This window comes from Marmota flaviventris, chromosome 18 (genome assembly GCF_047511675.1).
Source record: "Marmota flaviventris isolate mMarFla1 chromosome 18, mMarFla1.hap1, whole genome shotgun sequence".
Classification (NCBI taxonomy): domain Eukaryota; kingdom Metazoa; phylum Chordata; class Mammalia; order Rodentia; family Sciuridae; genus Marmota; species Marmota flaviventris.
In genome coordinates this window covers 13069011-13129751 of record NC_092515.1, presented here as the reverse complement: position 1 = coordinate 13129751, position 60741 = coordinate 13069011, and the positions used below count along the sequence as shown (strand labels likewise).

The following is a 60741-nucleotide window of genomic DNA, read 5'->3' as shown; positions in this document are numbered from 1 at the left end:
GAGAAGGATCCATGTGCTGCTGAGAAAAAAGTGTAACTGCTTGATGTTGGGTGGTATATTCTATATATGTAAATTAAGTCTAGGTTAGTAATTGTATTATTGAGTTCTATAGTTTCTTTATTCAACTTTTGTTTGGAAGATCTGTCCAGTGGTGAGAGAGGTGTGTTGAAGTCTCCCATAATTATTGTATGGTGGTCTATTAGACTCTTGAACTTGAGAAGAGTTTGTTTGATGAACGTAGCTGCACCATTGTTTGGGGCATATATATTTATGATTGTTACGTCTTGTTGGTGTATGGTTCCCTTGAACAGTATGTAGTGTCCTTGTGTATCCCTTTTAATTAACTTCGGCTTGAAATCTATTTTATTTGATATGAGTATGGACACTCCTGCTTGTTTCTGAGATCCATATGAGTGATATGATTTTTCCCAACCTTTCACCTTCAGTCTATGTATGTCTTTTCCTATCAAATGCGTCTCCTGTAGGCAGCATATTGTTGGATCATTTTTTTTTGACCCATTCTACTAACCTGTGTCTCTTAATTGGTGAGTTTAAGCCATTAACATTTAGGGTTATTATTGAGATATGCATTGTTCATCCAGCCATATTTGTTTATTTATGTTACTTAACATGGTTTGTTTTTCCTGTTTGATTATTTTTTCCCCTTTACTGTACTACCTCCCACTGTTGGTTTTCATTGTTATTTTCCATTTCCTCTTTCTGTAAAGTTTTTCCGAGGATGTTTTGAAGAGATGGTTTTCTAGCTTCAAATTCTTATAACTTTTGTTTATCATTGAAGGTCTTAATTTCATCTTCCATCCTGAAGCTTAATTTTGCTGGATACACAATTCTTGGTTGGAACCCATGTTCTTTCAGCATTTGAAATATGTTGTTCCAGGGTCTTCTAGCTTTCCGAGTCTGTGTTGAAAGATCAGCTGTTATCCTGATTGGTTTACCCCTAAATGTAAGCTGCTTCTTTCTCTTGGAGCTTTTAAAATTCTCTCCTTATTCTGTATGTTGGGCATCTTCATTATAATGTGTCTAGGTGTGGATCTCTTATGATTTTGCACATTCAGCATCCTGTAGGCTTCTAGGATTTTGGATTCTGTCTTATTCTTCAAGTGTTGGAAGTTTTCTTGTATTATTTCGTTGAACAGATTGCTCATTTTTTGGTTTGGACCTCCATACCTTCCTGTATCCCAGTGACTCTTAAGTTTGATCTCTTTATGTTATCCCATATTTCTTGTATGTTCTACTCATGGTTTCTTAACAGTCTCGCTGAGCTGTCTATGTTCTTTTCAAGTTGAAATACTTTGTCTTCATTGTCAGATGTTCTATCTTCTAAGTGTTCTACTCTGCTGGTAGTACTCTCATTTGAGTTTTTATTTTGGTTTATTGCTTCCTGCATTTCTAGGATTTCTGTTTGTTTTTTTTCATAACCTCTATCTCCCTGTATAGTTGATCTTTTGCTTCTTGGATTTGTTTATGCAATTCATTGTCGAAGTGATCTTTCATTGTCTGATTTTGCTGTCTAATGTCTTCCTTGAGACTCCAGATCATCTGAAGCATGTATATCCTGAATTCTTTATCTGACATTCCATCTGCTGCAGATATTACCTCTTCTAAAGTTGAGCTGACCTGCATTGCTTGTGGTCCTTTCTTTCTTTGTCTTTTCATACTGCTCGCGTTTCTTTCTGCTTTGTGAAACTCTTGTGTTATTGAATTTTCCCCCTATATATTTATATTGCTCTTGTATAGTTGCAAAGTCTCCCTTTTGTGGAGAAAGACAATGTTAACAGTTCTCAATATCAATAGTACATCATGTAAGCACACGTTTTCCTTATTACTACATTTATAGCTAGACTCTATGTCTACAAATGTTGGTTTTGATTATTGTTTACAAATATAGTCATTAGTTTCATGAAAGGCATACCATTTCTGGTAGCTTGAAGAAAACTGCATTTCAGGTGTAGGATGTTATGTTTATGGGGAAAGGAGTGAGGGTATGGGGTTAATCTAACTTAGTAACTTTGGAGAGCTCTAACCAATAGATGGGTAATTTATGGAAGAATGTATAGATTCAAATTCCTATCTGTATTTATAAGATTTCCCTACTTATGAATAGTAAAATTGAGGGGGTTGCAAGTGGGATAGAGGGAGTAAGAGGGAGGAAAACAAATAACAAAGAAAGGAAGAGAAAAAAGAGAGCGGGAAAAAGAATATATGAGAAAAAAAGAAATAAAAAGGGGGAAAGGAGGTGGGGCATATGCAATTCCTCTATAGTATATTATTCTGGTGATTAAGTTGTTAAAGACTTTTTCATGCACAATTTTGGGTTTCACATATGTTGAGGTTGCGAAGAACCGAGGGGGAAGGGTAGAGGAGACTGGGTGAATGGCTGAAAAGAGAGAGAGAAGAGAGAAAAAGAAAGAAAAAAATTTCTCTCAGAACTCTGTTTTCATTTCTTCCAGTTGGTGACGTAGTCTGTTCCTAGCTTGAGTCTCTGCATTCAGGGTGGTGGTGGTAGTCAGTGTGAGAGGACATGAGCTTCCACCTGTGGCCTCTCTACTCTTATTCTCTGAGATGTAAACCAGGTGCCTGATCCACTGCAGAACTGCACTGGTAGCCATGCCAGCCAACCAGTTGGTGGGTTTTAAGGGTTGGTGGGATTTTCCAAGATGAGTTCCATCAGTTTTTCTCATAAGGTGATTGATGAGGTGGGGGTGTTGGGGAAACCTTATGTTTGTCAAGAGCTCAGTCAGGTGAGTGCATGGGCGGGTGGCAGGGCCCCTCCTCCAACTGGGGAGGTCTGTCTACTGCAAAGGCGGGCGCTGGGCCCCTTCTCCGGGTTGCACGATCTGCCTACCGTGCAGGCACAGGCGGCATCTGGGCCCCTCCTCCAATTGGGGTGATCTCAACTAATACCCTTTTAATTGACTTACTTTTCTTACTATTTGAAATTTTCATTTTTATTTATTAAAAACATTTAGCTTCACCCTAACCAAAAGATGAACAGAGGAGTCAGCCCTGTTGTTGATCAAGACTTTCTGAATCAGCTTGAGAGATAGGGAAACAGGCCCAGAGGTTGGATGGCTCACCCAGTGAAGAAAAGATGGAGTTTGAACTTGAACACAAACTCTCTGAACCCTAAACTCTGTAATCTAAGCAGATACCCAGGAGCCTTCAACAACCCACAGGAAATGCTACAGGGGTTGAGCTGAGGGAAAAACAGAGGGACTGGAAATATGAAGAAAGGGGAATGGCCCCTGTAGATTTCCTTGGGTGAATTTGATTCACTTTTATCCAGGTGGGAGATTATAGGTTATGTAACCCCTCCCCTCAATAATGCAGTCTCTTTCCTGATGGTATCCATTCCCAGAAAACTTGAATCTCAGGGTGATCAGATTTCAGAACAAGCTGATCTCTCAGAACCTATTTATGCAGGACCTGGGCCCAGGACACTATCTAACCTGGCGCCATGGAGCTGGGAGGGGCCTTCACCATTTTTCTGGCACTCTGCTTGTCTTGCCTTCTCGTCCTCATTGCTTGGAAACGAATCAACAAGAGGGGAAAGCTCCCCCCAGGTCCAACACCAATTCCTTTCCTGGGGAACCTGCTTCAAATCAGCCCTAATGCCCCTTTTCAGTGTCTCATGAAGGTAAGTTTGTCCATTTCCTCTCCTGGGGCTAGAAGCAACGAATCCTATAGCCAGATACGTGTAGACCTTATGACTTCTGAAACAGACTCTGAGAGACTGAGAACCTGAGAATTCTGAAATTCCAGGTGCATTGGAATAAAAGTCTCATGATCTCATGACTTTGGAAGCACAGTCTCAGGATTTTGGGATCTTATATCCTTGAACCTAAGGACTCTCGTACTTAGATTTTTACTAGTACTTTGAGACTCTGTACCATGAAATCTCAGGCTTCTAGGAATTCAGCATTTCAGAGAGAGAGAGAAGTATAGATCTCAGAGTTCATGTAATCCAGATCCATCATTTTACAGATGAGGAAACTGGCATTTCAGAGTTGAGGATGGTTTGTGCTCAGGATCCCAGGAGTGAAGATTTCCATGCCTTTTTCCCAATAGTCTTTCCAAGATTACCTTGATCTGTTGTACCCATATTTATATCCTCTGAATTCTCCTTCCCCTAAAATCCTTGACTGGTTTCTATGTGTGCTCTAATTGACCCCTCCTCTGGTGTCTTGCTTTACTCCCAGCTCCGGAAGAAGTATGGCCCCATGTTCACTGTGTACCTGGGCCCGTGGCCAGTAGTTATTTTGTGTGGACATGAACTGGTGAAGGAGGCTCTGGTAGATGGAGCAGATGAGTTCAGTGGGTGTGGAGAAATGGCTATATTAGACAAAAACTTCCAAGGTCATGGTAGGTAACTACAATCACCAGAAATTATTACAATGTACTAAGTGTGTTCCAGGTTCTTTGATAAGTGCTCTACAGGAATTATTGCATTAACTCCTTTGATAAAGCCATTAATATTGAACTAATTTTATATAAAAAAACACTGGTGAGGAGGATGAGGTAATGTCCCACAGAAGTGGTGGAATTGCTTTGCTTTGAATTGAAGACATCTGATTCTAACGTGATCACTTACTATGTTATTTCAGTTCTTACATTCAATGAATTAGTGCGTGACAATCTTGTGCACCAGTTGAAGCCTTCATAGCCAACCCTATTTCTTATCTTCATACACATACCTAGCACATAGGTCTCTGACTCTTCCACTTAGGAGGATTATTTTCTAGTGTTACCCACGTACCTACTGCTAACTCCCTATATACTTTAATCCAAAGCAGTTTCATTCTTTCCATCTTTTCATCTCTCTCTCTGCTTTTTTCTTCCTCCTATCCATTACTCAATAAATCCATCAAAGCATATTCATTATTCTTTATATGCAAACATCTTTCCATTATATTATGTATATATCAATTAATCACCCATCCATCCATTTCTTAATCCTTTCATCATTTGTTTATCTCTTAATCTTCCATCTACCTTCAAACCATTATCCATTCATCTCAAACCATCCACACATTAACATTTCACTTAGCTACTCAATCTTTCAATCTTCTACTCATTGGTCATCCTAGTCATAAATTCTTCCTTTCATTGATAAATCTACCCGGAAATGTCATTAAACAATTTACCAATCCACACAGCTGGTGATTTCTAAATAAATCTTACTACATGGTAACTCCATCAGTGTAGGTGTATTGATGTACAAGTACAAGCTTCTGTGTATACATATGTGTTGATCTAGAGAATCCATGTGGTGCACAGAAAATAGAACTGTGTTCTAATTTCAGGGTGCTGTATGTGGCATTAAACCCTACCTCTTTCACCTCCCCCCCCACTCACTAAGTAATTTACCCAGTTCTAGCTCTTTCCTACAGGAAACTCTCTCTAATCTCCCCACCATTATTCCTAGCCTGACTCCCTTTTCCTCTGCCTCAGTCTGGACTGCTTTTGAGGGTACTGAAGGAAAGGAATCTTAGTCTCCCCATTGAGCGTGCAAGGTCAAGAGGAACTTCTTCAAGAAAAAAAACTTTTATAGTTCACCCCATTTTTGCCTATCACACAGCTGAGCACAGAGAGGGGAAGGGAGGCAGGAGCCTGACACTCAGATCCTGGCAGGTATAGCTATGGCCAATGGAGAATGATGGAAGATTCTCCGACGTTTTTCTCTGACCATCCTGTGGGACTTTTTTTTGGATGGGAAAGCGGAGCATGGAGGAGCAGATCCAGGAGGAGGCTGGCTACCTGCTGGAGGAATTCCGGAAGACCAAGGTTATGGGGGTCACACGGGAGGGCTACTAGGTGACTGAGTGTTTATGGGGAGTATAGTCATAGAAGATGGACCTTGGTGGAAAAAACACTCAAATGAAGACGATGGAGAATATTATAGATTTGCCAAGCTATCAGCCATGTTCCATAGTAAAAATCAACATAGATGGCCCCCAGACACCATTTGTCTAGAACCTTTTACCTTTGGATCTCCCTGTGATTGTGTGCCCATAATATAATATGTAGACTAGGATGATATATGAGTTTGTGTATTTTTTTGGAGGCAGGATCAAATTTCATTATGTTTATAGATTTTTTTATTGTGGTGAATAACATCAAACTTACCATCTTCACCATTTTTAGTTGTACAATTCAGTAGGGTTAGGTATATTCATATTGTTGGAAAACAAATCTTTAAATTTTTTTTTCATCTTGCAAATCAGAAACTCTTTACCTATTTCATTATTCTTTTTAAAGGATTCCAGTTCCCAACCAAAAATAGGGTCTGTAACCAAAGAAGTATAGAGAGAAAAGACCCAGGGGCTGAGAAATATGTAAAGAAAAATAGATAAGAGCTAGAAACAGAGATAGATTTCTTTAAATCAGAGATTTTCCATCTGGATTCCAGGGATGATTTATAGGGTCTTTACAAAGGCTTTGAAAGGCCATGTACCCTCACAAGTTATTTGTCAAAATGTGCACTTGTAAATATGTACATTGTTATGAAGCAACTATTCCCAAATGTACTTTCTTGACCTGCATTCCATTTTACAGATGGTGCAGCTGAGGTCTTGAGAAGGATTTCCTCCATAGCCTAAGTGGAATCCATGGTAGAGCTAGACAGAGTCCAGGAATTCTTTTCTTCTTCTTCTTCTTCTTCTTCTTCTTCTTCTTCTTCTTCTTCTTCTTCTTCTTCTTCTTCTTCTTCTTCTTCTTCTTCTTCTTCTCCTCCTCCTCCTCCTCCTCCTCCTCCTCCTCCTCCTCCTTCTCCTCCTTCTTCTCCTCCTTCTCTTCTCCTTCTCCTCCTCTTCCTCCTCCTCCTCCTCCTCCTCCTCCTCCTCCTCCTCCTCCTCCTCCTCCTCCTCCTCCTTCTTCTTCTTCTCAGTGCTGGGAATCGAACCCAGGGACTCATGCCTGCTAGGGAAGCACTCTATTACTAAGCTGCACCACCAGTCCTTCTTTTTAAATTATGGCATTTACCATTGCTTTCCTCCCAAATCTGTGACTCATTTTTCCCTTTTTTAGTCATAGATGGACACAGTACCGTTTTTTAAATTTTTTTTTAGTTGACAATGAACCTTTATTTTATTTATTTATATGTGTTGCTGAGAATCAAACCCAGGGCCTTGCACATGCTAGGCAAGCACTCTCCCACTGAGGTATGACCCCAGCCCCAGATACAATACATTATTTAAAATTTATTTTTATATGGTTCTAACGATCAAACCCAGTGCCTCACATGTGCTAGGCAAGCATTCTACCACTAAGTACAACCCTACCCCAAATTTGTGACTCTTATCCACAACTGCATGTAAGCAACAGTAACAAAGAAATAATTAAGCCTCACCAGCATTTATTGAGTGTTAAATCCATGTCGGGCACTGTGCTAAGCATTTTGCATGGATCATAACATGGAATCTGCATGAACAAAGGAGGTGGTCTTTAAGCCAGTTTGCAGATTGAGAAATCTAGACTCAAACCCCCCAATGAACTAATTCACATATACTATTAAGCAGTAGATACAGGACCCAAATCTACCAATGAATGATTCCACATCCCTGATTACTAATTTTCACCTCCAACATAGACAATTTCCATCACCAGGTGCCCCCATCGATCGCACCTTCTTCCTAAGCCGCACTGTTTCCAATGTCATCAGTTCGGTTTTCTTTGGTAGCTGTTTTGACTATGAGGACAAGGAATTCCTAAACCTGCTGCCGATGATCAATGAGAGCTTCATAGAGATGAGCACTCCCTGGGCAAAGGTACCACTGGTCACTTCTCTGCTCACTTCCAGTCTGAGTTCAATAGGCACTTGCCTGTACCTCACTTAATCTTCCCCACAGCCCTGGAAGACAACTATCAATATGCCCAAATCTCTAGGAAGCCAAAAGCCACACCTGGTTCTCAGACCCAGCACTGCATTTTGAGCCCAGCTCCCTGATTCTAGACACAACCCGCCTGGTGACCAGTACCCACTCCTAAATAATCTTCTTTGCCTGTTCCCCGCAGCTCTATGAGATGTACTCAGGAATCATGCAATATTTGCCAGGAAGACACAAACACCTCTACTATGTGATAGAGGATCTTAAGGACTTTGTTGCATCCAGAGTGAAGATCAACGAGGCATCCCTTGACCCCCACCATCCCCGAGACTTCATTGACAGCTTCCTCATCAAGATGCACCAGATGCTTGCTTCCCTCCCCCAATACCCTTCTCTCATCTCCTCTGGGTATCTGCACCTTTAAGCCCCTCTGCAGAGGTTGGGGCAAAAAGAGCAAGTACTACTTCCCATGCTTCATTCTTATCTATAGATGGGATACCGGAACTATGAAAATAGAAACTCTCACAACCTTTAAACATTTTTTAAGTTGATGAAATAAAATTTATATTTATTGACATGCATTAAATGCATATATTAGTGGGTGATCACTGGTGTGATATTTCCATACATCATAAGGCAGGGACTGATCAAATTCAACCTTCCTTTTCCACCCACTTCTTTCCAATCACTAGTAATGACAATTCTTTCTGGTTGAGTTTTTAACTTCCACATGTGAGAGAATATGTGGTATTTGTCTTTCTGTGTCTGGCTAATTTCTTTTAACATAATGACCTCTGGTTTTACCCATTTTGCTGCAAATGGAAGGATTTCCTTCTTCCTTGTGGATGACTAGCTCCCCATTGTATATGGATATGGCACCTTTTTTCTATCAAAAATAAGATTCAAATCCAGAAATTTTAGTAACAAGGAAACTGAAAATCTTACATTTTTCCAATCATATATGCCAGAGACTTAATGGTTGTAGAAAAGCAGAGTGAATCTTTAGCGTTTTGGAATTTGGGAAAGTTAGAAACTTAGTTATTTTTAAAAATATATTTTTAGTTGTAGATGGACACAATGTTTTTCTTTTATTTGTTTATTTTTATGTGGTGCCAGTGATCAAACCCAGTGCATCACACATGCTAGGCAAGTACTCTACAACAGAGCCACAACTCTGGCTCCTAGAAGCTTAGTTTTTTTTTTTTTTTTAATTGGAGCTCAAACTTTAAAAATTTTAAAGTCTTAGAGATGTAAAAATTTGGAGGCTTAATATGTTGTATCATTGATTCTTAGAATTTTAGACATCTGGAAATTTCTATTTTTATCTTATAGAACCTTAGCCCTTGGATATGCAGATGCTAACACACAACAAGGGGGAGGGAAAGAATAGAAATTCATTGGATTAGACAAAGGGGAATAAAGGGAAGTAGGGGTGGATAGGAAAAGAAAAGGCAGTGGAATGAATGGGACATAACTTTTCTATGTTCATATATGAATACATCACAATGAAACTCCACATCATATACAACCACAAGAATGGGATCCTAATTAGAATAAGTTATACTCCATGTATGTATAATGTGTCAAAATATACTCTACTGTCATGCTTATCTAAAAAGGACAAACCAAAAGTAAATAGGAAAAAAGAAACAGTGCTTGGTAGTTTAAAATTATAAACTCTAATATTTATAATTATAATCTTCAAATCTTACAAGGCACTGCTCCCTTCTCCTGCTCTCCTTCTCTGTTCACTCCAGCCGCAGTGCCCTCTGCTCTGTTCTTCCTCTAACACACCAGGATCAGGACCTCAGCTCCTGCCTCAGGACATTTGCTCTGGTTGTTTTGTCTGCCAGACTTACTTTACCTATCTGTTGCCTTTTCACAAATGCCTATATTATTCACAGGGTGAAAATAATAAAACAAAGACTTAAGATGGTAGCTATTTATTATCTCCTCCCTTTCAGGAAAAAAATAATCCCCACACAGAATTCAAACTCAAGAATTTGGTCATTACCACACTCAACCTCTTCTTTGCGGGCACAGAAACAGTGAGCTCCACACTACGCTATGGATTTTTGCTGCTAATGAAGCATCCTGAAGTGGAAGGTGAGTGTCCCCCCGAAATGGTCCATCCTGTCTGGCACCTCCCAGTCCTACCAGGACATAATATTGAAAATTTAGGGTTCCACAACCTTAGATAATTCTTCACCTTTCAGAACACCAGGGCATGGGATCTTGAAATCTCTGGATTGGGGGCTCCTAAACCAGCATTCAACTTGGTGTCTGTTGTAAGAGGCAGCTTCAAACCATACACACGTGTTATGTTAAAGTCCTGGAGTCAGAAGTTCATAGAGGTTTGACGAGACCGAAACCAAGGGGGAGCCTTTTCCAGCATTAACAGCTTCCTCTTTTGTATTTCTGGGTTTGTGGCTCTTTCTTGCTGCTTCAAGGCCAGCAGTGAAGATCTCTCCTTGCCTCCTCAGCTGCCACATCCCCTTTTCCTACTCTGGTCCTCCAGCCTCTCTTATAACAGACATACGTGATTGATTATACTAGGGCCCTTCTGGGTGATCCAGGCTAATCTCTCCCTCTCAAGATCCTTTATTTAATGGCATCTGTGACACCTCTTTTGTCCTTTTGTTGTCCTTTATTACATAATTTTCACAGGCTTCAGGGATTAGGAGGTATAGACGTCTTTGATGACCACATGGAGCTGAAGGCATTGCCAAAATCAAATAGAAGCCATCTTCATTTGGCTACAGTCTGGTCTGGTTGGTAACTCTAGTCATGAGAAATTTGTTTGTCACTTACAAAAAAAAATCTCCAATTTGGACACTCTTTCTAGTGTGGCAGTTTGAACCAAGCCAAAGCCTTTTTTTTTTTTTTGGTTAAAAGGCTGTGTGTGGAAGCCCAGCCGGAAGCAGGATATTGGCCTGCTCATCTGTCTTCCTTGGCTCATTGGTGTTTCCAGGTCCAGGTCAAATGCTCCAGCTAGCATCCAGGCTGGAGGCCTGTGCCTCCCAGGGTCTGATGGACATTTCTTGAGTATCACTGATGTGTCGGTTGTCAAGTGTGGATGATGGCCTTCACCTCAGAGCTCATTTGCTGGAGATTCTTAACTTCGTGGCATTCGCAAACAGAAGCTCCTCCTGCCCTCCCTGTCTTATTTTCTGCCTTCTTCCAGACAAGATCCATAAAGAGATTAACCAGGTGATTGGCCCCCACCGGATGCCACGTGTGGAAGAGAGGGTCAAGATGCCTTACACAGATGCCGTCATCCACGAGATCCAAAGACTGACAGACATTGTGCCCATGGGTGTCCCCCACAATGGGACACTCATTTCCGAGGCTACTTTCTGCCCAAGGTTTGGTCACACTCTCACTGTTTCATTCTCCATGGCACCCTTCTCTCCACGTGGTCCTCCCTTCCATGGATTAACCAGGCCTGACCCTGCTTAGCTTCCAAAATCAGATGAGGTCTGCCGCAGTCTGGCTGGGCACAAATCACGAGCCACTGATGCAGGAACAAACTTGTTTATTTCTGAACTCCACCAGCACACTCCACACACGCTCCCGGGAACTCTCCCGAAAACCATGCTGTTCCTCCAGGAACCAACAATTGGAAATCTCTCTTCCGGAAATCCCTCCCCCCTCACTTCCCCAATCAATGGGAACTCTCCAGGAATCCTCACGAGAACTCCAAAGTAGTGCGAGAACTCCAAAGTAGCAGGCTGAGGTGGACAGTAAAGGTCTAATATACAACCGAATCAATCAAGCATCATCTTAATGGCTTGCCTCTCAACCAGTACTATTGGCAAAATGCCAGGGGCCACTGCGACTCAGCTGTGGCTCTCAGCATCTCCCCCCTTCTGTTTAATTAAACAACAAGCAATGTGGCTTAGGGACCGTGCCTGTTAGGTTGTCCAAAACACATATGGTTCTTACCCATCATCGGATGAGCTGACCTCAAGATGTCAGCCTCCTGTCTTAGGATTAGCATTGACATGGAACCTTTTATGAAAATTTGTAGCTTCTTCTAGTGTAGAGAAAATATGTATGTCATGTGTAGTTTTATCTGCTAAATCATTGCCCAAACTAAGGGCTCCAGGGAATCCTATATGTGCTCTGATATGTCCTATAAATAATGGATCTTTTCTGTCCCAGATTAGACTTTGTATAGTGGAAAACAAAGAGAAAACAGTAGAGGAAGGGGAAATCCTACCAGCATCTTCAAGGGACACTATAGCATTAACTATATACTCTCTATCAGAAAATAAATTAAATACAGAATCTTTAAACATCACAAAAGCTTATAATACTGCATTAAGCTCTACCTTTTGAGCTGATTGTTTGGGTACTAAAAATGTAAAAGTTTGATCAGGGGAAACTGCTGCTGCTGTACCATTATTTGACCCATCAGTGAATATATTTGGAGCATTCATGATAGGTTTTTTCTTGTCATTTTTGGAAATACTACAGGATGCGAAGACCAAAAGGACAATAAAGGATTAGATGGTAAGTGATTATCAAATGAAACATTAGATTTACACATGATTACTGCCCAAGTATTTAACTCATTAGCTAACTCATCAATTTGATCCATAGTATATGGAGTAATAATTTTATTGGGAGAAATTCCAAACTCTCCCTTTGCTGCTTTTATTCCTTTGAGTATTAATTGTCCTACAGCCTCAGGATACCTAGTAAGAATAGTGTTAGGAGAATAAGATAAATGTATCCACAATAATGGACCTTCTTGCCAAAATACTCCTGTAGTAATATTTTTGTTGGTATTACATTAAATAATAAAGGCAAACTTATATCAATTCTATCCAAATGCATATTTTCCATATATGTTTCAATGATTTTTAATGCCTTTCTTGCTTCAGGTGTTAACATTCGGGGTGAATTTGGATCTGATGGACTTTTTAGGATATCAAATAAAGGTCCCAACTCTCCTATTTGTATGCCTAGATAGGGCCTTATCCAATTTATGTCTCCTAATAACTTTTGAAAGTCGTTAAGTGATTTGAGTTGATCTACTCGTATTTGAATTTTTGGTGGACGGACAATGGTTGAGGATAATAGAACCCCTAAATAATTAATTGGAAAATTTAATTGTACTTTATCTATTGCTATCTCTAGATTATAATTTTAAATAAGTTTGTAAGTGTGGCATAACATTCTAGCAATGTGTTTTTATCTTTATGTGCTAATAATACATCATCCATATAGTGAAATATTTGTAGTTCAGGATTTTGATTTCTAAGTGGCTGGATTGCTTTGTTAACATAAATTTGACACATCGTTGGGCTGTTAGCCATCCCTTGAGGGAGTACTTTCCATTCATATCTCTGATCAGAACCTTCATGATTTAGTGCAGGGATAGTAAATGCAAAACCTGGACTATCCTCAGGATGAATTGGAATTGAAAAAAAAAAAACAATCTTTAATATCTATAGCTAAAACATACGAGGTTTTTGGCAAGGCAGACAATTGAGGAATCCCTGATTGAGCAGGTCACATAATAACCATCTCATTATTAATGGCTCTTAAATCTTGCAATAATCCTTACCAGATTTATTTTTAATGACAAAAATGGGAGTATTATAGGGAGATACGGAAGGTTGCATATGTCCCTCCGCTAATTGTTGTTTGACCAGGTAATGGGCTGCTTGTATCTTTTCTTTAGTCAGGGGCCACTGAGGAACCCATACTGGTCTTTCTGATTTCCAAGTAATTTTGATTGTCTCAGTGACCCCTTCTGAAAACCCAATCCATGTCTATCTATTCCTTGATCTATTTGTATTGGTGCTGCTATACCTTGTTCTTGTTCTCCTAATCTTTTTTCTTTCCTAAAACCTTGTCCAGCCCTAATAGTGGGCGCATTTGGATTGATGTTATTTGTTATTGTCAAACCTAATTGATCTAGGACATCTCGTCCCCATAAATTTATAGGAAGATGATCCAATACATATGGCTGTATAGTTCCTTCACATCCTTCAGGATCCTTCCAATCTAATACCATTGCACTTCTATGGGGATTAGTCGCCACTCCTAGGCCTCGAAGCGTTTGAGTGGCTTGTTATAATGGCCAATGTTTTGGCCATTCTTGATGAGATATGATGCTAAGGTCTGCACCTGTATCAAGTAGCCCATTAAATTCATGTCCTTGAATATTTAGTTTTAGCATGGGGTGAGAATCTAAATTTAAAGACAGCATAGCCCAATCTACACCTGTGGAGCCTAATTCCCTGGAACCTCTTTGTACAGTACTGCTGGAAAATTTATCATGCAGGCTGGGTATTATTAATAACTGTGCTATTCTATCTCCTGGTGAAATTACTGATATACCCTTTGGAGAACTAGCTATAATTTTTATTTCACCTTCATAATCGGGATCAATTACCCCAGGACTTATCATAAGTCCTTTTAGAGTAGAAGAACAGTGTCCTAACAATAAGCCTACTGTTCCTTGGGGAAGAGGTCCTTTTACCCCTGTGGGAATGATTTGAACTCCCATCTCTGGAGTTAGTACTGCTCTGGTGGAGGTGCAGATGTCCAACGCTGTGCTCCCTCTGGTTCGTCTGATGAGAGATCTGATGGATAATGTGTCCTGGGCACTACCCCGTTGGTGTTGCTGTGTTCCTCCAGTGCCCCGTATATTTGTGGTTGTGGGCCCTGGAGCATTGGGCCCTCCTGTCCGTTTTTTGGCAATGGAGCCCGATGCCTTTCTCCATGATATCGTGGGTAAACACCTGGTCCTTGTCTGTTTTTTGGTAACAGAGTACCCTCTATGGTGGTTTGAGAACGGCATTCATTAGCCCAATGTCTCCCTCTATGGCATCGTGGGCAAATACCCGGTATTCTACTCCTTTGATACCTAGTTTTGTTAAACCCTCCTCCTATGGAGCAATTCCTTTTAAAATTCCCTGTTTGTTCACAATTGTAGCATGTTTACAGCCTGGCATCTAATGCCTGTTGTACTGCAGCTGCCAAGACTTGCCCTTGTTCATTAATGTCTCTACATAATTTAATATATGTGTTTAAATCTCCACATTTCCATGGTATAATGACCTCTCTGCACCAACGATTTCCTTGCTCATAAGCCAGTTGTTTTATTAATGGCATTGCTTGTTCTGTATCCCCAAAACTCTGGTAGCTGTTTGAATAAGCCTATCTACAAATTCAGCGTAAGGTTCATTAGCTCCTTGTATTATCTTAGATAATTGACCTTGTAAATCTCCATGTCCTTGTAAAGTCTTCCATGCCCTAACTGGTAACTGGCTGCTGCATTTTGCCTAGCTGTCTCCATGCAAAATTCCTCATTGGCAATCTTTTTTTTTTTTTTTTAAGTAATAAAACAGTTTATTTACAAGCAAAATTCCGTTACCTTTACTGGGTCTGATTTAAAAATTCCAGTAAATGAAGCATCTTTTATTCAAAATTATGCATCAAATTAAATTACATTTTGACATTAATTGTCCTTAAAAATATCTACTAAAGAACTAACATACTATTACATTTCTGCTGAAGAATCCTGTCGGTTGGATCATGTTAACATTTCTGAGACTGTTGTTACTGAATCAGATAATTCTTGCCACCCAGATTTCTGCTGAGTTCAGAAACACATTTCTGATTCTATAACATCAGAAAAGCTTCCCATGAAATAAGCACTAGTATAATTTACTCTAAATTCTTAGGTCATTTATTTTAATATTAAAATATTTTAATATTTTAACATAGAACTTGTGTATGTCTACTGGCAATCTTCCATAACAAATATTGCCCTCCATTTAGCACAGCTTTACACATGCTAGCCCAGTCTGCTGGCATCATGTCCAAGTTGGTAATGGATTCAACCATGCTTACAGTGAGGGTGCTTGAGGACCATAGGTTGTTACAGCCTCCTTTAACTGCTTCACTGTTTTGAAATCTAAAGCACGGTAAATTCGCTGCCCTCCTGCTTGCTCAAGTACAGGGCATGGTTGAGGGCCACTCAGCTGTCTCCATAGGTGGAGCTGTTGGTTGAATTACGCCCTCGGGTGATAGAACAGAGTTAGTAGCAGCCTCCTGTTGTAGCTTCCCCGCTGATAGCTGTTTCTCCTCTAAGCTTTCTTCCTTTAAATTTTCTTCCTCTATCTGACTAGCTCGAGAGACCTTCTCTTTTGCTTGATCTAACATGTTTTCTACCATAGTCTGGACCTCTAACAATTTACTTAACACTCTTTCGGTTTGTTTTTTACTAATTTCTAATCTACTATAAAGATAACACAACCCAAAAAGATAACACAAAACAAAACCGAAACAGAATGAAACAAAAACGGAACAAAAAATCGTTGTATCAATTTTCCTATTTTCTTGACATGTGCATTTGTGGTCTATTTCTATCTCTTCCTCATGGGCGAACAACTTCAAACCTTGAGCCAACCATTTTTCCCAGTTTGCCTGAGAAAGTTCTAGGGATAGGCAGCTTGAAACAAAAACAAAACAAATCAAAACAAGAACACATTATTTTTTGAAATGGTCACCCATTCTCTCGCCTTCCCTTAGGGATGAGCAATTTCACTTACCTCAGAGCTTCAGGCGTTCCCCGTACAGGCCACCAAATGCCGCAGTCTGGCTGGGCACATATCACGAGCCACTGAAGCAGGAACAAACTTTATTTCTGAACTCCACCAGTACACTCCACACATGCTCCCGGGAACTCTCCTGAAAGCCACGTGGCTCCTCCAGGAACCAACAACCAGAAATCCCTCTTCTGGAAATCCCTCCTCCCGCACTTCCCCAACCAATGGGAACTCTCCGGGAATCCCCACGAGAACTCCAAAGTAGCACTAGAACTCCAAAGTAGCAGGCCAAGGCGGACAGTAAAGGTCTAATATACAACCGAATCAATCCAGCATCACTTAATGGCTTCCCTCTCAACCAATACTATTGGCAAAATGCCAGGGGCCATTCCAACTCAGCTGTGGCTCTCAGCAGAGGTCTGGTGGGTCCAGGATAGTATGGCTGCAGACTCTTGGTTCATCAACCCCTGTCCAATACTGATTTCTTCTAATTGCTCCCATCTTCACCCCAGGGCACAGATGTCTTTCCTGTGATTGGCTCAGTCCTCAAAGACCCCAAATACTTCCACTACCCAGATTCCTTCTATCCTGAATACTTCCCAGATGAACAGGGATGCTTCAAGAAGAATGAGGCTTTCGTGCCTTTCTCCTCTGGTAGCTTTCAATGTATGGGTTTCCCCAGGGACATTTTAGAACCTTTTCTTGAAGCCCAAGTCAGAGTGGAAGCTGAGGACTGTGTCCTTAAACTCTCAAATCCTAAAATCCCTGAATCAGGGAATATTAAAACCACTGGCTCTCATGTTTAGGAAATGTTAGAGTAGAGCAGCAAAATTTTCCTATTAAGAACCAAATACAAAATATTTTAGTTTTTCCCAGCCTTGTGATCCTTGTCTGAACTACTTACCCTTGCTATTGTACTATGGAAGTGACCATCAACAACACTGAAACGAATGAGCATATGTGTGAGCCTATGAAATTTTATTTATGGACACTGAAATTTGAATTTCATACTTTTGAAAAATCTTTGAGGAACTGAAATGAAGAGAAGTTTGAAATTCTTGGGTCCTTTAGAAACTTTCCATTGGAATCAATGGAATCTGAGGCAGAGAGAAGTAGCTGCCAGTGTTGAGCCCTGCTAAGAAGCAGGTCCTAGCTGAGCATGGACAGGAGGAGCCATTGAGTCTTGCTAATGACCCTACAAAGTGGACACAGTCATGACTCTTGAGATGCTGATGAGGCAGCTGAGGCCCACTGGGGTGATAAGACCAGATGCCTCCCAGGCCCTCAGTACCTAGCAGATATGACCTGACCTCCCACCCTGTTCTGTGCCTGCAGGAAAACGCATCTGCCTGGGGGAGGCCCTGGCCCGCATGGAACTCTTCCTCTACTTCACCTCCATCCTTCAGAACTTCTCTTTACGTTCACTGGTCCCCATGGAAGACATTGACATCACTCCCAGGAAGTCAGGCTTCGGCAACATCCCCCCAACTCTGCCTTGTGGCCCACTGAGCGCCCCCTATTGGCCAGGCAAGACCAGTCTGAGAGCTGAGCTCTTCCTCTTGCTCCCGGACACACCCACCCTCCTCATCTCTCCATATTCTCCCCATAACCCTTAGAGAAGGCACTCTCACTACTGTGATGGGACCACAGGTCAGAAGATGACATCCAAAAACACACAGCTGTATGTCTTTGTTTTAGAAAAGCAACAAACTGCCCAACATCTGGCACAAGCCCGTAGATGTAAGTTCACAGTTTCCTCTGCCTTGTTTCTGGCTGCAACAAACTTCTGTAGATTCTGTCTTTATGTTGTTCCCTTGCGTGAGCCCTGATAGTGATCATAATATAGTTTACAATCTTTTCTGGGTTACTTTAATCTGCATTCCCCCCAGTAAAATCAACACAGAGCTCAAGACTGTTACATATAGGAAATTTATTGTGCATTGTGTGAAACAGTATATAAAGTACAGAAAACTACCTGAAGTGAGCTTTTGGACTTCCTCATCACTGGTCATTTTCTCTGACAGCCCCATCTCCAGGGACTCCTCCCTGTCTGGGCCACCACACGTGACATTCTAGCCTCGAGTATCTTGAGTGGCATTATTCTCCCCACCATAACTTCTTTGCCATCATCACTCTCCTGATTGCTCTGATCAAATACCCAATTCTGCACACTACCCATTCCATTTTGAAGATAGTTCAGTTGTTCATAGCCTATTATTCCATTTCTAAACTCCTGATGAGTTATTTTATTTATTCAACCAAAACGTATCAAATATCCAACATGTGCTGGCACACCCTTCATGGACGTAGGATCTTTCAGTGAAAAATAACTGATAAAACTCTCGCCCTCATGGAGCTTAGGTGCTAGTGCAAAAGGTTTACAATGAAGCATAAGCTTTGATGATTTTAAATAGTAAATGTTGCTATGTGTTGGAGCATAATTGGTCGGCTTACAAAATCAATGAGAATTCTGGAAAAACCGACAATGAACAGAAATAGGAAAAAATGAAGCTCTGATAGAACCATCCAGTAGGGAATGCTGCCACCTCATTCAGCCCCAGTCATGAACACCACAACCCAAGAGTAATGACCTCTGCTGCTGCTGTAGACAACTTCTTGTTTGTGTCTGTTTTTTTGTGGCACACCCTCAATGTTCTAGGCAGGATAATTCAAATAGCCACATTTTAACGACTGGGGGCACGGGATGTGGTGAGGAGGAATAGATGGTTCTTTGAGTTGTGATGGGGGGAGCAAGGACTTGCCTTTGATCAGGGATATCATAGTAGACATGCTTGCAAAACCAGAAGGGAGTTTTTTTATTTTTAATTTGTTTTAATTAGTTATACAAGATAGTAGAATGCATTTATGCACTTTGATATATCATACATAAATGAGGTATAATTTCTCATTTTTCTGATGTATAATAAACACTAAATGCCCTTCTGCACATTATGTGGATAGGGCCCCCTGGGAAGCAGAGGTTTAGTTCCAGGCAGGAGTGCATCATTTTGTGGGACTGGCATGTGAAGGAAAAAGAGGAAGGAAGGAGAAGCGTTCAGGAAAAGTCTCCAGACCAAAGTGCAGTAGTGACAACTGTGGACAGGAATGAAGAGAAGGCAGAGCTGGGCAGGGAGGGACCCAGACCACCATGTTGAGACAGCGGATTCCCCAGTCATCTCAGAAGTACCTCTCAAGTGAAGACTGCTGTTAGGAGTGTCTAGGATTGGGCAGAACGGGCTGTTACCGACACCTTGGCTTATGCTCAGTTCTGTCCATGCTGTCTTAGAAGAATGCGGACCTGCTCCAAGCTCAGTGGGTCCTGAAGATGCTGCAGCTGGGGGCTCACATGCTCCTTGTTGCTGAATCACAAGTTCTTCTTTCTGCAACGTTGCTGCTGTTTCTTCTCTTCCTCTTCCTTATTTTTTGTTGCCGAGGATTGAACCCAAGGGTACTCTACCACTGAGCTATATTCCAAGACCCCTCATTTAAAAATATTCTTTCATTCAAATATTTTTTATCTTTTGTGGTGCAGGAGATGAACCCAGGGGCCCTGTACGTGCTTGACAAGTGTTCTACCACTGAGTGACTCCCCCAGCTCCCACCAGACCTTTTAATTTTTTTATTTTGAGCCATGCTTAGGGCTTCACTAAGTTGCTAAGACTTTTCCTCAAACTTGTGATATTCCTGCCTCAGCCTCTGGAGTTGCTGGGATCACAGGTGAGCACCAACATGCCTGGCAAATGGCAAGTTCTTGAATGAAACTCCAAATGGTGCATCTCCACATCTGTGGCAGACACAGATGTACAAAAGCTGTCATCAAACACTAGACGCAGTCCCTGACCACAAGGATGTCACAGTTTAGGACATTAGTTTCTTGTATGAGGGACATTCAGTAAGAAGTACATCATTTAATCTAACAAATGGACAAAGCCAATTTACATAACAGAAATAATACAGAGGCAGAAAGAAACCCCACAGATGATTTTGATGATTGTACAAATTGATCGTTGAACATCGTTTTTCTTCAGCAGGATGCTGATGGGATTGTCAGATATCAAAGAAGTGGAAGTGTTGCCCTGAGGGATGGCTCCTCTATACAGGTAAATTTTGTTCCTCACAGTGTTGTCCAGGAGACCTGGAGGTTCTAATTGTGGAGAATGTGAAGGGCTCTCTCTGGCCCTGTCCTTAGCACCCTCCTGTCAGTTCGCTGGCACTTGGATATCACAGTTTGTCATGCTGCTTCCCCATGAGACAGGTTGGGCCTTTCTTTTTGAACTTCTGTAAATTTAAGGTGCCACACTATGGTTTTGTGTTTCAGTCTTTGATTACCGAGGACTGGACTTTTGTGTGTTTATGTATATGCTGCATTTGAACCTTAATAACCTGTGAATTAACTCCTTGTCCATGTGGTTCCTCTACTGTCAGGATATCTCTCACTGACTCTAAGTTGTTTCACAGTTAGGAAAGTATCTCATTTTTGGGGGGGTGCCAAGGATTGAACCCCAGGGGCACTCAACCACTGAGCCACATCCCCATCCCTTTTTATATTTTATTTTGAGACAGGGTCTAGCTAAGTTGCTCAGGGCCTCACTCAGTTGCTAAGGCTGGCTTTGAACTTGCAATCCTCCTGCATCAGCCTCCCAAACTGCTGGTATTACAGGCATGTGTCACCTTACCTTGCTGGTAATCCCACTTCTGGTGGTGGTTAACAGGATTCTACCTAATGCTCTTGCTCTTGAATTTTCATTTATTTTAAAGTTATTTCTTCTGAAGTGAAATGACTTCTAATTTTTCTTTTTCTTTTTTAACGAGCTATCTCTAGTTTTAGAAAGGCTTTTCCTTCTGTGCATGTGTTCATCTCACCATTCCATTAGGGCATAAAAACGTCAAAATTATGAGGACATAATTTTGTCCTCATAATGTTCTTTCCAACGACACTTGAATACGGGAATTCAGTACAAGGTAAATGATGAGCATGCCCAACAATAGAGGTGTGGTGGATCCTACCGAATGGGTTATGCTGATCATTGAAAAGTCAAAATCTAAATTCAGTCACATTATGTTATGTCATATATAATTAAAATAGCAATAAATGAAAAATTACATTTTAAATTCTGCTGAAATATGTATTACAAAACTATCTTCTGGATATTCTTTGCAAACATGATCAGTGACTCCATTTTTCTTTCAAGGTATTAGATAATTAATTAGTATTATTCTTTAAAAAAGAGAAAAAGTCAGACTCCTTGAAAGACATTAACAATAATGCTTTAACAAAATCTCTCATTTCCTGTAAATACCAGACTGAGACAAAACCAGATATCACTCCCACAGGTTTCTTCTTTCTCTCCATTGGGTTTTCCCTGTAGGTGAGCATCTGAGGTGATGTAGGTCCCTCCCATTGCAGGTGAGAAAACCACCTGCCTACTCTCCAGGAGCTACCTGCCAAGAGTTCTCTTTAACCACTGAAGTAATGGTTTAATGACACCAGTCATAACCTCTTCTTCCCAGTCTTGGTGGGAAGAGTGTGAAACACAGCTGGTACTTCTTTCCCTGGCTCTGCGTGTCCATCTTGATAATGCGTAGTTACATGGGGCAAATGACTGCTGGTGGTGTGTTTAGTAGGACTTGGGAACTTTTAAATTCTATTTAGTTTTAATCTATTTAGATTGAAGCACTGATAGTTCATTCATTTAATATGACAAATATTTGGGACAATTAAATATTTGATAGGAGAGTTTAATTTTCCAGTGGTAAATTTTATTACATCTAAATGCAGATCAAGAATCTCAAGAAAGAGTAGAGTATATAGGTCAACATATCCCATATATGTAAAATACTCACCAGATTTAGAAGAAATACTGAGAAAAAGGTTGTAAAATCTCAATAATAAGAAAACAATGAAAAAACAATGAGTATTTTAAATACAATCAATCAATAAATATATGAAAAAATGTTCAACATCTCTAGCAACTAGAGATATGCAAATCAAAACTACTCTAAGATACCATCTCACTCCAGTCAGAATGGCAATCATAATAATACAGGCAACAATCAATGTTGGTGAGTATGTGGTGAAAAAGGTACACTCATACTTTGCTGGATTGCAAATTGGTGCAACCACTGTGGAAAGCAGTATGGAGATTCCTCAGAAAACTTGGAAAGGAACCACCATTTGATGCAGCTATCCCACTCCTCATTTATAACCAAAGGACTTAAAATCATCATACTAAAGTGATGCAGCCACATCAATGTTCATAGCAGCTGAATTCACACTAGCTAAATAATGGAACCAACTTAAGTTCCCTTCAGTAGATGAATGGATAAAGAAAATGTGGTGTATACATTCAACGGACCGTTACTGAGCTTTAAAGAAGAATAAAATCATGGCATTTGCTGGTAAATGGATGGAGTTGGAGAATATGATGCTAAGCAAAATAAGCCAGTCCCAAAGAACCAAAGTCTGAATGTTTTCTCTGATATACTGATGCTGATCCACAATAAGTGGGTGGGGTGCTAGGGAAGAATAGAGTTACTTTAGATTAGGTAGAGGGAAGTGAAGGGAGGGGTGGGGCTGTGGGGATAGGAAGGATAGAGGAAACAGATATTACCTTACGTACATATAAGACTACATGACCAATGTGGTTCTACAACATGTGCAATCAGAAGAATAAGAAATTAAACCCCATTTATGCATATCAAAGTGCATAAATGCATTCTATTGTCATGTATAAGTAATTAAAATAAAAAATTATAAAGTAACAACAACAACAACAAAAGCCAATGTAGCTTTTTAAATTGGTAAATAAGGCTGGTCCAAATGCAGTGGTGTTTATGACTAATTAAATTGGTAAATAATTTTTACACCAAAGACTCTTCATCAAAGAATATATATAAGCAGCAAATAAGTATAGGAAAAGTTGCCAAACATCATTATACATAATAAAATATGAATTTAAATCATAAAGAAACATCTGTACATATTATAGAAAGACTAAAATAAAACAAAAGTAGCAGCTGCTGGCTAGCATACAGAGTAATGTAAAATTCGGTATCTCTTCTGCAAAATAGTGTGGTAGTTTCCTATAGACACAAACTTACCAAATAACTCAGCAATCCAATCCTAGGTATTTGAAAAAAAAAAAAACAACGAAAACTTTTAAAACAAAATTCTATATCAGAATGTTTATAGTAACTTTGCTGTATTTTTCTAAATTGACAAATAACAAAATTCAAATATCATTTGCAACATTTTGTTCTATAAAATATACCTTGTGAATTCGCTAATTAACATATGAATAACTTTCTATACTGATTTGTTTTTTGGTGGAAACTGTAAAATGTAATACTACTCTTAGGAATTTCCAGTATTTGTAATACACCGTTATTAACTCTAGTCTTCATATATTGTACAATAGATTCCATTGTTACCGAAAGCTTGGGCCTTGCCCCTGATGCAAATTCAATGATGAGGACACTGTGTGAGAAAAAGTATAAAGAAGGTTTATTGCTTTGCTGGCAGAGGAGAAGCACAGGGGACTCCTGTCCCTGAGGTTGTGATTTTGCCCATCAGGGTGAACAGAGGGTTTTTAAAGAAGAGATTCATTCCATATGTTCCCTGTGGGGAGTTGTGATTGACTTTTTAATTTGGGAGACAGCCATTTCTTGGATCTTCTGGTGCTATCCCTGAGTTCTGAATTACTCAGTTCCTGTGGTAGATGTGTGCTCAAAGACACAGAACTCAGGCCAGGGCGGGGGAACAAGGTAATCCTTTTGGGAGAAGAGAAAAAGAAACACATCCATTTAAAAATAAGCCTCAGTGGCAGAGCAGCAGGGCTCTATTCAAAGCATGAGGTGGTGCACTGTTACACCACGGACACGGATTTCCAGTCTAATGGAAATTTCATCTATGGAGTCTTTACTCACAGTGACAAAACCTGGATACAGCCCCAAAGCGCTTCAACAAGTAAATGGAACTGCAGCCCATCAGCATAGTAAAATAATACTGGGCAACCACAAAATAAGGACTATGGGGCTGGGGTTGGGGCTCAGTGGCAGAGTGCTTGCCTAGTACATGTGAAGCACTGGGTTTGAGCCTCAGCACCACACAAATAAATAAATAATGGTATTGCGTCTATCTACAACTAACAAAAAACCTTAAAAAAAACCAAGACTATTTGTCACCATGTGCACAATCAATGAAAGAAAAATAAATTAGACTTCATAAAAAAATTTTTTAAAAATAGCTTTATTTTTTTATTTTTATTTTTTTTAGTCATACATGACAGCAGAATTTATTTTGACATATAATACATACATGGAATGTACATACATCAATAATATTGTCTATTCTATTCTGGTGCCCTTCTTAAAATTTTTATGCACCCCAGGACTTACTATTCAAGAATATATGAAGAATTCTTTCAGTTGACAACCAAAAGATAGTCAAACCAAATAAAGAGTGGGCCAAGGATTTGAATAGGCATTTTGTTTTTTCAAAGAGAATACATAGTGGCCAAGATGCACATGGAAAGATATTCAACATCACTATCAAAGACATGTGAATAAACCCCATGTGACAGACATGCCACTTTGTGCCTGTTGAGATCAATGTAAATGGAAAGAGCTTCTGGCTTGGACTTTGAAAGGTAGAGAGCTTGAGAGTCATTTGGCTCATCTTCACAGCCAGAAAAAAAAGCTGAAATAACTGAAAATTAATTCTCGGGTCCATCAGAAAATTATCACAGAGAAAGCAGGCCCTCCTAATGCTGGAGAGACAGAGAAGAAGGGAATCACAGCTTATCTGAAACAGAAGCCCATGGAGCCCAATGTGGAAGGAACACTGACACTGTCATAGATGAAGCCCTGAGCCTGAGAGTGGCCTAGTTGTGGGTTAAGAAACTCCTGCAGAGTTCTCAATTCTGAAGAGGGACTATTGTGAGGTCAATGTCCAGGATCCCAGTTGTAAGAAACACGCTTACCTGTCCAAGCCCAAAAAATGGACTAGGAAACAAGGAACAGTAAAAAGCGAGGCTTTACTTTAATGACTGTCTTGAAACATCGGGTGCTGGTGGTCAGGGAAACACAGTTGGGTAAACCAGAGTTTTATCCCTCAGAGGACAAGATCCTTCTCCCAGTGCCTCTTTGGCTGAGTACTATGGGGTATATAATCTTTCCAAACATTGCCTAGGGTTTACCATCTCCTAATGGGTTATTTAAAGAAATGTACCTTTAGTTGTACCCACCTCCCTTTGTTCTATTGAGGCAGAAAAGTCTCTTGGAGTGAGTGCCTTTGGGCTTGTGCACAGTTTGTCTCTGTGGGTCAGGTGGCCCCTTCCTTCTCACTTCCTGTCAAGCAGCTGTGACATTTTACACTCCATTATTAACTGCTTCAATCTTTTCACTTTAGTCTCCCAGCCAGCTGCCTTTCTTTCATCCCAAGTCAGTTTACATTTAAAGCTAAATACTGTATTCTGAAAATGGAACACTGGACTTTCCATTTCCCACACCGTGTTGAAGACAGAAGAGAAACACTCTTTTGTGTCTGGAAAAAGGGGAAAGTAACCTTTATGAAATGAACTCAGAGTATTTCTGTGCTCTGCCCGATTTCAAGGGCAAGGACTTAAGTAGGGCCTAAGCAATATGGAGGCAGGGAAACATCTAACTCCAACCTCTCCAGCTCTCCTGTCTTACAGAAGGAAATCCTGACAGCGTTTGTGAAGTTCACACAACAAAGGCACAGGCCCTGGGAAAGCCCAGCTTTACTCAAAGGACTGTGAAGATCTGCTCTCCCTTTGCGCCTTATCTTCACGTTGACAGGGATCCTGCGTTAAGTACACAAGATTGTGGTGAAAGAACACAGATACTGATGCCATAATCTCATTATGCCCAGATGCTAAGTGAGAAGGAGTTTCCAGGGAAACCTAACGATGAAGGCAAAAGGACACTAGAGGAAATAGAAACATTGACATCTATGGCTACAGCAAGCAGGAAGTATAGAAGAACCCATAGCCACCAGAATTAAATCCTCATACCTAAGGCCTACTTACCACAGTGTATTGCCCAATCCATCAAAGTCCAGCTTCCATCAAAAACATGACCCCAAGGCCTTCCAAAAGGCAAGAAGGAATAATGTGAAGAGACAAATCCAGGAACACAGCTGTTATGGGGAGCCATGGCAGAAAACACTCTTTTGAGTCCAAATTTAAAATCTAAAGAGAGCTTTACTTACTTGGCCAGGGACTGTTACCCACTCATAGAGACTGAAGCTCGTGGGAGAACAGCTGCTTCCTGGTCTGTTCCTTGAGAATTTATGGACAAAACCCACAACTCAGTGGCTTGCTTAGCATCAAGTAAGTAAGCCAATCACAGAAATTAAAACATGAATTAGCAGGACCTGTGGGCTCTAAGTAGGACTGGAATTTTCCAGTCAGCAAGCAGGTAAGCATCAGAAGCTAAAAAAAAAGCAATTAGCTTTTTTTAAAAACTTTTTATTTATTTTTTTAGTTATACATGACAATAGAATGCATTTTGATATATAATACATACATACATGGAATGTACATACATCAATCATATTGTCTATTCTATTCTGCTACCCTTCCTATCCTCCCTACTCCTATTCTCCTCTCCCATCCTTTCCCTCTATCCAATCTAATTTGACACACTTTTTAAAATTTTTCTCATTGCAACATCATATATGTATTCTGTATAACAATGAGTTTCTCCTTCCATCCTCTGTGCAACTCTCCTTCTCCCTCTTTTTCCCTCCCACCTCTCTTCTCTATTTAGTGGTAGTCTTCTTCTCATGCTCTTCCTCCCTATCCCATTTTGAGTCACCCCCCTTATATCAGAGAAGACATTCAGCATTTGTGTTTTAGGGATTGACTAGCTACACTTAGCATAATCTGCTCTAATGCCATCCATTTGCCTGCAAATGCCATGATTTAATTATTTTTTAGTGTTGAGTAATATTCCATTGTGTATAAATGCCAAATTTTTTAATCCATTCATCTATTGAAGGGCATCTAGGTTGGTTCCACATTCTAGCTATTGTGAATTGTGCTGCTATAAACATTGATGTGGCTGTGTCCCTGTAGTATGCTCTTCTTAGGTCTTTTGGGTATAGTCCAAAAAGGGGAATAGCTGTGTCAAATGGTGGTTCCATTCCCAGCTTTCCAAGCAATCTCCATACTGCTTTCCAAATTGGCTGCACCAATTTGCAGTCCCACCAGCAATGTATGAGTGTACCTTTTCCCGCGCATCCTCGCCAGCACTTATTGTTGTTTGACTTCATAATGGCTGCCATTCTTATTGGAGTGAGATGGTATCTTAGAGTAGTTTTAATTTGCATTTCTCTGATTGCTAGAGATGGTGAGCATTTTTTCATGTATTTGTTGATTGATTGTATATCCTCTTCTGAGAAGTTTCTGTTCAAGTCCTTGGCCCATTTGTTGATTGGGTTATTTGCTTTTTTGTTGTTTAACTTTTTGTGTTCTTTGTATACTCTAGAGATTAGAGCTCTATCTGATATTTGAGGGGTAAAAATTTGTTCCCAGGATGTAGGCTCCCTATTCACCTCGCATATGATTTCTCTTGCTGAGAAAAAACTTGTTAGCTTGAATTCATCCCATTTGTTGATTCTTGGTTTTAACTCTTGTGCTATAGGTGTCTTATTAAGAAATTTGGGGCCTGCCCCCACGTGATGAAGATTAGGACCCACTTTATCTTCTATTAGATGCAGAGTCTCTGGTCTGATTCCTAGCTCCTTGATCCATTTTGAGTTGACTTTTATGCATAGTTAGAGAAAGGGATTGAATTTCATTTTGTTGCATATGGATTTCCAGTTCTCCCAGCACCATTTGTTGAAGATGCTATCCTTTCTCCATTGCATTAGACCTTTGTCTAATATAAGGTAGTTGTAATTTTGTGGATTTGTCTCTGTGTCCTCTATTTTGTACCATTGGTCTACCAGCCTGTTTTGGTGCCAGTACCATGCTGTTTTTGTTACTATTGCTCTATAGTATAGTTTAAAATCTGGAATCGCGATACCACCAATTTCACTCTTCCTGCTTAGAATTATTTTAGCTATTCTGGGTCTCTTGTTTTTCCAGATGAATTTCATGATTGATTTTTCTATTTCTACAAGGATTGTCATTGGGATTTTCATGGGAATTGCATTGAATCTGTAAAGTGCTTTTGGTAGTATGTCCATCTTAATAATATTAATTCTACCAATCCATGAGCAAGGTAAATCCTTCCATCTTCTAAGGTCTTCTTCTATTTCTTTCTTCAGGGTTCTGTAATTTTCATTGTATAGCTCTTTCACCTCTTGTTAAGTTGATTCCCAGGTATTTTATTTTTTTGTGAATGGAGTAGTTGTCCTCATTTCCATTTCAGAGAATTTGTCACTGATATACAGGAATGCCTTTGATTTATTGGTATTGATTTTATATCCTGCCACTTTGCTGAATTCATTTACTAGTTCTAGAAGTTTCTTGGTCGAATTTTTTGGGTCTGCTAGGTATAGGATCATGTCATCAGGAAATAGTGCTAATTTAAGTTCTTCTTTTCCTATATTTATGCCTTTAATTTCTTTCATCTGTCTAATTGCTCTGACTAGTGTTTCAAGAACTATGTTGAATAGAAGTGGTGAGAGGGGATATCCCTGTCTTGTTCCAGATTTTAAAGGGAATGCCTTCAATTTTTCTCCATTTAGAATGATGCTGGCCTGAGGCTTAGCGTATATAGCTTTTACCATTTTGAGGTAATTTCCTGTTATCCCTAATTTTTCTAGAGTTTTGAACATAAAGAGATGCTGTATTTTGTCAAATGCTTTTTCAGCATCTATCAAGATGATCATACGGTTCTTATCTTTAAGTCTATTGATGTGGTGAATTACATTTATTGATTTCCGTATATTGAACCAGCCTTGCATCCCAGGGATGAATCCCGCTTGGTCATGGTGCATGATCTTTTTGATACATTTTTGTATCTGATTTGCCAGAATTTTATTGAGGATTTTTGCATCTAAATTCATTAGGGATATTGGTCTGTAGTTTTCTTTCTTTGAGGTGTCTTTATCTGGTTTGGGAATCAGGGTGATATTGGCCTCATAGAATGAATTTGGAAGTACTCCCTCTTTTTCTATCTCCTGAAATAGATTGTAGAGTATAGGTATTAGTTCTTCTTTAAAGTTCTTGTAAAACTCTGCTGTATATCCATCCGGTCCTGGGCTTTTCTTGGTTGGTAGTCTTTTGATGGCATCTTCTATTTCCGCACTTGATATTGGTCTGTTTAGGTTGTTTATATCATCCTGACTCAATCTGGGTATCTCAGATGCCTTAAGGAATTTATCGATGCCTTCACTATCCTCTATTTTATTAGAGTATAGGGTTTCAAAATAATTTCTAATTATCTTCTGGTTTTCTGAATTTTCTGTTGTGATGTTGCCTTTTTCATCCCATAAGCTAGTAATTTGGGTTCTCTCTCTTCTTCTCTTTGTTAGCATGGCTAGTGGTCTATCAATCTTATTTGTTTTTTCAAAGAACCAACTTTCAGTTTTGTCAATTTTTTCGATTGTTTCTTTTGTTTCAATTTCATTGATTTCAGCTCTGATTTTAATTATTTCTTGTCTTCTACTGAATTTGCTGTTGATTTGTTCTTCTTTTTCTAAGGCTTCAAGGTGTAATGTGAGGTCATTTATTTTTTGGTTTTTCCTTCTTTTAAGGAATGAACTCCATGAAATGAATTTTCCTCTTAGTACTGCTTTCATAGTGTCCCAGAGATTTCGATATGTTGTGTCTGAGTTTTCATTTATGTCTAAGAATTTTTTAATTTCCTCTTTGATGTCTTCTGTAACCCTTTGTTCATTCAGTAACATATTGTTTATTCTCCATGTGATGTAGGATTTTTTCTTTCTTATTTTATTATTGATTTCCGATTTCATTCCATTATGATCAGATAAAATGCATGGTAGTATCTCTACTCCTTTGTAAGTGCTAAGATTTGCCCTGTGACATAATATATGGTCTATTTTTGAGAAGAATCCATGTGCTGCTGAGAAGAAAGTGTATCCGCTTGATGTTGGGAGGTATATTCTGTATATATCAATTAAGTCTAAGTTATTAATTGTATTATTGAGCTCTATGGTTTCTTTATTCAATTTTTCTTTGGAAGATCTGTCCAGTGGTGAGAGAGGTGTGTTAAAATCTCCCATGATTATTGTATTGTGGTCTATTTGACTCTTGAACTTGAGAAGAGTTTGTTTGATGAATGTAGCTGCACCATTGTTTGGGGCATATATATTAATGATCATTAAGTCTTGTTGGTGTATGGTTCCCTTGAACAGTATGTAGTGTCCTTGTTTATCCCTTTTGATTAACTTTGGCTTGAAGTCTATTTTATTTCATACAAGTATGGACACCCCTGCGTGCTTCCGGGGTCCATATGAGTGGTATGATTTTTCCCAACCTTTCACCTTCAGTCTGTGTATGTCTTTTCCTATCAGATGAGTCTCCTGTAGGCAGCATATTGTTGGATCTTTTTTTTAATCCATTCTACTAGCCTATGTCTTTTGATTGGTGCATTTAAGCCATTAACATTTAGGGTTACTATTGAGATATGGTTTGTACTTCCAGCCATATTTGATTATGTATGTTACGTAACATGATTTGTTTTTCCTCTATGATTAGTTTTTCCTTTACTGTACTACCTCCCGCTGTTGGTTTTCATTGTTATTTTTCATTTCCTCTTCTTGTAATGTTTTGCCAAGTATGTTTTGAAGAGCTGGTTTTCTAGCTGCAAATTCTTTTAACTTTTGTTTATCATGGAAGATTTTTATTTCATCTTCAATCCTGAAGCTTAATTTCGCTGGATACATGATTCTTGGTTGGAACCCTTTTTCTTTCAGCATTTGAAATATGTTGTTCCAGGATCTTCTAGCTTTCAGAGTCACTGTTGAAAGATCAGCCATTATCCTGATTGGTTTACCCCTAAATGAAATCTGCTTCCTCTCTCTTGTGGCTTTTAAGATTCTCTCCTTATTCTGTATGTTGGGCATCTTCATTATTATATGTCTTGGTGTGGATCTCTTATGATTTTGTACATTCGGTGTCCTGTAGGCTTCTAGTATTTGGATTTCTTTTTCATTCTTTAAGTCTGGGAAGTTTTCTAGTATTATTTCATTGAATAGCTTGCTCATTCCCTTGGTTTGGACCTCTATATCCTCTTGTATCCCAATAACTCTTAAGTTTGGTTTCTTTATGTTATCCCATAATTCTTGGATGTTCTGCTCATGATTTCTTAACATTCTCGCTGAGCTGTCTATGTTCTTTTCAAGTTGAAAAACTTTGTCTTCGTTGTCTGAAATTCTGTCTTCTAAGTGTTCTACTCTGCTGGTAATACTCTCATTTGAATTTTTAATTTGGTTTATTGTTTCCTGCATTTCCAGGATTTCTGTTTGTTTTTTTTATATCCTCTATCTCCCCATAGAGTTGATCTTTTGCTTCTTGGATTTGTTTATGTAATTCATTGTTAAAGTGATCTTTCATAGTCTGAATTTGCTGTATAATGTCTTCCTTAAGACTCCAGATCATCTGAAGCATGTATATCCTGAACTCTTTGTCTGACATTCCATCAGCTGCAGATATTACCTCATCTAATGTTGAATTGACCTGTATTGTTTGTGGTCCTTTTTTTTCCTTGTCTTTTCATACTGCTCATGGTTCTTTCTAGCTTTGTGAAACTGTTGTGTTAATGGTTTTCCCCTTATATATTTATATTGTTCTTGTATAGCTCCAAAATCCCTCTTTTGTAGAGAAAGACAATGTTAACAGTTCCCAATACACAGTACATCATCTAAGCACAAGTTTTCATTATGAATACATTTATAGTTAGATTCTACATCTACAGATATTGGTTTTAATTATTTTTAAGAATATAGTCATTAGTTTCATAAAAGGCATACCATATCTGGTGGCATATAGAAAACTTAATTTCAGACGAAGGATGTTATACTTAGAGGGAAAGGAGTGAGGGTATGAGGTTAAACTAACTTAGCAACTTTGGAGAACACTAATGTATAGACTCAACCTCCTATCTGTATTTAGATAGTTACCCTATGTATAGATAGCAAAAGTTAGGAGGTTGTAAGTGGGATAGAGGGAATACGGATGAAGAAAAGAAAAAAAAAATAACAAGGAAGAAAAGAAAAATAAGAGAGAAGAAAAGAAAAATAAGAGAGAAGAAAAAAGAAAGTAAGATAGAAATAAAGAAAAAAAATGGGGGGAAGGTGGGGTATATGCAATTCCTCTATATGATATTATTTTGGTGATTCGGTTGTTCATGCACAGTTCTTGGTTTCACATATGTTGAGGTTGTGAAAGAGAGAGAAGAAAAGAGAGAAAGAGGGAAAAAAACGTCTCTCAGAACACTGTTTTCCTTGCTTCCAGTAGGTGGCATTGTCTATTCCTAGCTTGAGCCTCTGTGTTCAGGGTGGTGGATATAGCCAATGTAAAAGGACATGAGCTTCCACCTGTATTTTCCCTACTCTAATCTCTGAGGTGGGAAACCAGGTGCCTGTACAGTTGTTGTTTTGTGTTGATAGCTACAACCCCCAAAAGCTTGTGGGAAATTTTTTGAGTTAAAGCAGCTAAGGGTGGGGGAGTTTCAAACCGGGTACCTGGATAAGCCACAGAACCGTGCTGGTAGCCACACCCCCTTTGATGGGTTTTAAGGGTTGATGGGCTTCCTTGGGACTAGCACGCAGGCGGGGCCGGGCTTCCTCCTCAGGTCTGGCTTGGCATTGGTCTTCCTCCTCCAGTCTGGGCTGGGCTGGCGCCAGGCTTTCTCCTCCCAATTAGATTTTTAATTCAATTGGCCACATTCCTGGGTCAAGCAGGTGCTAGATAACCATATCCTGAGGGGTTGGCGTGGGTAAGAATTTATTTCAAAGTCATGGAGACCGCAAGTGCCCTCAAACGCAGGATGTAGCTCACCATGAGCAACGCTGCATCTGAGTGGGGTACAATTTATGGGGTACAAAGTACAGAAAAATAAGTTTTTATAAGAAGACAGATTTCCTTTCTGTTTCCCAGAAATGGGTCACACAGTTCTCTCTTCACAGGGACAGTAACAGAAAAAAACCAAGATGGAGTCTAGAACAGCTAAGATGGAGTCTCATATCTTTTTGCTCCTATGACTATAGTGACTCCATTCCTGCTATCCCAGTAAGGTAGGAATTGTTACAAGTGATTAATCAGATTCTACCACAGCAATTGTTTTACACACTCAGCAATAGTAACTTATTTGATGCCTACTTGAAACTACAGTCACCTTATAGTCTACATACACACACTTATCTATCATTTTACTAATATCTATAATCCTTATGTCCTTTATCCTATGCAAGGCTACAAGATCAAGGTGATATAGTTGTTCATGGCTACATTGATCTTACCTTATCTATATTAACCTACTAGTTTATATTTATCTATAACTATCCTGACTTATCACTGTTCACTGTTGTATATCTTTTTTCCTATGGCTTAAATCCTATGTCTTACAGTTACATGATTTTACTACTGTTACTTAGGCTTACTCCTGATGAACTTATCTATATATTCATGTTATACTTATGTCTTACTGTTGCTTATCTATGTTATCTTACCTTATTCCTACAGTCTATAACCTATGCCTAAGACTTTTGATTATCTATGTTATCTTGCCTTATACCTATAATCTATAACATATATCTATGACTTATTGATTATATTGATCAGTTCACACCACCAGCCTCAGGTATGGCAGAGAATTGGGATTTAACAGATGAGGAATTATGTCTAATTATATAAAAAAGGAGCCACCAACCCACAATTATGTATTCGGCAAACTATCCTTGAAAGGCCAAGAAACAAAGCTTTCTCCAGCCAATGAAAACCGGGAGACCTTGTCACTGGTGGATTTGATTTATGAAAATATTTAAAGGTTTCCAACGAGAAGGAAGGTGATATGGGTCCGAAACTTGTATATATAGAAGAAAGAAGATTAGAAATAACAGAGCTAAAATAAAGCCTTTTATTTTTCTAATTCTTAGTTGACCTAGTGATGTTCATTAAAATGTTATAAGAATGATGAATTCTCATATCAGAGCATATGGATAAGTGAAATGAATGATAGCATGCCTCAAGGGAAGAGAGAAAGGAACTTGGATTACTCTGTTCTAAATTGCCAGCACCTCCCATGTAACAGTATGGTGTAACTAGATGTGGACTAAGAGTTGCTGAAAACCACATCTGCAAACTTAGTGTAAACACACCCACACACACACACACACAAATCTTAAAAAGTATAATTGATGTGCTAAGATTCAAAATAAAGTGTAATCGATAAAAACAAGCAATACCAGAGAAGGCAGAAAAATGGGGAACATTTCAAGAGATCCAATTGATAGAAAACAGGTACAAATAGGATAGGCATTTACCTGAATGTGCCAACACTACATTAAATACAAATGATGTAAATATGCCAAATAAAACTCAGAGACTGATAGAGTGGATACAAAAGTAAGACTCTCCTACATGGTGACTACTAGAAACCCACTATAAATATAAAAATACAAAGATTATAGGTAAAGAGTTAGAGAAAGATATACAAAACTAACAAAAATACCAACAGGGCCAATATGGCTATATTAATGCCAGAGACAGGAGACTTCAGAGCAAACAAAATGATCAGGCATAGATAAAGGCATTACATCACAGTTGTGATGGAACCCAGGTTTATTTACTTGCCACTCAAAAAAGGCAATGACTTAAGGCAAGTTGATGGGGCAAGGGAAAAGATTTATTTGGAAAATTACCTAAGCAAAGAAGATGGGAGGCTGGCACCAAATAAGATCATCTCTGGGTGCAAAGGGCTGAGATATTGAGCAGGGACAATGAGAAAGAAGGCTACACTCTGAATAAGATCTTGTTCAACCAAGGCCTGTGCTGTCTTTTCTCTGTGGCAATATCCTTGAGATAACAATCTTCTTTCCTCTCCTGAGTCAGTCTCTATAATTTAAAAATGTTTTTATTAGTACCTTAGTCATACATGATAGTAGGGTTCATTTAGACATTTGTATGCATTCATGTAATATAATTGCTACATTTCAATACCTGGTTTAGAGAAATACATTTCTTTCCTGAAAGTTAAACATTATTCCAATTTTAATTAAAGAACCAGATTACCACACAGCAAAGGAAACAATTATGAGTGTGAATAAAGAACCTATAGAATGGGAAAAAGTTTTTGCCAGCTATTTTTCTGACAGAGGATTAATATATCCAGAATTTATAAAGAAGCCCAAAAGCTTACCAACAAAAAATTAAAAAATAAACCTAATAAGTGGGCACATTAAACAGAAACTTCTCTAAGGAAGATATACAAATGATCAGCAAATATATGAAAAAATGTTCAACATTATTAGCAATTAGGGAAATGCAAATCAAAACTACAATGAAATTTTACCTCACTCTATTTATATAGCAATCATCGAGAATAGAAATAACAATAAATTGTGGAGAGAATGTGGGGAAAAAGCAATACTTTTACACTGTTTAGATTGTAAATTAGTACAACTACTATGAAAATCAGTATGGAGGTTCCTCAAAAGACTAGGAATAGAACCACCATATGACCCAACTATACATGCCACTCTTTGGTATTTACCCTGAAGAATTAAAGTTAGCATAATATACTTGCATACCCATGTGTATAGCAGCAAAATTAACACTAGTCAAACTATGGAACCAACCTATGTGTCTGTCAATGGATGAATGGGTAAAGAAAATATGGTATTTGTACATAATGGAGGTTTATTCAGCCACAATGAAGAATGAAATTATGTCATTTGCTGGTAAACAGATGGAACCAGAAAACATCATGTTAAGTGAAATAAGCCAAACTCAGAAGTCAAGTTGGGTCATGTTTTTTCTCATATGTGGAAGCTGGAGAAGAAAAAAAGGAAAAATAAAAGATGTGTGTGTAGGATCTCATGAAAATAGAAGGGAGACCATTAGAGTAGAGGAAGGGGACCAGAAGGAGGGTGGAAAGGAGGGAAAGGGGAGGTACTGGGTAGTGAAATTGACCAAATTATATTGTTATATTGTGTACATGGTCTACTTTTCCCCTAAAGGAACATGTCAGAACATGTCATATTTGGAGTTCAGGTCAGTATGGGAAGTAAAGGGACATATCATAGCACCATAAACAACAGGCAGAAAGATAAGAGCATTCTTGAATCAGGGACTACTGGAATCCTTGGCTCTGATCTTTAGGAAAACAGAAACAAATATGGTGATAGCATTGAACAAGGGTGAGGAACTTTTCTTCGTAAGATTAGAAGAATAAATATTTTAAGTTTTGAGGGACAAAATCCTCAATGTCACCTACTCCTTTAGGTTGCTGTCGTATCAAACTGATCACAAACTTCTACAAAAAATGAACGAATGTGTCTGAGTTCCCAAATAATTAAAATTTTCAGTTTATATAATTTTCCTATATAATCAAATACTCTAGTACTTTTGGCTTCTCAAAACCATTTTTCAATGAAAAAAGGATGCCTACTTTCAGCCTACGTGAACACAACCAACAGGTAGATTGGTCAGATAGACGGTAGTTTGTGCATCATGGTATGAAATTCAGCACAATGGCTTTTTATAAGGTGGAAATCATGAGAAACCTGGACTCAACACCATGCATGGGCAATTGGACACCACTGCAGCACTTACCAGTGGTTGGTCCTGGGGAGTCACATCAGATCTCCATCTGTGAGAAGGACCTTCATCTCTTTAAACCATGGGAAGGATGCTTCACAAAGAGTATTATTTAAGTGTGAACTTTTAGTTTTTTCTCCCATCAGTGTCTGGAACTTGATGCATTTAAAAAACTTTTGGGGAATTAAAATGAACAGAAGTTGGAAGTTCATGGATCCTTTAGAACCATTCCCTGTTGGACTCAGTGGAATCTGAGGCATCAGAGGCATTGTGCAGTATTGAGCTCCTCTAACGGCAGGTCCTAGCTGAGCACCAACAGTAGAAGCCCACTGTGTCTTGCTACTGACCCTATAAAGTGGATAGAGTCATGATCCTTGGGATGCTGATGAAGCAGCTGAGGTTCAGTGGGGCAGGCAGGACAGATGCTTCCAGGCCTCAGCACCTTGCAGATGTGACCACAGGAAAGCACATCGGCCCAGGGGAGTCTCTGGCCAGCATGGAACTCTTCCTCTACTTCACTTCATCCTGCAGAACTTCTCCTTATGCCTGCTGGTGCTGCCCTAAGACATTGATATCACTCCCAGATAATTGAGTATAAGTAACATCTTGAGAACCTGTGAGTTGCACTTTATGGCCTACTGAGTACTCCCTTCTTGGAAAGCAAATAACCTTCAGGTAATAGAGGTCTAATGTGTTTCCAGGTGCACCTACCCTCCTCATTGCCCCAAATTCACACAAATACACTAAGACAAGTCAATATTGCTATTTAGATGGGACCACTGGTCTTTTGGGAATTGCTGTGGGCCTTCAAGAGGTGGGTCTTACTGGAAATACACAGCCACTCGCCTTCAACAGGCAACAGAAAAGCAATGACGCTCCTGAGATTCAATGTAAGCCAGCAGGTTTTCCATTCATCTGATCAACTCTGTTTGTTTCTGTCTGTAACAAATTCTTTTTTTTAAAAAAATTATATATATATTGTTTTAGGTGGACACGATATCTTTATTTTATTTTTTATGTGGTGCTGAGGATTGAGCCCAGTGCCTCACGCATGCCAGGCGAGCACGCTACCTCTTGAGCCACATCCCCAGCCCCTGTCTGTACCAAATTCTTGTTGCATATTCTATGTCTTTCAGTTTGCCCCTCCACGTGGGCCAAAATGTAGTCTGCATTCGTTCTCCCTATCATCTCCCTCCCCTAAAAACCAAAATCCAAAAACCAAAACCAAATAAAACAGAAAACCCAAAGCATCCAGGAACTCAAGGCTGTCACGTATAGTAGGTTTATTATGTGTTGAATTGGATATCATTGTGGAATACCAAAACCATTCCAATGTCCTTTTAGGCTTCTATTACTCACTTTCGTGTTTCCTCTTAGGTGAATGGTGGATATTTACGACTGGTTTTCCTCCCTGTAGAGTGCCCCAGCCTTAACCACTTTCATCTTTACACCTTCAGAGGCTGTCTTCAGTACTGTCTGGGTTTTCCTGGGAAGAAAACGGTCTCTGATTCTAGCTGAGGTGGATCCTGATGGTGCTACAGGTGGGGGCTGTCTGCTCACTGCATTTGAATGAAGATCTGAGTAGCACATTTCCACGCCTTCCACAGACACAAACACCCACATCTTTAAAGCCATGATATTCCTTCCTCAAACAGCATTTCAGAGCAAGTTGCTATGGTTTAGATATGATTTGAATTGTATTCCCCCAAAGGTATGTGTGATTACAGATTTGGGACCTAATGGGGGTAGATTTGGAAGGTGGTGTGGACCTTTAAGAGGCAGGACCTAGCGGGAAGTCCTTAGGTCATTGCTGGGAGGTGGTGGTGGGGATAAGGTCGTTTTTTGGTGACTCCTTGGTAGTTCTTGCAAAAGGTGGAGACTTTATAAAAGGGTTACCATAAAAGGAATAAGCCCGGCCCCATCCAACTCTCTGCTCTTGGTTCAAGATGTGGCCACTCTCCTGCATGAGTGCCTGCCGTCTGCCATGGCACTTTGTCAGAGCTTTGTACTGATGCCATTTAGACTTTGAACCTCCAAAACTGTGACTCAAATAAACCTCTTTTCTTTATGAAGTTAGCTGCTGCGGGGAATGGGTTGGAATGTCAAACTGACCAATATGTAAAGTCAGTGCCAAGAATGAGATCTTGAGTACACTCGAAGAGGCTCAAGTATCTTTGGGATTGGTTCACTGGCAGAATTTGGAGAAACAGGCTAGGGAAAGCCTCGAATGTCATAAGCAGAGCATTACAAGCAATTCTGGTGAGGGTGCAGCCTTTTCTTTGTTGCAGGACTTTTTTTAAAGGTTCAGTTTTCTCACTTGTCAATGGTCTGCTCAGATTGTCTATTTCTTCATGGCTCAGTACTGTGGATTTTTGTCGAGGAATTTATTCATTTCTATTACATCTTCCCATTTGTTGGCAAATGGTCACTGATAGGAATTGCTTATTATCCTTTGTATTTCAGTGAAATCAGTTATATTGTCTGCTTTTCCAGTTGTGATCTTATTGATTTGAGTCTTCTTTTTTCCTCGTCTCAGAAAGAACCTGTTGACTTTGGTTTTCTTCTTTAAAAAAATCAGTGCTAAGTTTTATTGATTTTTCTACTGTTTTTCTAATCTCTATTTCATTTAAAAAGTGTTTTTATGAGTGCATTGTAGTTATGTGTAACAGTGAGGTTCATTTTGACATAAATCACACATGCATGGAGTATAATTTGCTACTCATTTCCCAGCACTTTTTTGCCTTCCTCCACCCTCCCCCAATTTTCCTTCCTCTAATCTACTGGTCTTACTTCTATTTTAATAGATTTTTTAAATTAGTGCTTGATAGATATACATAAAGGTGAATTTACTGTGGCATATTTATGTACGTACATAGTATAATTTGGTTAATTTCATTCCATTGTTCTCTTTTCCCATCCCTCCTCTCCCCCATCAATCCTTTTCTTTTTTCTGCTTTACTGATCCCCCTTCTATTTTGGTGGGGGGATTTAACTCAGGGGCACTTAACCACTGAGTCTTATCCTCAGCCCTATTTAGTATTTTATTTAGAGACAGCATCTCGTTAAGTTGCTTAGCACCTTGCTTTTGCTGAGACTGGCTTTGAACTGGAGATCCTCCTGCCTCAGCCTCCTGAGCCATTGGGATTATGGGCAGGTGCCATTGTATTTTTTCTCACTTCTATTTTTATGGGATTTTCCCCACCTCTTTTTCTCTTATTTTGGTCTATGATATTCGTTATTTTCTTCCTTCTGTTAACTTTGGGCTTCAGTGTGTTTTCATTTTTTTTCTAGTTCTTGGAGGGAACTTATTTGATAAATTTTTCCTTTTTCAATAAAGGAATATTCCACTATAAATTTCTCTCTTAGGATTTCTTCTGCTGGAACTCATAAATTTTGATATGTTGTGTTTCCATTTCCGATTGTCTCAAGGTATTATTATTTCCTTTTTATTTCTTCAGTCACCCTAGGGGTTGTTAAGAAATGTGTTTGATTTCCTCTATTTCCATGTGCTCCAAGAGTTTTTCCGTTATTGATTCTTGTTTCATGCCATTGTGACCTAAAAAGATACATATTTTTAACAATCTTAAATAAGATTTGTTTTGTGACATTCTGGACAATGTTCCAGGGACATTTGAGAAGAATGTGTATTCTGCTGTTGGGTGGAGTGTTTTTGTGTTTGTTGGAGCTGTTGGGTCTAAAGTATAACTCAATTCCAGCACTTTTTTATTGATTTTCAGGCTCTATGTTGAAAATAGGGTATTGAGTTCCCCTGATATTACACTATTGCAGATTATATCTTCCTTATAATAATTTATTAATTGCTTTATATATTTAGGTGCTCCGATGTTGAGTGCATGTATTTACAACTGTTAAATCTTCTCCTTGAATTAATCCCTTTATCATTATGAAATGAACTTCTCTATCTCTTCATATATACATATTCTTTACTTCAAGTCTATTTTATCTAAGTACAGCAATTTCTGTTTTCTTTCAGATCCCATTTCCATTGGAACATCTTGTTTGCCAAATTTTCAATCTGTGTTGTCCTTACTAGTAATGTGTCTTGTAAGTGGCATATGGTTGTCTCTTGGTTTCTAAGCCATTCTATCTTTTTATTGAAAATGTTAACCCATTCACACCTAACATAATTATCAATAGGAAAGAACTTTCCACTGTTGTTTTATATTTTCTTTTCTGATTATTTTGTAGGTCCTTCTTATCTTTCTTCCTAACTTGCTATTTCCCTTTGTGGTTTGATGACTTTCTCTGATGATGGTGCTTTTCAATGATTTCTTTCTATATGTGATGCAAGGTTTTTGCTTTGTGGTTACCATGAGTCTTACATAACTGTGTACTTTCAGCTGATAGCAACTTAACTTTAATTGAATACAAAAACTCTACATTTGCCCTTCTTCCCCTCTCATCTTTTTTGATTTTGATGTGAAAATTTACATTCCTAATAATTTTTATTCCCCAACAGTTTATTGCAGCTACAATTGTTTTTAATAATTTTATCTCTTAACCCTTCTAGTAGGGGTGAAATTGATTTTCACACCTCCTTACAGCATTTGAGACTTCTGAGTATGATTATGTGTTGCTCATGCTATCGAGTTTTTTAAGTTTTATATTTTTACTTATCAATTAGCAGCCTTTTGGCTTCAAGAACTTCCTTTAGCAATTCCTGTAAGTCTAGTGCTGATAAATTCTTTCGGATGTTTTTTTTTTGGTCTTAAAAATATTTATTTTTTCCTTTTTTCTAAAGGACAGCTTTTCCAGGCATTCTTAGTTAGCAAAATTTTTTTCTTTTTCTTTAGCACTCTGAATGGCCACCCTGTTCCCTCCTGGCCTGCAGGGTTTCTGCTAAGAAATTCACTGAAAGCGATATTGGGTCTCCTTCATAAGTGATATGTGATACGTTTCTTATTTCTTTCTGCTTTTGGTATTTTTTTTGTGTGTGTGTCTTTGACTTCTGATAATCTGATAAGGTTATATTTGGGTGAATGTGTCTGGGTTGAATTTGACTACTGGCAACCTCTGAGTTGCTTATACCTGATATTGTTGTCCTTTCCCAGATTTGTGAAACTATCAGCCATTATTTCCTAAATCATGCTTTTTAGAAAGCATATCTTTTTATCACTCTCCTCCTTGAAATTGTATTATGTAAAGGTTAGTTTGCTTGATAAGTTCCACAATTCCTGTAAGCCTTCTTCATTCTTCTTTTTGCTCCTCTAATTGGACAATTTCTAATGTGGTATCTACTGGCTCACTGTTTCTTTCTTCTGCTTGGTCAAGTCTGCTTTTGAAACTTTTTATTGATTATTTTTTTCAGTTAAGTTATTGTGCTGTTTCTGTCTAGGATTTTTATTTTTTCTATTTCTTGGTCAACCTTCTCATTTTATTCATAAATTGGGTTCCAAGCTTCATTTAATTTTCCATCTGTATTTTTCTGGAGTTTCCTGAACTTTGTTTAGAGTATTATTCTGAATTCTTTGCCAGTCATTTCATGGTTATCAATTTCTTCCATGTCTGTTATTGAGTCTTTATTAGACTTTTTTTGGTTGGTGTCATACTGCCCTGATTTCATTGTCCTCATGTCCTTACATTGATGCCTGCACATTTGATGATATGCCCACATCTTCAGGCCTTTTCTGGTCTTTGGTGGCGATAGATCTTTATCATTTAGTGTAGCCTGGGATTCTGGGTGGACCACCTCGTATTAACCCCAAACAGACAGATCTTGGTGCCAGTTCTCTCACTGGGCTGCATCACTTCCTGTGCTCTGATGTCAAATTATATGCTACCGTGTTCCATGAGACCACTGGCTAGACTTTGCCAGCACTGACAGGGCATTGTAATGATCTCTGAACAGGAAAAAGTCTAGGTTTTCTTCCCTGCTGGGTTGTGCTATGATTTGGAATCTATAGCTGGGCAGGATCATGTGCTTGTCTCTGAGGCTGATGGAGATCTCCAGGTTATTGCTCAGCCACTTGGGGTGGGAAAGATCAGAGCTTGTTCTGAACAGATATGTGTGGAGGTACACCTGCCTCCCAGCTTAAGATAAGCATAAGAAAAGCACTGAGGCTTGGTGGAGTCACCACTGAGCAGTGGCATTGGGCAGGGCCAGATGGATAATTACCTCCATGGTAATGGCTGACGTGTAGTTGCCTCTCAGCCTGGAGAACACTTAATGACAAGACCAGAGCTTAGTTGGATCACTTCTTGGCTGGTGGAGTTGGGTGAGGTTCAATGCTCCTTCTGTGGATAATCACTGAGCTGCAGTTGCCACCTACCTTAACCTCTGAGCACCAGGGCTGTGTGGTGAAGCCAGCTAGCACCTTAAGCTTGGTTGTCCCGTGGACTGTGCCTTCTGCAATGTGAGGCTATTTGCTGGTCTCTTTGGAGTGGTGCCTCTGTTGGCAAGTTGCTGAGGTCAGTGTGCTGGTTGCGGTGAGCCCCACTTCTATTCTCTGTTTCTAACTGACCCAAGGTGTCTAGTCCTGCAGGACTCCTGATTTTCCAATGGGACAAGACAGGAATGAGCCTCCTGCCAAGAGTCACAGAATGATGGGGAAACTGAGTGTCTGCCTCCAATTTGCTTTTTCCATGGCAGAAACCATGGGTCAAGGGGAATCTTCTGTGTATCAGTGCCAGCTTGGGGAAGAGACAGTGCCTTCAGAGTAAACTGCTCCTATGACTCTTTGAACATGATTTTTCTCAGTTTTATGGTCCTAGTTGGGTATCTCAGCCTCACTCCCAAGCGCTGGAACATTCATGAAGGTACTACTGCCTGCTGTAGTGGTGAGTTAGATTTCCAGGATGAGCAGGATAGAACCTGAGAGCCCCCATTCTCCCATCTGGTTGGTACCACTGCATGTTCTAGCTTTTGTCTCACTTGTCTTTGCTCCTGAGACCTCTCCTTAACCTCTGAAAATTCACATTTCTTCCTGTTGTATCCTCCTGTTATTACCCAGGGGCTGTATTCACGGATGGTGAGGTGCTGGGGGAGAGGGAGCATCCTGTAGTGTGTGCATATTTCTCAGTCTTTTAGTGACCTGTGCCCAGGAGCTGTGACTCTCACAAATGTTTCCCCATTTGTTTGTCTTTTTCCCTGTAGGTGAGAGAAAGGGCATGGCAGCTGGACTTGTGTGTTTTCCTTTCTGCACTTTGAAGTCTGGGGTGGGCTGCAGCTGGGTGTGCCGCTTCACCCAGGCTAGTCTCGTTGGTTAGTAAACTCCAGTCAGCTAGACTCTGGTAATATGGCTTCCCTTGAGGGAAGGCCTCCTAAGAATATCAGAATGCCTGGGGCACTAGAATGCCCACTTCCTCCCTCTGCTCACCAGGAGCATTGATCTCCTATCTACAGTCTGAAAAGAGGTGGGGTTCCTGGAGGTAAAGCAAGAAAGTGTGTGTGTGTGTGTGTGTGTGTGTTCCAAAAACGACTCCTCTGGAGTTTTTACCTTTCACACTTGGCCACACTGAACCACCAGCAACTTGCCAACTGCAGTTTAGCTTTCCTGATTCTCACAGATTTTTGCTCCTGGGATTCTGCTCTAATAAGTCGTGATTTTCTGTATCTACCTGTCTGTTTCTTCAGTTTTGGGGTCAGCAGTTTTTCTTAACACCTCAGGTCTCTGATAGATCTAAGAAGAGTTGTTGATTTTCAATTTGTTCAGTTTTTTTTCTTGTGTGGATACAAGGGATAATTTCTAACTCCTTCTGAACATTTACATTTATTACATTTTAAATAATTCAAACATTTGATTCAATTATTGGAAACATTTTAAGTAACTTTGGAACACTTGGAGATGTGAATCTATCTTTTCAATTTTAAGTTTTATAAAATCTAAATACAGATCAAGTACTTCTAATGAAAATATAGTGTTCAAATTAAGATGTGCTTACAAAGACATGAGAAAATGTTTTCTCCCAAAGACTGAGAGCAAGACATGGATGTCTGATTTCACCACACCTTTTTAATAAAATCTTACTGGAAATTCTAGCTAATAAGGTAAAAAAGAAACAAAACACATACAGTTTGGGAAGAATTATTCTGAGAAAAATACTCAGATTATTGGGTTGGGTCTGTGTAATATATCCAAGAAAATATACACAAAAAGTTTCTAGAACAAATACTTTCACCAAACACATACTTTTACCAAATCCCAGGACACAACATCAATGTACAAATGTACAAAAGTGTTTGTGTGTATGTGCATACACACACACACATATGTATGTGTGCAGGTGTGTATGTATACTATATATGTATACCTATATACACACATACAGACTAGCAAAGGAAACTTGGAAATCGAAAGTTTAAAAACAGTACCTCTATAATTTGGGCCTGGATGTCATTCAAATGCCCATGTGTTAAAGTGTGATCTTCACTTTGATCTTCATTTTGGCATGATGGAAACCTTGGAGGCGGGACCTAAATGGAAATCTTAGGTCATCAGGGGCATGTCCTCAAAGAGGATTATGAGACCTGAGTCTTGATCTTTTTCTTTGCTTCCTGGACACCAGGAGGTGAGCAGCTTATTCCACCACATACTCCCCACCATCATGTGCTGATGGTTCAAAGCAATCGGGCCAAGTGGCAATAGGCTGAAACCTCTGAAACAGTGAACCAAAATAAATCTTTCCTCATTTTCAATTGATTATCTCAGGTATTTTGTTAAAGTAAAGCAAAGTTGATAACTAAAGTGCCACATACAATAGCTATAAAAAGTGAACACAAATTAGAGTATAAATGCTGAAAACTACAAACCACTGGTGAAAGATATTAAGAAGCTTAAACAAACACAAAAACTGCATATGATTTATCATATGCAGAAATTAGAATGAATATTCAATATTGATAAAATGTTAATTCTTCAGAAATTATAGATTTGATGTAACCCAAATCAAAATCCCTACAGTATGTTCTGTGGATATAAACAAGTTAATTTCAAAATGTACATGGAAAAGCAAAGGAACTAAAACATCCAAAATAATTTTGAAAAAGAAAAACATGGAAAACACATACTTTCTGATTTTAAGATTTACTATAAAGCAATAATAACTAAATGTGATATTAGTGAAAAGCTACACATATTGATCAATAGAATAGAAGAAAGACTACAGTAACAGGCCCACATACAGGGCAAATTGAATTTTGAAAATGTGCAAAGTTAATTCAATGGAGGATGCACGGCATTTCTACAAACAATCCTGGAAAAACTGCACACCCATATTCAAGGTATTCTTGATCCAATATAAAAATACAAACCGGTTAGAAAAAAATGAAGATGTGTTTAAATCATATCATTCTTTGACTCACCCCTCAAATTCATATCCTTCTTACATGTAAAATATATTCATTCGATCCCAACAGCCTCCACAACCTTCAGTTCATCCTAGCCACAATTCAAAATGCCAAGGTTCAGAGTTTCACCTTTTGTCATCTAAATCAGATACAGGTGAGACTCCAGTTTCTAACACTTGTTCCTCATTTCTGTCTGAGACCGCATATGAATAGTCCTCACTGTCATGTCCATTGAGGCAGTTGTTTCTCTCTATCCACGGGTTTCTCATCCTCAGATTCAACAAACTGCAGATCAAAAATAGTGAGAAAAACAATAAAATAATATGACAAGAAAACTACAAATAAAAATGTAGAATTGGTTGGGCACAGTGGCACATGCCTGTAATCCCAGCTGCTCGGGAGGCTGAGGCAAGAGGATTGCAAGTTCAAAGCCAGCCTCAGCAACTTAGTGAAGCCCTAAACAACTTAGCAAGACTGTGTCTCAAAATAAAAAAATCAAATGTCTGCGGATGTGGCTCAGTGGTTAAGCACCCCTGGGTTCCATTCCCCAGTACCAAAAAAAAGGGCAGTATAACAAGAATTCACATTGATTCTCCACTATGATTAGCAACTTGAGCATATGTAGATTTTGGTATCTGCAGGGAGTCCTGAAACCAAGTTCTAAAACATCCTTAATCCTTATCAGTCATGTAATTACATTCTTTAATATTTATTCCAATTCCTTTGGTAACTATCTGCTTTATTTTTTCCATTCACCAATAACTTTAGGAAGTTGGTGGAGTTATTTGCTAGATGCTTGATCCAATAGGAGTTACTCAGTCACTACCAGAAACACACTACTCAGTGCATTCTGTAGACTATGACACCTTTACTCTAAAAAAATCCATTCTCTTTTTAATGACAAACTCTACATGATCTCATTATAAGTGGAATCTTCAAAAGTCAAATTCACAGGAACAGAGAGAATGGTGATTCATAGAGACTGGTGGAGGGGAGGATTGGGGAGATCACAGGATTCACATATCAATTAAACAGGAGGAATCTTCTCCAGCTGAGAAGATCTATTGTTAATTACAACCTGGTGACTATAGTTAATAACAATATATTGTATTCTAGAAAACTGATAAGAGGGATTTTCAGTGTTCTTGCCACAAAAATAAATATATGAAGCAAGACATCTGTTAATTAGCTTGATTTAACTATTCCACAGTGTATATACCTATCAAAGCATTGTGTTGTATACTGTAAATATATATAATGTTTATTTGTCAATTAAAATATAAATTAAAAACTCCTTTCTCCTTTGAGTCTGTTTCCTTCATTCCATATCACCTATTAACTTATGCCCCTCCTCTGTACTCTGTGCCCTACCATTTTCCTGGTAAAGAGGCATTCCTGTGGCCATGGGCGTGAGCCACCTAAACAGACAGAAAGAACCTTGACTTCTCTTTGCACCATATTAGCCAACACTCCCATGACCTCACCCTGATCCCTGTCATCACTCTGAAATACAAAACTCAAACATTTCACAGCCTGACCACAACTTGTTCTCATGCTCACTCACCACCTCACTGCCAGTGGCTTGGGTGGTAATTGGTCAATCAGGTCTTTGGTTTTGTTCCAAGGAATTAAAAAAAATGATATAATGTCAAATCTCTCTTCTAGAAAAGAGACTTTTAACATTTCAGAACCTTTTGTTTCAAGCTTACAAGGAGGTGTTTCAAGAACCACAGGAGATTATAGGGAGATTTATGATGTTTCAGAAAGAAAAACAGGTGGGGGAGGGGAGGATTGGGGAGATCACAGGATTCAAGGGCTGATTTTTTTCCTTTCATATGTGGAAGTTAGACCAAAGTAGGAAGAGGGGGATCTTATTTAAATAAAAGGGAAAGCAGTGGAGCAGAGAAGGAGAATTGAGGGTGAGAGAGGAGGATGGGAAAAGGGAGGAACATTGGAATGAAAATGACCAAATTATACTATGTTGCTGCAGTCTGGCTGGGCAAAATAACCAGGGGGTGACAAGCAACTTGTGAAGGTTGAAACAGCGGGAGCCACTTTATTACGGGATAGCAGAGGTATATATACCCAACCAATTGTGCTTAACTTAATTAACATCATCTAGATACAGCAGTCAGTCATTAAGGAATCCTCATCATCTTAATGACTCGCTGGCGTTACCTCACAAACCACTCCTCCTGGCAAAGTGCCAGGCGCCATCTTGACTTGGTTGTAGCCCTCAACACTATGTGAATATATATATATATATATATATATATATATATATCTCACAGCAAATTCTACCTTTACAAACACACACACACACACACACACCTATAAAGCACTAATTTTAAAAACTATAAATAAATAGAAGGAAGACCAGTATATTAGAGAAGGGGAAAGAAGAAGGGAATAATTAGTACTGGAGAATTAAATAGAACAAATTATTTTCCATGTGTATATGATTATGTCAAAATGAACCCCAATATTATGTATAACTAAGATGCACTAATAAAAATATGAAAGATCACATTCCTTTAAAGTTTCACATAAAAAGATGTTGGTTGACAAATGATATCATGGATTCCCTGTACTAATTTTCAAATTTAAAACAAGAAGGCTGTTAAATAGAAGATTCAAGATTGCAGATTAGAGGCACCTGCACTTTTCCACTTCTCCACAGAATCAAGCAACTGGGCAGGTGCTCCTCATGAAGGTTGGTGACGGTGGGAACATGCTGTAGTTCAATGGCGGACAAAGTGGGAGAAACCCACAAACTCTGAATCATGGGACTGATCATGCAGCAATGTGGGAAGGGTTGGGAAGAGGAGAAAGAGGGAAAGCACAGAAAGCACAGCACGCATAAGAACCAGAAACTGCAAATGGGCAATCTGAATGGAAGTGGAAGTGGAGTCTGCCCAGCAAACTGATGCTGGGAAAGTTCTCTATCCTTCCTGGTGGGTAGTTGTCGTGCCCTAATGGGGCATTTTGAGGTCTACTCTGAGTTTGCTGCTCTGGGAGTCAAAAGTTCTTGAATTTTTCTGTCTCTGGGAACATACATTATCACACTGACTCAGAGGGCATCTGCCTTGAGACCAAGTTTGACTCTGGGGAAATGGCCATGGAGACAAATCCACTGAAAATTCTATGTGATGGGAAATGGGTCCATGACACTTAAGGAAACAATGCTCATTTCCCCTTAAGACCAGGACCTCAGGAAGCCAGCTTCAGGAGTTTAGTGGACTGAGCAGACAATACATGGTCTTGTGCAAAAGCGAAGTCTCTGGACACCAAAGTGGGCTGTGGGGTGTGGGCTGCCTTCCTTCCCACCAAGTGCAGAGAGTTGCCGCCACATTACCAATCCCAGTCCCAGGTGGGCATCATGAAAGGCACCAGAGAAATTGATGCACTTCAGTGTCAGCCTGCCCTTGGGGTACACAGAAATATCCCCAGGGTAAATCTCTGCCAGGGCAGCTCTGCATTCTGTGCTAGCTGGTGCTAGACAGCAGTGTAGCTGGGAGGTATTCCAGCTGACTGGCTCCTGTCACAAACCAAACCAAACCAAATCACTGGTTCCTGAAGACAACACAAAAGTAAGAAGGGTGAATAACCTCCAGCCTTTGTTCTCTCCAAGGGAAATATAGCCTAAGAGACAGAGAAAGTTCTGATGGGCACAGGTTGCACAAATCCATGTTCACCCACAGAATCAACCACCTTGGCTGACATGAAACTTTTCTATTAAGACTTTTTGTAGTTGTTGTTGTTTGGGGTGTGTGTGTGTGTGTGTGTGTGTGTGTGTCTGTCTGTGTGTGTAATTCTTCTTTCTCTATTCTTTTAATATTTAATTATGAATATTCTTCTTTCTCTTACAATTTTCTTTTACTTTCTACCTTTCTACTCCTTGCATTCTTATCTTTTTAAAACCATTTTATTTTCTCCTTCTTTTCTTTCCCACTTTTTCTTCCTTTTTAAAAATTTATAAACTTCATCACTTTTTTAATGTTTTAGTTCATTCTATATTATTTTTGCTCCTGTCATTTCTTATCTCATTGGTGTTATGGTTGTCGTAGTTTTAAATTTGGCTTTTACCTTATTTTTGTATCCGGTTTGCTCTTGTTTGCTGTTAGTTTTGTTTTTTCCTCTTTCTGTGCTGTGCTGGGGATTAAGCCTGACCCTTTGAGCACACTGTGTGGCTGCTCTGCCATTGAGCTACACTCTCAGCCCAGGTAAGAAAAATTACACCTTACTTAACCCATAACCCAACCCCACTGCAACCCTGGTGGCTATTTCAAATTGAAGAATGAGGGAGACAAAAGCCCCCATCTGATGACCTGATCCCAAGTAGGTGTGCCTGGCAGGGGCCTGAAGACCCGCTACTCAACATTCACCCAATAACAACAGCAGAGAGAAATAACACAAAGTTTGTGGACACCACATCTATAAGGGACCTCAGCAAAGATCCTATCAGACCACACATTGCTATTAAGAGTAGAGAAGTAACCACAGGTATATTCCATATAATCTGCTGCCTACAACACACCTGCTGAACCAGCAGATAGACCCCACTCTCATGAGAAGCAAGAAGCTTCCTCAGGCTCCGACACTGCATGTATAGTGTCAAAACATGCTAATCACAGCCATAGGGAATCCACAGTAAAACTACTCAGGAGTTAAAGTCCACTAGGAGTTAAACCCAACACTACACAAACCGGTGTCTTAGGACACATCACCAAGGGAAGCCTGCCTCATAAGAAGACCCTCATATTAAAGTTAAAGAAATATCCATTCCAACAGATGTGCAAAGCTCAACTTAGAAACACAAGAAATATGGGAAAAAACAAGGCAATAGATATCTCCTAAGGTTTATAATTCTGCAGTAACAGATTAGTATATGGAAATGGATTAAATGTGGAAGAATTTGAAAGAATGATTTTGAAAAAGATCAATGAAATCCAAAAAGAAACAAAAATGAATAAATTAAGAAAGATAATGCAGGATATTTAAGAGAAATTAAATGAAAAGGAACCAAACAGAAATCTTGGAAATGAAAGCACAATAAGTCAGATAAAAACTCAGCTGGAAATTTCATCAATAAACTTGATCCAGTAGAAAAAAAGAATACCAGGATTTGAAGACAAGGTCAATGAATTATCATCTTCAGACAAAAAAGAAAGAAAAAAGAAAGAATTAACAGACAAGTTCTATGAGACCCTTTAAAAAGATTATGAATAAGCACAATAGACAGGGAGAAGAGGTCCTGGATAAAGGCATAGAAACACTTTTCAGTGAAATAATAGAAACTCCCCAAATTTGGGAAAGATATGCATGTTCACATACAGGAGGTATTTAGAACCTGATAGACATGGCCAGAAAAGAACCCCTCCATAATATATAAGTACAGAACAAAGTAAATGTTAAAAACTGAAAGAGAGAAGCCCTAAGTCAGATATAAATTATATCAAATGATGTACTTTATGACTTGAAAGAAAATAAGAAATTAACTACCATCCTAGATGGCAACACCCAGAAAACTTTCTCTTAGTATCAAAGGAAAAATAAAGGCCTTCCAAGATAAGTATAAGTGAAGCGAATTTATGTCTACTAAATAAACACTTCAGAAAATGTTGAAAGAAATTCTATACCCTCAAAGCGGAAGAAAAACAAGTCGAATTATAAGAGAATGGGAAAGAAGAAATTTCACTAGAAAAGTAGATAAGCAAATGAGTGTTAGGTATCACACACTATTAATACATTTGACTATTAAACCTCTAAGATTAATAAGGGAGGAAGAAGTAAATATAGAATAATTAAAAAAAAAACAGCAAAGTTACAGGAACAAGTTCATACCTTTCAATAATAACCCTGAAGGTAAGCGGTCTTATTTCTTCAATTAAAAGACACAAACTAGAATTAAAAATAAAATGACAGACTCAAGTGTGTTTTTTTGCCTGCAAGGAATACACCTCACCAGAAAAGACACAGTGTTATGTCTGAAAAGACGGAAAGGGTGGAAAATGATATTCCAAACAAATGGAATCCCAAAGCAAGGAGTTGTTATGCTCATATCTGACGAATCAGACATTAACCAAAAATCAGTCCTAAGAAACATAGAATGCCTCTACATATTAAGGGAACAGTTCATTAAGAAGATACCATAATTACAAACATCTGGACCAACCATCAGAGTACTCTGTTTTATAAAACAAACACTCCTGAACATAAAGGCAAGGAGAGGCCATTATACAATTATAGTGGGTGACTTTAACAGCTCACTCTCACTCAACAGGTAGACCATCCTGAACAGAAACAATCACAAACCAACAAAGGAACATTACACTATAGATCAAATGGACTTAACAACATCTACAGAATTCTCCATCCAACATCTGAAGAACATACAACTTTTTCATCAGTACATGGAACTTTCTTCAAAATTGTTGAAATCAATTTGATAGAAAGTAAATCTTTTTAAAAAATATTTTATTAATTGTCGATGAACTTTATTTATCTATCTATCTATTTATTTATTTATTTATATGTGATGCTGAGAATCAAACCCAGTGCATCACATGTGCTAGGCAGGCACTCTACCATGAGCCACAACCCCAGATGCTAAAGCAAATCTTAACAAACTCAAAATACTGAAATCATTTCATGCATCTTATCAGATTATAATAGAGTGAAACTAGAGTCAATAGCAAGAGTAACAACAGAAATGATGCTAACTCAGGAAGACTGAACAATATTTTTTATAGCTCAATTCACCACTGAATTTTACCAGACTATATTTTTATTCATTGTTTTATTTTATTTTTAAATTATACTATTATATTTTACCAGATCTTTTCCCCACCCATTTGGTACTGGGAATTGAATCTAGGGGCGCTTAGCCACTGAGCCACATCCCAGCCCTATTTATTTTTTATTTTTTGAGACAGGGTCTTTCTAGGTTGCCTAGGTTCTTGCAAAGTTGCTAAGGCTGACCTTGAACTTGCAATCCTCCTGCCTCAGCCTCCTGAGTCTCTGGGATTACAGGCATGTGCCACTATGCCTGGGAGGGTGTATATTGAAAGAACGAACAAGGCTCTTCACCAGAGCAAATGCCCATTTATTGAGGAACAGCTCCAAATATTTACAGAGTCAGGGGTGGTTTGACAGTTGGCATAGGGTGCTTTTTGATTGGAGGGTAAGGATCAGGTGAGCCAGCAGGGCTAGTCTTATTGGTGGGTAAGAATCATGTGAGTCAGCAGGGCTAGTCTGATTGGTGGGTAAGGATCATGTGAGCCAGCAGGTCTCACCATTGGATGGCAGGATCATGTGAGCCTAGCAGGGCTCACCATTGGATGGCTCTTCTTGGGGGATGGGGAAGTTAGTCTTTGGAGCCTGGTTGACTCCCAATAGATATCATCAAAACATGACATATGCATGTATGGAAATTCACAGTGAAACCCAATGGTTTGTATAACTAATGTGCATTAGTAATTGTATTTTAAAAAATAAAACAAGAAGTCTCACTTAAGATCTTCACTTTGGAATGTTTTTGAGATTAGATTAAGGTGCTGGTTGTATAACAATGTGAATGCTACTGCTTTAAAATGATTATTTTAATGTTATTTCATCTCAGTTTCTCGGTTTTTAAACGGGGTGTCGGGGGCGAGGAGGGAGGGAGGGGGAGGGAGAATACTCTCATTTGGGATAGGATCATAGATTTTAGGCACATTTGGCCTGAGCAAGGATTTTCCTGAGAATTCTGGATTGGGCTAGGATTGGGGTGGGGTGGGGTATGGTGGGGCTGGGTATAGGAAGCTGAGGTTGAGGTTAGCAGTGAGCCGGAGTGTGTGCATATGTGTGCGCTTGCTCGTGTGCGCCTGTGCATTGGGTGTAGCTGTCAAACACCTCTGTTCTCTTGCCTCCATCCCATATACCCTGGACTGGGCTTGCATGAGTTTCTCTGCCTGGACTTCTTCTCTTTCTTCCCCTACCTGGAGAATTTATCCTGCAAGACCTAGTTCACAAGGCATCTCCTCTAGGAAGCCTTCCCAAACCTCAAGTAGCAAATTAGTAATGAATGACAGAATCATGAGGACTTCCATTTTTAAGGGTCTGCTTTCCTGCCACAGTCCAGCTGCAGCAAACTAGCCAGGGGTGACGAACAACTTGTGTAGATTGATACAGCAGGAGTAGGAGCCGTTTATTGCAGGACAGGAGCAGTATTTATACATTCCACACAGCTTATCTAATTAGCATAAACTAGATACAGCAGTCAACCAATCAGGAATCTCCACACTTAATGGCTCACTGGCATTATTTCACAAACCACTCCCTCTGGCATTTTGCCAGGCGCCATCCAGACTTGTTTACAGACTCTAACATTTCCCCCTTTTGTTTGATTTAAATCATGACCATAGTGGTTTTTACAGAAACACCATAAATAATCTGCTACAAGCAGAAGGGGAGGATACAAAATGTCACAATACCAAGCCAATTGATGGCTCCATGCAAGAAGCCCTTGGAAAAATTATACCAGCAATGACACCATTAGCAAAGATATCAATTTAAAATTTGTTGTGGATTACAGTTTGTTGTCTCAGTCCAGGTAAACAGTGTCTCAATAGATTAACTCACAGTCCAGGTAAATCACAGTCCAGGTAAGCTCTGCAGGAAGCTAGCTTGAATCACAGTCCAGGTAAGTTCTGCAGACAGCTAGCTTAAATCACAGTCCAGGTAAGTTCTACAGGCAGCTAGCTTGATCCGAAGTCTCGTTGGTTCTCAGCTGAAGTCTCCTCCGGTTCTCAGCAACAATGGAAATTCTTCAACATTCCTCTTCACTGGCACTGGGACGAAGGCAGGAACTCGGGATGGCTAAAGAAAATCCTGTAGTATTCCAGCAGGCACTAAGAAAAGAACCTTCTGAACAATTTAGTACATCATCTCAAGGTTTTTTACATTTGAAATAAGCCTTAATAGTGCTCATTACTCATTAGCTTCCAGGTGTGGGAGAACCACTGTAGTTACTGGCCTTGGAAATGACCAAACATCAGGGACACTGGTAGTGTATTTTGTTGGCTGTAGCGTCCTGGGCAGCCCCAGATGGCCCTGGGGAGAGTCCTGGTCTCAAATTGCTTCCGGGCACAGGTTTGGATTTGGGCTCTCGAAGTGGCATTCTTCTTCCCGGGTGGGGGGCGGGGAAGAGCCGGCTGCTGCAGCTTGGAAATTCCTTTTGCGCCATGATCGGCTCCTATATGCCACAGCCTCCATGCGGCTTCACGCACCCTCCGATAACGAAAAGTATTTAGTAGTAGCCTTTTGTAATTTTTTTCTTGATAATCCTTCCTCCTCTGAACTTTTTTCTTCTTTCTGACTAGAGTTCTTGGGCTTTTATCAACACATGCCCTAACTATTCTTGGTTCCACTGGGGTGCCTCCTTCCCTTAGTAATTTACTTCTCACCCCTTCCATATTTTTATCACAAAGACAATACAACATTTCAAGACAAAACAAGACACAAACATACTGTATCAATATTCTCCATTTTCTCAAAATGGCCATTTTTCCTCTCGCCCTATCTGCCTAGGGACGAGCAGATTTGCTCCCGTCCTATCTATGGATGGGCAGCTTTTTCTTTCGTCACTTACACCTGAGTGTCCCGGGCTCTCAGTACGGGCCACCATCTGCCGTAGTCCGGCTGCAGCACTTTCCTATTACTCTAAGAAATCCCTAAGCAGAGATTGGGTCTTGTTCACCCACATACCCAAAGCCAAAGCCATTACCACCTGATTCAGATCTTCTCCTGATCTGTGTGATATTTAAATTTATCCAGTGGGAAGTAATCAGCCTTGGGAAGGCTCTAGAACACCAATTAGTTAATGACATGACCATCTTCCCCTGCTGGAGTGCCCCCCTAACCCTTAGCCCGGCACAGCCAACTGCAACCAAGTCTCAGTTCTCCAGGTCTTCTCCAGCCCACCCCCTCATCCCCACCCGCATGGCTCCTCCATCCACTCTCACTTGGATGCTGTAGCAGACACTAACTCATTTCTCAGCTGCCAGCATTAAGTGTTTTCCAAAAATGTGAAGACTCTTTTTGAAACTCAAATCTGACCATTTTGTCCCCCGGATTAAAACCTTTATGTGGCTCCCCACAGCCTCAAAATGAAGTCTACACTCCTCACTGAGTTGAATTAGGCTCCATGCGTTCTGGCTCCTGCGGTGGCCCTAGCTCTCTCCACAAACACGAGCCCAGATCTCTAATGCCTAATTCCACCCAGCCACACACCCAGGCCCTCACACACACTGGTTCTTCTGCGTGGAATACAACCTCCCAACCCTCCCTATCCTTCTGCACAAAATCCCTACTAACAGCCTATCCTATGCCCACGAGGGCGAGTCAGGTGATGTTTCTGGGTTCCTACAGACACCTGTGCTCTCTCCATCCTGTCTGGGCCCCTCTGCCTGTGTCTTCCCACCCCAGCACAGTCCATTCTGAGCTGTGGGTCTGTCTTCCCCTTAGGAGTGAGCCCTGAGTGAGGCAGGGCCCAGGGCTTTCTGGTCACTTGGTACCACTCAGCTCAGAGCTGACATGAATCAGGGAACACTGGGTGAATGATTCTGTTAAATGGCTTGGGAGGTGGGTGGTGATACGTGGGAATGAGAATTTTCTGGGAGGATATTTAAATGTATCCAGTGGGAAGTAATCAGCCCTGGACACACCTGTCCCAGGGAGGCTTTTCAACCTGCTCTTGAAAACTGAGGGAGGTAAATACTTTAAAAACACAGGAATTATTTGTTTTTTCAAAACGAGAAACGAAGCCAGGCCAGGATTACATTTCAATCCAAATACAGACAAGCACAGGCAGATATCAGATGTTCACCTGTGCACAACATGTTCCACGTGCTTGCATATATACACAAGAACACACACAGATGCACACACATGTGCACACACACAGACATCCATACACTTATACATAGTCACCCACTTGTGCTTTCATACAGACCATGTAGAAGCACATTCATGCTCCAGGTTGGACACAAAATACACACTGTAGACATCCCCCAAACACTATCTCCCAAAACATGTTCTTAAGCTATGTACACAGAGGCAGAGACTGGTGAGCATTCAGGCACACCTGTCTAGAAACACACCCCATATCAGCTGCTCACACAAATGTGCACATGAAGACGTTAACTGGATACCCACTTATTACACACAAACACATAGCCCACAAAGACTGGCGCATAATAAGTTAATTAACACGAACATGAACATGCTGAAACATACATGCACACACCCAGAAAGACATACATAAAGATAAACTAGACAGAGACATCTGGGAGACTCCACTGAACAACACAATACCAACATACAGCTAGCCAGAGCACACAGAAAGCCTGTGGGAAGAGGGAAGGACGATATGGGAAGATGGTGAGATACAAGGGCAGCAGAAACAATCCTGTGCAGGCTCTGAACAACTGATGCTCATCCGCCCTTCTCAGATACTACCTCAAAGAGCACCATCCATCTGGAAGGTCCACTTCCCATCCAGGGGGTTAAAGGTCAGCTGTATGGAGAAAAGGATGGGGAGGGAGGGTGGGAGGTGTCTATAAAATCTCTGTCTCACTTCCTCTTTCCCCAAAGGAAAATCTTTGGGAACTTTGGGCTAGAGAATGTAAAAGCCAGGATAGGGCTGAGAGAAATTCTCCTCCATATCTTTTAAAATTTTTATTGTATCTTTTTTTAAAAAAATACCTTTATTTCTTTTTATGTGGTGGTGAGGACTGAACCCAGTGCTTCACATGGACCAGGCAAGGGCTCCACCATTGAGCCACAACCCCAGCCCTCCCATCCATATCTTTTATCCTACAGATTAATAAGGTCTAATAACAACCAGCAAATAACATAGCCAATATTTATTGAGCATTTTCTGCTTTGCACTAAATGTGCATTAACTCATATGTTCCTTAACCAAATAGTCTGAGAGGCAGGTACTGTCCCTGACCCCACAAGGCTCCATGAAGTCACCTGTTCAAAGTCACACAACAAAGACAGAAGTTAGGATTCCAACCCAGGCCTTCACTTTGTTATTCATAATCCATCTAGGTAGGAATTCATGTGTGCAGAAAGGGAAACTCACTGGGGCAAGGGCAAGGCAATTTCCTGGAGTTCACCACTAGCTCACTCACTTGCCACTCCCACGTGACTTCAGACATGAATCCTTTAGCCCGTGGATATCAGCAAGAGCAAACACACTTGACTGACCTCTCCCCAAATCCTGCTCCCATTCGGACACTCCCATCTCTTCCCTGGACAGCTCAGGAAAGCCTGTTTGAACATTCATAACCCTTCCCTCATCCCCCAGTCAACTTCATTGAGGAACAAATTCTCCAAACATCTCCCTCCCTTCTAAAATAAAACAGGGGGTGGGTAGGGGATAGGAGAGGTCCAGGCCTGGGGCCAGCCCAGGTGAAGGCCAGTAATCAGGATTAGAGGGACTGGATACTGCCACAGTCTGGCTGGGCACAAATCACGAGCCACTCAAGCAGGAACAAACTTTATTTCCAAACTCCACCAGCACACTCCCCGGGAACTCTCCCAAATGCCACCCACGCAGCTCCTCCAGCAACACACCACACACCAACCGGAACTCCCACCACCAGAACTTCACCAACCAACTCGAACTCTTCAGGAATTCCCGTGAGAGCTCAACCGGAATTCAACGGGAACTCCGAGAGAACTCAAAAGTCATCATCTTAATGGCTCGCTGGCATCACCTCTCAACCACTACTTCTGGCAAAAATGCACGCGTCATCCTGACTCAGCTGTGGCCCTCAACAGGATACCTGACAAGCCTGTGCTAATTCTTTTCCCCACCTCTTCCCCCTCCAATATCAACAAACAACTTTTTTTTTCTCTCTGCTTTGTTCCCTCCCCACAGGTTCCAGAGTCCAGTGGCCTAAAAGAGATTGAGCAAAATGTCAGTCCTGGGAGTGCCAACCTCGCCCACCTCCATTTGTCCTGTGGGAGGGCAAATCTGGAAGGTACAACCACCAAAGCCTGCCCAGCACTCTGCTGGCACCCCACTCAAGGTTTAGCTGAGGCCAATCCGAAACCCAGATAGGGCCAGTCTGAGCACCTACCTAACACAATGTCAGAATCTCCTGGGCAGAACCTCAGAGCCTCGATGGTTGGTCACCTACCCTTCCTCCCTCCTGAAGCCAACTCCATGACCACCTGGGTCTACTCTTGGAACCCTCTTGGTACCAGAGAGGTTCTGATCTTCTTTTGTTGTCCAGTTAAATGACAACTTCTTTTCCACCCTGGTGTTTATCGGGGGGCAATCTCAATGCCAACCCGATGCCTCCCCATTTAGCACCTACCAGATACTGGTATCTGAACCTGCAAATAGAATCCATGTGCCCACTGCTGATGCCAGTCTCAGCACCCACCTTCTGCCACACCTGTTCCTCATCTGGCCCCCAGGGTGGGCTGGGTCAGGCAAAGAAGAGAGAAGTAGGAAGAGTTCAAAGCCCAGTTCTATCACTTATCACCCAGGTGCCCTCAGTGAGGTGGGTGATGAGGGACCTCATTGTCAGAGAGATTTAAAGATCATGCAAACACAGACTCCATCTTCTAGGAGAACAATAAGATCACCAAGGGTGACTGTCCTTATTGTTAAATAAAGTGTCAGTGAGGGAAGGGCAGTAGGGCCACTCGTCCCTTCTCTGCGCCCACCCTCAGCACCACAGGGCCCACACTGGACCTGACCCAAATGTCCAATTCCTTCTGGCTGCTAATGATAGTCCCTGACAAACCAGGAATCACTCTTAAAAGAGACTGAACGCATCATTAAATAGGATCTTCTACAACCCAAATGTTCCCCATCCACTAAACAAAATCCAAAAAGGGGAAATGGAGAAGCAGAGCAGGACAGGGGGGAGTTTAGGCCCTTGGACTCAGGTTTCTCATGTGATTGCTCCATGTTCATCCTGCATCTGTCCTCGGTGCACCTTATGTGAAATGGGAAGCATGCATATTAGTAATAATAATACCATAGAAATGATCCAGTAAACCCCGTGGGCTTCCCTAGGACCAAGGTAGGAACCCAGGGGGGCTGTCTGTACATGGGGACCCAGGAAACTGTCAGCATGTGCCACCATGTTCTTGTTGTCATGACTTTCTCAAGGCCTGTGCAGAGTCTCTGTCCACTGTGACTGTGAGTTACTCCTCTCTGGTTCTGTGCAAAGTCCCGCTGAAATGTGACTCTG

At 40.0% G+C, this 60741-nt stretch overlaps 1 protein-coding gene across 1 annotated transcript; it reads left to right on the top strand.

The window, feature by feature from the left end:
• Positions 1-3478: 3478 nt before the first annotated feature.
• Positions 3479-18033, top strand: LOC114083803 (cytochrome P450 2G1-like). The gene is made up of 7 exons (XM_071604177.1): positions 3479-3658; positions 4221-4383; positions 7627-7787; positions 8035-8148; positions 9812-9953; positions 11032-11163; positions 17753-18033. The coding sequence occupies exons 1-7, from the start codon at positions 3479-3481 to the stop codon at positions 18031-18033; spliced, it is 1173 nt and encodes a 390-aa protein (XP_071460278.1).
• Positions 18034-60741: the final 42708 nt, after the last annotated feature.

Coding starts and splice junctions, on each gene's coding strand:
- LOC114083803 (XM_071604177.1), top strand. CDS start 3,479: ATGGAGCTGGGAGGGGCCTTCACCATTTTTCTGGCACTCTGCTTGTCT. Junction 7,788..8,034: donor TGAGCACTCCCTGGGCAAAG/GTACCACTGGTC, acceptor TGTTCCCCGCAG/CTCTATGAGATGTACTCAGG. Junction 8,149..9,811: donor CCAGAGTGAAGATCAACGAG/GCATCCCTTGAC, acceptor CCTCCCTTTCAG/GAAAAAAATAATCCCCACAC.